The following is a 72,089-nucleotide window of genomic DNA, read 5'->3' as shown; positions in this document are numbered from 1 at the left end:
AGCTAGGACCTGTGCCTTGATAGCTGGTCGTGATTGGAACTCAATTTGATGCTCACTTAATTCAATTGCCCTTGTTACTAGTCTTTCGGCCAGGTCTGGTCGGTACAATACTTTTTTAGAGGAAGTTTGTTAATACTGCTATAGGATGTGACTGAAAATATGGTCTTAGCTTTTTTGCTGCTACGACTAAGGCCAAAGCTTGTTTATCTACCTCTAGGTACCTTGTTTCTGCATCAAGAAGTACGTGACTCACATAGTAGACTGGGCTTGTTGTTTTTCTTCCTCCTGTACGAGCACTGAACTGATAGCTATTGGTGAAGTAGCCAAATATATGATCAATTTTTTCCAGTGGTCGGTCGTATGAGCAGAGGTGGAGTAGTTAACTTTTCTTTTAACTGTTCGAATGTCTGCTGGCATTCTTCGCTCCATTCTGGTATCCCCTTCTTGGATATATTCCTTAAAGATTGAAAGAAAGGAAAACACCTCTCCCTTGATCAGGCAATGATTCTATTTAAAGCTGCAACCCGACCAGTGAGACTTTGTATTTCCTTGATGCTTTTTGGTGGTTTCATTTCTTGTATAGCCTTAATCTTTTCTGGGTTGGCTTCTATCCCTCTACGAGATACCATAAATCCCAAAAACTTTCTCGATGATACTCCAAAAGCACACTTCTCTGGGTTGAGCTTCATTTTGTATGTGCAAAGTACATCAAATACTTTTGCAAGATCTTGGAGGTGGTCGGATTGAGATGTCCTTTTAACCAACATATCAACTACGTACACCTACATGTTCCTGCCTATCTGTTGTTCGAATATTTTGTTGATTGCTCTTTGATCAGTTGCCCCTGCATTTTTTAGGCCGAAAGGTATTACTTTGTAGTAGTAACATCCCTGTCGGTGATGAATGTTGTGTGCTTTTGATCATCTGGATTCATCAAAATTTGATTATATCTTGAGTAAGCATCCATTAAACTCAGCATCTCATGGCCCGCAGTTGCATCAATGAGTAGATCTATTCTTGGCAGAGGGTAACAATCCTTTGGGCAAGCTTGTTGAGGTCAGTATAATCCGTGCACATTCTCCATTTTCCGTTTTCCTTTTTCACCATTACCACATTGGCCAGCCAAGTTGGATGATCAATGGGTTTAATGAATCCAGATTGCTTTAGCTTATGTACTTTGTTCGGATGGCCTCATGCTTTTCCAAAGAAAAATTTCTTCTTTTTTGAATTGTTGGAATTGCTTGAGATTCGATGTTTAATTTGTGTTCGGCTACTCTTCTTTCTATTCTGGGCATGTCATCGGCCGACCAAGCAAAGACGTCCAAATTTTCTTGTTGAATTTTGGTTAGCCTGACTTTGAATTCCGCCTCTTGTTCTGCCTCGATCATTGTTCCTTGATCTTGATTTGAATTCAGACGAATTCTTTCCAATTCTTCAACTGGTTCCGCCATTTGCATTGTTTCTTCATCTCGATCATCCCTAATTTCGATCAACATGGTCGAGTTTGTTTTTGCTCTTTTCCTCATGTAGTTGGCGTAACTTTGCCGACTTCCTTTCTGATCAGCGGAGCATCCTCCTATGCTCTTTTTTGTAGGCAATTTCATCTTCATGTGTAGGGATGATACTACCGCTTCTAAAGTACAAAGGGTTGGTCATCCTAAGATCACATTATAAGCAAACAAATCCCAGACAACCATAAAATTTGATTGAACGACCCTATCTCTAGGGTATTCGCCAATGCGGAGATCTAATCACTGCTCAAGTTGAGGATCCTGTGAAGCCGTGAAGGTGTGTCCCACATGGGACTAGCATACTTTCGTCTAGCTTCAACTTTCTGAAAGCTTCTAGTGATAGGAATTTTGTTGATGACCCTGCATCAACTAGAACTCTCTAGACCTCAGTTCCGGCTAAAGTGACCTTGATGACTAGGGCATCGTCATGGGGAGTGTTTACCCTTTGTTTGTCTTTGGCTGAGAAGGTGATTGGTTCTGATGTAACCCTCTCAGTTGGTTTTTCTAGTTCTGCGTTCCCTATGTATCGTACTTTTCTTTTGGCTTGTCTGGCTGATTCTTCTGTTGGGCCGCCGAACACCGTAAATATTGGTGGTCGTTGTCGATCACCTCCTCCCTCTTTTGGTCGGCTTTTTTGATTTTGGTATCTTTCTCTGCTCGAAGATCTCAACCTTTTTCTGTTTCCTTTTGTCTGTGGCCGACCAACCTGGTTTGAGCGGATATATTTCTTTAGCTTTCCTTGAGATATTAATTTCTCAATTTCTGTTTTTAATTGTCTGCAATCATCTGTCCAGTGTCCATGATCTTTGTGAAATTCACAATATTTGCTTTTATCAAGTTCCTCTGGTTGAGAATGCAGTTTGCTAGGCCACTTGAGAATTCCTTGATCTTTGATTTGCATTAGGATCTCCGATCTTCTTATATTCGATACTCCTTCTTGGTCCATCCGACCATCCCTAGTCAGGTGTATGGTCGGTTTCTTGACCAAGGGTTTTTCTTTAACTTTGCTTCAGTGATTGGATGCTCCTTTTTTTCGGATTCGATTGTTTTTGATATCTCCGCTTGTTTGTGACATCGTTCAACAAGATCTTGGTATGTCTTAGGCATATCTAGCAAGAGTCGCTCGAGCAGGCCCTCATGGTTGAGTCCTTGGCATGATGCATGGAAAGCTATCTTCTCGTCTACATTTTCAATATGCATGGTTAGATTGTTGAACCTTTGAAGAAAGCTTCGAATAGACTCAGTTCATCCTTGTTTTATAGAAAACAAGGTATCTTCTCTCTTTTTGGTACCTACACCAATTTGAAAGCGTAATAGGAAAGTCCGACCTAGATGGTCAAAACTTTGGATAGAACCGTTTGGAAGTGCCAAGTACTAGTCTAATGCTGCTTTGATCAGCGAGGCAGGAAAGCTTCGACACATGGACACTTCACTGTGTCTGAAAGTGGACATGACAGACTTATAGTGTATGATGTGATGCTTTGGACATTGCGATCCGTCGAAAGGGGTGAAAGTAGGGCACTTGAAGCCTTTTGGCATTTCTGGCTTCGAGATGCTTTGGATGAAAGGATCCTCTTTTAAGACAGCATATAGCTCGTCTTTGCCAGGGTTCTTCAATTTTTTAACTGTTTCATCCAATTCAGTGATGCGCTTATTCATATCCTCATCCCGCTTATTCGGACCATTGTGACTTTTTTTGTCCTTCGAATTTTTGATTGGATCCGTGCTACTTCCTCGATCTTCGTCCTCGTCGATTGGAGGATTTTTTTCTGGAATAGTTTCCTTCGAAGCTCAAGATTTTTCTCCCTCCTTCCCTTTTGCTTTCTGCAGTTCTTTTTGGGATGGTCGGGCTGTTTGGTCAAGTATGGATGGTCAGTCATGTCTGCTACCCTTCGGGATTTTCTGTTTTTCCTGAGAACCTGCTTTAGGGGCAATTATATGACGCATGGTCATCCTGACCAATTCGCTCAGGGATGAGATTTCTTTTTTGAGCTCAGATTGCTGCTTTTGAAGTTCATCAATCTGATTCATCATTGCAAATTGATTTGTTGGAGGATCTGGAAGAATTGGAGGATATTGTTGGGTTTGGTGCTCAAGAATTTTTTCAATTCCTTGCGAGGTTCCGCCCTTCTCGACCTCCTTTTCTCCCTCAGATGCGTCTCCTATCAATAATCCTGATCTGGTTTGCATGATGGCTTTTCGATCAGGCGCCAATTGTTGCTACGTAATCCTGTTCGTCCACTCAACTGGATGAACCTACAAGAATGAGCTCGACCGTGGAGGTCAAGTTTTCACCTCCGACGATCTAGTTAGAAATCTGACTAAGGAAGACAAAAAAGTAATTCAAAATAAGAATTTGAATAGTGATGGTTCTATTCAGCGTACCTTTCTCTTGTACTCCCTTACCTTTTTATAGGTTTTCTATGTATGAGTTCGTCTCGAACTAAAAACATAATTTGGACTGTAACATGAATTTTACTGATTGAGTTCTACTCAAATACGGATATTTGAGTCCCAATCGAATACTTCTTCTTTGACTACCAGTCTTATTGGATTCATCTTGATATCCTACCTTTAGGCTTGTTTGACCGACCTTGACCTGGTCGGTTCGATTAGGTCAGACCCATTCGGGCTAGGTTTGACCGAGCTGGTTCATGTTACTTTATTTCTCTTTATCAGCCCCCTATCATAATCAATGCTAAAAGCAACTATAATGTTAAGAGATGTATGAATCAAATTTTTTACTTTTTTTTTTTTTTTTTCACATAACAGCTCCTTTGCTTGCAGCGTTTCCTTTTGGTGCACACCGCAGAACAACTCCAGCTTTGGGTACAAGTTCTTCTGCGTCGAGCTTGATAGATACGCCTATACGGCAGAGCCGGATGGTAGGTCCGATCCGCATTTTCACTGCTACCATCGCTACAACTATAGGAGTTATGTGTCCACCCTTGAGGCGTGTTGTTTGTCCCCCTATGTGGATGTTATATGTTTGTCCCCCTATGTGGGTGTTAGTGCTTTATTGGTGTTTCTGTTCTAAAGGTTTTGTGGACGTGATCCATTTTGGGCTTGACCCAACCCTTACCCTGGCTGACCCTGTCTATTGCATGTACGACAGTTTGGTCATTGTCCGCTCCTTGGTTCGTTTCGAACCTTGTGTTCTCATGCAGTTATGTTTGTACTCCTTTTAGTTATATGAATGAAGTGTTGTTTACCAAAAAAAAAAAAAAAAAGAATTTTTTAGTTTTCAAGAAAAGAAAATTTCTCCATGACATGGGCTCGCAGTCAAGTCATGAGTCGTGACAAAAGAATTCACATGAGATTCAAAACTAAGGTCCTTGCGTGAGTATAATGCTAGTTGGAGCAGCTGTAACAGATAATGTTCTTGTTAATGATTCAAAAAGATTGATGATTAAGTCAGAATTGATTTTGGTCAGGCTTGTATTGTTGACTCAGCCACAGTATTTCTTTTCTGTTTTGTCCTTTTCAGAGGGTGGACAACATCATGGGTATAGTTTCTCTCATTCTCATCTAAACTATTGTAAATGATGTAAACAGTGAAGTTATCTTTTAGTTTCCTCGTTAATATGGTATACAGAGGATCAAGCCATTCTTGGTTTTTTTCTTTTATTTTTCCACCGTTCTGACTTATACATTGAGGGAAATCTACAAAGTGCATTAGATATCTTTTATTTTTTATTTTTCGCTGCCAAAGGCTTTGATGCGCATGGCAGGCATTTCCTTGGCAACCATGCACGCGAGCCTTGTGTACATGCTTGGGTTTCCATGCAAGCAAGCATGCCATTGCCGCCCAAGGCATGGGAGTGGCAAGCCCATCCAACCTGGGCTGCTCTGGGTTGGGACAGAGCTCTTCCTCTCTCCGTTTCTCTTCTATGTTACTCTTTCTGATCGCACCTCCAGTCTTTTTTAGGGTTTGGATTTGGCTGGGGAGTTTCTCTTGATAATTTGCAAATACAGAGATTATATACGTGATTCAGAAATTCCAGTGAAAGTGGTAAATCGATTGCATTATCAATCTACTTTGAATCCTCTCCTGTCAGAGTAGGGTTTCTTCTCCGATCAAAACACTTGCAGATGCTATAGCCTTCAACCTAATGGAACTGACTCGGTGATTGTAGCTCCGGTTTCTAATTTTTCATGGTCTTTTGACAGCAATTTCAGGAGTAAACCCAAAGTTTATGTAGAAAATCTATGAACTCTAATATTTTGCTGCTTGCCTTTGTTGTTGATGTATCTTCTCGAAGATGGGTTGGCTGGGGAAGGTGGAGACAGTGGTCACCGGCAGGGGAAAGGGTGTGGTGATTTTGAGCAAAGGTGGTTGGTCATTTCCGGCGATGTATAGATTCAATATGGGTTGCTTATGAGAGGGTATTAAATGGGGATTAGTTATGTCATTTTATCCATTATTTGGCGATGTATAGATTCAATATGGGTTGCATATGAGAGGGTATTAAATGGGGATTAGTTATGTCATTTTATCCATTATTTTCTATATGACTTAATAAAATTTCAGATAAAAACTTGTGATTTTGTAAGTATGCAACCTGTAATTTAGGCCATTAAAGTGAGCCACCCATAGTTTTACCCTCCTCCCCATTATAGTCTACAAACCTATAAAAAACTCAAAAACTTATCTCTAATTATATGTATATTAGGGAAGATTTTATCCCTCTTCTATATTTACATTCTATTTATTCTTACTTTTCTCTCAAAAGTTCATCACGAATTCTTCCAAATTGTAAATTTTCATATGTTTTTTTCTTTAATATTTTAAAATAGTTAAATTATTGCCTATTTATATCCATTTAGTCAACTAAGGCAATTTTTTTTATTTAATCAGAGTATTTTTCATCATTTTCTCTTTCCTTTTTACTATAAGAATCTATGATATATCTCTGATTTTACCATTTTCTACGGTGTGAATGCGTTTATGCTTTCACTAAGTTAGGAATGATTGATAATTGTGGGACACTGCGACTCAATAATCTTCATTTTCTATCACTGTCAATTTTACTTTGGATATTTTTATGATATTCTTCAGAATGGATTTGCTTGCAAACATGTAAGAGTCTAATGTCTAATCTCATTTACCACTTTTTTGAAAACCCCAACCTAGCATGCCATTATTTGGGAATTCCTATTTTTGAATTTCCACCAATCATCATTTTCATTCATGCGTAAGATCTCATTCAACTTTTCCTAAACGAACTTTATTAAAGGGTCAATATTACGTAGCAAAATTTTGCCTTCCCTTTTCATCTATTTCTCCGGACAACAAAAGAACAAAGTTAGCCAAAATATAGCACCATGATTATATGTGATTAAGAGTATATTTATTATTTTTTTTTATTTTTCCATATCCTTCTTTTTTATTTGAGTTTTTTTTTTTTTTACCTTTCGTCCACTTAAGTGGGTTAAAATTCCAACTATTCACATAAGTGGAAAAAATATTGATGGCCTACTTTTACCTTTTCAAAAATTATTTTTACCCATAATTAGATTTGAACCATTTTTTCGAGTTTTTCCAGTTTTTTGTTAAGTGTGCACCTAAAAAGATGATTTTGCCCTTATGACTATAGAATGACATTAATGTCCCTGCCCCTTCACTCTCACTCACTAGATTTGTAAATTGATAGCTGAAGTCCGCCTTTGAATTCTCATTTGTATTTGTTTAAGGGTGTCTGTATCCGAAATTTTTCTTACCGAAAAGTATCTGTATCCGTTCCCTAAGCAACTGGATTTGGATTCGAATAATTATTTATTGGATTGGATAAAAATTATCAAGATAGAATAAAGTATTCAACATTTTTTTTTTCTCTGAAAATGAATGATAATTGGATTTGGAAGCCAGTAATTGTTAATTGGATAATTGGAAATCAAAAATTATCCGATTAGAATAAAACATTCCAATCAATAATGGGATAGTTTATCGGATCGGATTATTATCAGATATCCGATAAAGTTCTACATTTGAATTTGGATGCATTCTCCAAATTTTTGTCAAATTCAAATTCTGATTTGGATAGTGGTTTTGCTAATCGGATTCAGATTCGGATACTGGTGTATCCGATCCGTTCACAGGTTTATCACTCACTATCTGTCTTTCCTGACGAACCTGCTGTTCATCCCACGCACAATACATCCCACCACCTCTACAACTCCCCTTCTCTAACTCTGATTGAATCCATTTAAAATCGTAATTGATTAAGCTAAACCCGATCTGATTTAATTAATTTCAGCTGGTTTCGGAATCAATATTCGGTTTCAAATACAAATTGACAACCTTACGTTGAACCCCCTGAATGCATTAATCTTCAGCATTCTGTATGCTTTTTTCTTTCTGTTTTCTTTAGAAAATAAAACGACATGGTAGACCAAATGGGTTGATTCATCCCATTTCTCTACAGGTTTTGATTTCGTTTTCTAGGTTTGTTAATCTTGTGTCGGTTTTGGCCCAATTTTTAGTTTTAGTTGGTTAACAAACACTAGGGTGTAAACGGATAGGATAGTGTTAATACCATACAACATCCTATTATATTCAGACCGATTTGGATATTATCATTTTAATTTTCGGACGGATTCAGTAGGATTCGAATAATAATTGGATAATTATTTTTTTAAATAGATTTTTTAAATAGGTATGAATAAAGATTGAATACAAATTTTCGAACTATCCTGTTGACATCTTTGCCATTTTATTTGTGACAGTTAAATTTGAAATTTAAGAATTTAATAACTTCGGTATTTATTTTAGTAGAGAATCTAGAAAAATAGTCAAATGTCTCAAGTAAAAGATCTATAAAAATAAGAAAACAAATTCAAATAAGTAATTTAATCGAATGGATAATAACCATTAAGAAATGGGCATATCATATCCGCATCCTATTAGAACTGTTTTAGTGGTTGAAACCAACACCTCTTAGTGAAGAAGTCGTGGGTTAGATTCCCGGCATATTAATATCCTATCTCTCGGCTTAATAAAGCCCTATTGAACCCAAAAAATAATAATAATAATAATTTGACGGATTTAGATACCCCTAAACGGATGCGAATTCGGTTATCCATTTACTCCTTTGACAAACACTAACTTGGATATTTGGATTCGGTTGGTATTATTGGTTTGATTTTTTTATTTTTTTTTTAATTCTCGTGGTAAAAATCCTACGGGTTCTTATTATTTTTTTCTTCCTTCACAGGACGGTGGCGATCAAATGCTCATCTGGATTAATATGGATAGGACTTTATGAGTCTGAATTTGGAGAAGAAATGCCAGATGAAGATGGGTTGTGAGGACGATTGGATTCAAATTTCTATTTTGATAAGTAATCACAATTGTTTTGGTTTTTGCATTGTCTCACCTATCTTTAATCTCAGAAGGAGAAGAAAGATGATAACCATGTCAAAAACCCAAACTCAAAATTTTTTTCGTGATATATTATATTCCCTAGAAGAGTGAGAGTGAAGAAGCAGGGGCATCAATGTCATTCTACAATCATAAGGACAAAACCAGGGTAAAACATATCGAAATTTCGCCGATTTTCGGTAGTTTCCTTGACCAACGAAATAAAAATAGATCGAAACGAAAATGTTTAAATGTCACCGGAAAATTGACGATTTCTGGCGAATCAGTGAAAATCGCTGGATAATCGTCGATTTTCTAGCAAATCAAACGAAAATCGTTAAAGAAGAAGAAAGAAAGAAAGAAAGAGAAAGCAACAGAAGAGAAGCAGTAGCAGCGGCAGTGCTTAAACGGCACTGCCGCAGTTGGAAGAGGAGGAAACAGAAGAGAAGCAGTAGCAGCGGCAGTGCTATCGCAGTTGGAAGAGAAAGAAACAGAAGAGATCCAATAGTAGCGGCAGTGCTAAAACAGCGCACCGCTAACTGCACTACCACTGCATATACCACCACCACCACATGCAAGCAGCAGCGGATTGTAGACAGCGATTTTCGGCGAACTTTAGGCGAGATTTTGCCGGTTCACCTGGTTCTCAAGGTAGTGAACCGGCAAATTCTGCCGGAAGTTCGCACTTGAACAAAACCATCTTTTAGGTGTAAACTTAACAGAAAAATGATTCACTACCACTGTATATACCACCACCACCACACGCAAGCAGCAGCGGATTGTAGACAGCGATTTTCGGCGAACTTTAGGCGAGATTTCGCCGGTCCACCTGGTTCTTAAGGCAGCAAACCGGCAAATTCTGCCGGAAGTTCGCACTTGAACAAAACCATCTTTTAGGTGTAAACTTAACAGAAAAATGATTCAAATCTAATTGTGGGTAATATATAATTTTTAAAATGGTAACAGTGAGGAGTTTGAAATCCACACTTAAAAACTCTTTTTATTTTTAGTTTTTTAATTATAATCTATTATTCTTTGATATATTCTTATAAAATCAGAAAAAAATTTATATATATATGATCATATTTAATAGATTCTAATAAGTCAATCGAGGGTTAGTAGAATGATTAAGAACTTGACTTCTCAGTGGAGAAATCGTAGGTTTAACTCTTGCTTGCGGCATATGTAACATCTTCATCCCTAATTTCGTCTTTGTACAAGAAAACAAAAACCATAGAAACTTTGACGATTTTATTAGATTTTCAAAAACAAAGAACATTTGAGTAAAAAGTTGCAAAAATTATCACAAGAAAACAATAAACTGACAATTTATTGCACATGTCATTTCAAGTCTACTTTTCCATTTGCCATTCCGAAATAGCGAAACCATGCTAATAAGTAAAATAAGAGATAGAAATTTTCCTTATTTGTTAATAACTTATTTCAATGAAATAATGAAAAACTCATCCCAAAAATTTAGACTAATCTTTTGATTCTCATTTTAGTATTAACGAATAATCTTTCTTTACCCCAAAAAAAAAAAAAAAAAAAAAAAAAAAAAAAAACGAACAATCTTACAATTCTTAATATTAAAGTCGTTTCTTTTCAATTTCGGCTGTCCCTGGATTGGGAACAATGAGGCCAGGTGTAAATACTTTTTTATAAAATAATTACGTATGCATGTGGCGCACCTCACGAATTCGACAAATTAAAAATAGAATTACTTGTCTTCTTCCTTTTCTAGTCGTCTTTTCAACTCTCCCTTATCTTATAGATAAGATTCGTCTTCCCTATTTGTACTTAGAAGTCAAGAAAAGAACCCCCCCCCCCCCCCCCAAAAGAAGAAGAAGTAGTGAATTGAAGGAAAATAGATCGCACTGCTAAACGAAGTTGGAAACTCAAGCAAGAAAACCCTAACTAAAAACAAACAGTTTGTGATCAATATTGCCATGCACAACAAGGGGTGTTTGAAAGGTATTCATAATTTCAATTTAGTTATCTCACAATTGTCCCATCTTTCACTAACACATGAAGATGATAAATGGGTTTCATTGCTATCAAGCTCCCGTGAGTTTTCATCTAAGCTATCAGGATAATTTGTAAAGAATCAGCAACAACAACATGTTGATACTGATGAGAAGAGGTGGTGGAACTTCTTTTGGAAGCTTCTTTTACACCCAAGATTTAAAACTTTCTTTTGGCGGTTGGGCGGACCCGGATCAAAAGGGGGGCGAAGAAAAAAGCCAGAAACCCCCGCGGGAAGCACTAATGCATTTGTAGGGCCCATAGATAATAAATTTTGACAAATATAGATAAATAAAGCCAAAAAAAAAAAAAAAAACAGAACAGCCCTAGAAAGCAACGCAAACCAAAACTGTTAGTAGATGCAAACCAAGGAGACCACAACAAGACAACAGATAAAACAAAAACAAAAATTGTAAAATAAATAAAGAAACAAATAGTATAAAACAAATAAAAATAATAAAAAAAAGAAACGATAAAAAAGAGAAAGAGAAAAAACCAATGGGAGAAGACCAACCAACCCAACATAGAAAGGGAAGAGAATAAAAAAAGAGAAGAGAGGGGAGAGGAGAGAAAAAACGGATGAGGAGAACTAAGGAAGAAATTGAATACCAAAAGATCAAAACCAACCACGTAAAAGAAAGAGAAAAAAGGAAGAAAACAGAGAGAGAAGAAAGGGGAGAAAAAAGGAAAAAAAAACAAAAGAAAACAAAAAAAAAGAAAAAAAGAAACGAAAAAGAGAGAAAGAGAAAGAAACCAAGTGGAGAAATTTCCAATTTTTCCAACCCAACGAGAAAGGGAAGAGAAAAATAGAAAGAGAAAGAGAGAGGAGAGAAAAACGGAGGGAGTAACAAAGGAAGAAAAATACCTAAAGATTTTCAAAAATTCCAACCCACGATAAAAGAAGAGAAAAAGGAAGAAACAGAGAGAGAAGAAAGAGAGAGAAAGGGAGAAAAAAGGATGAGGAACAGTTTAATTGGAAGACATATATCATTATTACCTTAAAAGGTCTCAATATGGGGGCCAAATAGTGACATACTGTGGGAAAGCGAAGAAAATAGGTGCTAAGCCAAAAATTGGTTTACAATTAACCGGGGGGCCGCCCCTGGGTCCGCCCTGCGTTTGTTGAATGCAGGTCTAACAGTCAAAAGCATATTGGGACAGTGGGTAGAGAGCGACATGGTGTGTGCACTCTGCCAAAAGGGAAAAGAAATGATCTGGCATCTGTTATTCTCTTGTGAATGGACTAAGCGTATATAGGTGGCTCGAACGCTCGGATTGTGAACTGAGTTTATTACTTGTGAATCAATACTATGCTGGTGCAGAAATTTTATCCTAAACATGCCATTGCCAAAACAAAGGAAGCGGTGGACTCTTTTCATATGGATGGAAAGGAACAAAGTCTATTTTTCAAAAGAACAACCTAATCCACACAGGGTCTTGCATAATATAACTCAATGGGCCAATAATTCACAATTGGATCCCATGGTGCATGCGGATGTGGGCTTTAATACCCAATTCACAAATGAAAACATGCAAAGTAGAAAATCTGAAAGTTATTGTGCTTTTAATGGTGTTCTTAATAGTTATGCAACAATCCAATTAACTACTATGTTATGTGCAGGGGTACATCATGAATTATCAAAGACAATAGGGTGGTGCGTGGGGACAATTTTGGAAGGACGTCTCTGTTACTTGGACACAAGACAAATTTCTAATGGTGGAGAGATGGAATTACTTCTTATGGCAATCATGAACGGACAGGAATATGCGAAGAAACGCCAAATTACTATGCAGAAAATTTAGTGTAACCAAATTACTATGCAGAAAATTTAGTGTAACCAAGAGGCAGTAGTACACCATTTGACAACACCATATTCTCATTGGCCACTACACATAACACCACTTTTTGTTAATGTATTAATGAATGCACCTAGAACATCTTTTGGGATGTTTAAATTCCTAGCATTATAGGACTTTTTTAGTAAGCTAGCTATGCTGGCTATCACGGACAACACTAAGTGTAACCAATATATATTTCTATCCTAATTTAAAGCTTTTATTTACTATAAAATAATAATTAAAAAAAACCCTAAAAACAAATAGTAAATCTGGTGGTATAATTCTCTCTAACTCCGGGTCCATCTAGAAAGTATACTAAAGAGTTGTTCAATACTAAAGGTGCATGTCTTCAACATCTAGTCAACAACAACATTCACTACAAGAAAAAGAGCCTACGACGGTGTTTTCAAAACGCCGCCGTAAGTCTAAAAGTGCCGCTGTAAACTTTTCCCGGCATTTCAAAAACGCCGGCAAAAGCACTGCCGTATTGTTACCATAGCACTAAATGCAAACGCCGGTAATAGTGACTTACGACGACACATTTACTGGCGTTTTCTAAAAACGCCGTTAAAAATTTTTATATAATTTTCCAAAACCACAAAGTCCTAGGTATTAGTGAAGTGGACATACGACGGCGTTTTTGATAAATGTCGTTATAAAGCTACATACAACGGCATTTCTTAGAAGTTTTTGTTAAAAAGTTTTATATCATTTTCCAAAAACACAGAATCCTGGTATAAGTGAAGTGGATATACGACGGCATTTTTGATAAACGCCGTTATAAAGCTATATACAACAACGTTTCTTAGAAATGTTGTTAAAAATTTTATATCATTTTCCAAAAACACCGAGTTCTGGGTATAAGTGAAGTGGAAATACGACGGCGTTTGATAAACGTCGTTGTAAAGCTACATACAATGTACGAAGTAAAGGGGACATACGACGGCGTTACAAAGCTATACGTTAAAAAGCTATATACAATGGCATTTTTTGAAAAATGCCGTTATAAGTTAAAATACAGCAGCATTTTCATAAAATGCCGCTGTATCCTTACCCAAAGTGCCGCCATAGACCCGTTTTCTTGTAGTGATTGGCATCCCTATGGATATCAATAATCAACAATTGCATTAAGGATCTTTATTTCAAATTACCAGTGGAAAGGCAAGAAACCTTCTCTAAGGATGCTCATTCCACAACCAAAAGACCAGCCTCCACATGATGGACAGCAACAACAGTTTCATCAATGCTAAAATTTCAGCTTCAAAAAACTGCACATTTGCTTATGCATTTAGCAAACCCGTCTTTATAAATGCTTGCATGGTCCCTAAAAAGGGGGGGGGGGAGATTTCTTATATATTGGAGATGGGGTATTAGATAATATACCATCAGGATTGGCCCCAACCAAAGGAGGTATCCATCTTTCCTTTCCCAAACTAGCCCACCGTTCAATCAATTGCAGCCTTGAAAAGTGTCCAAACCTCAATAAATGGAGAAGCATATTCCGTTATAGTTACCCAACCTTCACTTGGTCTAACGAAGTCTTCCTCATGCCAATTCTTATTTCGCCAACTCGCCAAGACAACAACAAGTAGGCAATACAAGCAAAAATAGGTGGCCAATCAATCTAGCCTTAACCCAATTCCTTAGTTATTGATCCCATATCCCTACTAGAGGTTAATCCTAGTTACAATGTAACTCTAATAGATTCAAAAGTAGGATTATACTACTAGGATCTTAAGAAGTAGGACAATCCTTATCAAGCCCTATGAGATACTTGAGCTAGGAAGTGCGAGCAGCGGAACTACATTAGGGCCGGGGGGCATTTTCTGAAAATTTTGTTTTTGTTTTTCTTTCCTTTTGTCTTCCCACATATAAAATATCAAATTTTCACCCCTCAATATTGAATATAGTTTTTAAAGGTAAAGATAATGGGTATAAATATTATTCTCAATAATCATCTAAGGGTTATATTTCAAATCTTATATTTAAGGAAGAAATAGTTAAATCCCAATTGATTCAATTTATGCCAAAGGAGTTGAAGAGAAAGAATCTCCATGTATTTAAGAATACCCTAAAATCGTCCTTAGTGTGCTTTCTTCATCGGAATCATGCCGCCAGGTGGGAATCCACCAGGCAATAGAATTCATCCTCAATCTGAGGCCACCGAGGGAGATAATGGTTAACCGTAGGGTCGCTGACGATTGACTCACTTGTTCAAGGGTGGAAACATGAGGGAAGGTTCCACTGAACTTCCATTTTTTGAACCAACCATTGAGGATGGGGAGGTAATTACAGAGTGTAGTGATGAAGAGGTTATTGAGGAAGAATCCAAAGGGAAATCATCCCTCATTGGGTTTGTGTTTGGTAGTGAACCATCATTACTAGTATGAAGAATTATGTGGGGAACAATTGGAAATGTGTTGGTTGTGTCGTGATTTTTGTGCTCGACAACGGTATGTTTTGTCTTCAAATTTGACAAGCCAGAACTGAGTCAACAAATTTTGGGGGAAGGTCTGTGGATGTTTGGGGCACAACCACTAATCCTAACACCTTGGTCTGCAAATGGTTTAATGGAGTTGATGGAGGCAATGGAGCTTCCAATTTGGTGCAGAATATATGAACCGAATATTTATCTATGGGGTGGCACATTGCAAGCTTGCTTGGCAAACCAATATATGTAGATAAGTTCACCATGAAAAGGGAACGTCTGTCATTTGTTTAGTTTTGTATATCTGTCAAGGCAACAAGGGGTTTATCAACTATGGTCACCATTCATCTATGCGATGGGACAAAGTTCAAACAACCCATTGTCTATGAATGGGTCCTTGCTCATTGTCTCGAATGCAAGATACTTGGCCATTCGGAGGAGAATTGTCCGAGCAAACACCCAACTCTAGATCCTGAAGAAGAACCAGTGGCTGCCATGTAGATTGTCGAACAGTGGTAGAGGCCTAATTGCTAGCGGCGTGGATGTTGTACCCAAGGTCTAGTGGACTCTGCTGAACAGGAAAACTTGCAGAGGACAAGTGAAACTAGTGCTCTTCAACTTAGTGCCTAGCCCCACTTGGACTTTACTAGAGATAACAATGTCCTTCACGTTGGCGACTCATCCACCCACGCAATGATTGTTGACACTAGTATAGCTAATGGTGTTGCCATTATGGATTCTAATAGACAACCCAATTCAGATGGAAGTGGGATCAATCTTATGTTCAACTTGAGGTGCTTACAATTGCTACCCAGATGATCCACACCAAAGTTACTATTTGTCAAACTCAATTGTGGTTTTACGCAACTTTCATATATGAAGCTAATTCACTTCAAGAAAGGGAATCTTTATGGGCCGATCTTTGTCAAGTCAATAGTCTAGATGACCCATGGATATGCCTTGGCAATTTCAACGCCTATTTCAATATCCATGATAAAAAGGGTGGAAACACTCTTACTTACGAAGAAATTCAGCCGTTTTGGGGCTGTGCTAATGAAAATGATTCACTTGATTTAAGATGGACAAGTTATTCTACTCCTTGGAGCAATAAGGGGCAGGGATTATATATAATTGATTTAAGCTAGACCATGTTCTTACCAACCCCGAGTGGGATGACATCTTCCCTTATTCATCTACTCAGTTCCTGCACCCAAATATTTCAGATCACTCATCCATGATGGTGTCTTTGGGATCCGCCCCTACTAATAGAAGCAAACATTTTACTTTTTTTTAATCATTGGGCCTCTCATTTAGAATACTTACCTCTTATCACTGAGGCATGGAAGAAAGACCAATCTGGATTGGCTATTTGTGCCTCACTACTAAAGTGTAAGAAGCGAAATCCAATTAGAAAAATTGAAGCAGGCAGATCTTTTCACATTTGGAACAACAAATAAATGACCGATATACTATTGTCAAGAACATCCAAGACTTCAAAGCCAATGGAAAATTTTCAGATGAAGATGTTCAAAGAGAGAAGGAGGCGTCTGAAAAACTCGAGTTACTTCTCTTTGCTAGGGAATTTGAATATTGGCAGAAATCAAAGGTGTGATCGCTCTTCGAGAGGGACGACAATTCTAGATTCTTCCACATAGCCATTAAAGACTGTCACCAGTGAAATAAATATCATCCATCACAGATCTAGATGGTAATTATCTAACTGACCCAGACATGATTCGGTTGCAATTGGGAAGTATTTTGAACATCTGTATGCAAGAATTCCCCCCCCCCCCATTTGATCTGTGATAATCTCTCCTTGGCGTGGGTGACCAAGTCCTCAATGACACCGAAGCTGCAAGTTTTGTAGATCCAGTCACTTATTTGGAAATTAAGAAAGTAATATTTGCTATGGATGATTGTAGTGCTCCAGGGCCAAATGGATTTGGTGCTTATAATTATAAGAGCAGTTGGGAAATTGTTGGGGCAGATATCTGCAATGTGATCAAAGAATTCTTCAGCAAACCTTGGCTCCTTGATCAGGTGAAATTAGCTTGACTCTCCCTCATCTCTAAAGGTAACTCTCAAGGCAATTTTGGAGATTATCGACCGATTGCAGTTTCCCGCTCTTCTACAGATTTGTTGCAAAAATTATTGCCAACCGATTGAAAAAAGAAATGGACAAATTAGCGGGTGTCACCCAATTTGCAAATCTCGGACAATATTCTCCTATGTAGGAGCTTTTATACAGGTACCATGAAGGAGAAGGTGAAACCAGGTTTGCAGCTAAGCTAGATATCAGGAAGGCGTATGATTTGGTATAGTGGGACTTCTTATTCAAACTCCTGGGTAAGCTAAAATTTTCACCTTTACTCATAAATTGCATATACCAATGTATGTTAATCCATGATATGTGGCTTTTGTGAATGGGGCTTACTCTCCTAAATTCATGGCGAACAAAGTTCTATGGCAGGGATGCCCTAAGTTGCCTATGCTATTTAACATTATGCTTCAAGTGCTTATAGATAGAATTACTATGGTGGGTATTGGTGGGCTTTTCAACTATCACCCATTGCCGCTACCCACAAATCATTTCACTCTCATTTGTGGATGATCTCATCGTGTTTGGTGCTGCCACTAAGAAAAATGTTGAATTTCTCCATTACGCCCTTCATGAATTTTCTGTTTAGTATAGGCTCCAAATAAATTCAGCAAAGTCAGCAATATATAATGGGAGCTGCAACATCAGTAATACTGATTTCTTTGGCCAAATCCTTAGTATTCCCATAAGGGACTTCCTTATTATTTATTTAGGTGTCCCTATCATTTATAGATCTCCCAGTCAGGCTGATTTCAACCCTCTCATTCTCATGATGAACAATAAATTGATTATTGGAGGAATTGTGCTCTCTCCTTTGTAGGGAGACTCACCCTCATTAAATTTGTAATTATAGGGATATATACATATTGGGCTAATGTGTTCTACATCCCCACATGCATCGTCCACCAAAATGAAAGTATGATGTTGAGAGTTTTATGGAAAAATACCTCAAACTCTGGCAACTACAAAATCTCTTGGGAAATGGTCTGCCTTCCGGTTTGGGTCTAAAGAACCTCAAAGACTGAAATCTAGCATACTTTATGAAGCATGCATAGTGTAATAACCCCCATGGTCCTAACCCAAAACCCTAATTGCAAGTCCGAGTACCCAAGCTTCTAGTTGGAAGAAGCTGTGGGCCGTCTGAATTGAAGCCCATGTTTTGGCCCCATAACCCATGGACCTAGTTGAAGATGGTGAAGAGCCTTCCTTATTTGGAACTGGAAGAAGATCCAGTCAAAACTTGGACGTTTGGACAGCTGGATATCTAGTGCAAGGGAGTTTAGGTTGGAAGTTGTCAATAAGCAAGGTAACAGCCTTCCATATGAATGTTTAAGCTTGTAGCAGTGTTAGGGATCAATCAAAAGTGCAAAATGCCCAGGTACTAAAAGTACTAGGGGCGGTTGCTTGGGGCAGTCAATTGGCCAAGTAACCGCCACTCCTGGCAGTCGATTCAAATAGCACGGGAAGATTTGCCTGTATTGCCCTCGACACCCTATTAAAGCCCCCTGAACCCTATTTTGGCATTATTTTAATGTTGTAAACTGTTGGGAACAACTGCAACATCAGAGAACACGTGAGAAAGGAAGACCTCACTTTGCAGAGAATCTCATACGCTTTGTTGACTTTTGGATTCTAGAAGAAGGTAAGCTAACTACTCTCTTATTCTATTATTTTTCTTCTCTTTACAGAATGACTTTCTTACAAATCTTTGTTGGAAGAAGATTGGAGATGGGAAATAATTATTTTCCTTCGTTTCCTATCAAATCATAATAGGAGAATAGATCATATATCTATTTTAATGGTGGATACTTTTTGAAAGAGATATAAATTTCTAGATCCATGTTGTGTTTAGTTTTTTCGTCTCTTGCGGTTGGAGAGGCTTGTGTGCTGTCTCAGGAACGTATTTGATTTAGGCCTAGGATCATTCCATAAACCTATAGAAGATGGGTGATCAGAGGTCTGAATATCGGACTTGGAAAATGCTAGGAAACCTAGCAGTTGCTTGAGGAGGTCGCTTGAACCAACCGGCTCAAACAATTGGCCCAAGCGACCAGTTGGTTCATAGAGCTTATTTTGATGTTGTTTCTGCTTAGTTTGATTCCTAAAACTAAATATAACTTTATGAACATCACTTTAAGGTTTATTGAAACCTACTAGAGTATTTGGTTGTGAGGATTTTGGTCATTTATCAGTATTTTTCTGCTAAGTCATGTAAGGATACAATTATATAATATGTTGGATTGTTTGATGTACTGATCCATTGAATATTCTAAGCATGTCTATAATCCTTTATTATGTTGTAATTACTACTTAAGCATGATTTACTACTTATTGTGATTCATGAATGATAATTATTGTGCTTTACTTTAGTATATGATGTGGGATGATGATTTTTGTGACTTTGACTTGAGGAGTGCCTGGATTGGTATCCCTAGCTTCAAACATTAGGGAATGTGGTCTAGACCATTATCCTGGGTGCTCCTTGCACTTTTTTTAGTTATTGTCCTTTATGATTAGGATGTCTAGATGCATGGTTAGGTTACCCTTTACATGATATTGCCCTTTCGGTAGGAGTATTGAAGTCGAATGACCCGTGATGGTAGTGACGTGGTCCTGTAGGCATTCAATAGAGATAACTAGTCCATGAAGAGATATAGGCCTTATGTTATCATGTAATGTTAGGGTTGCATATGTTGAGGGTTGGGCTCCTGGGCATTTAAAAGACGATTTTTGTGTCGTGAGGAGACATGAGAGGCATCCGCCCTAGCATTTGTGGATGACCATAAGGTTAAGGAATGTTTTTCAGCAGAGGTAACCAATCCGTGAAGATTAGCATTCCTAGGTCAAGAAGGATATTGGACCAACAAGGCACTACGCATGAGGAAAGGTCCACATGTAGTGTATTACTGTATGACATTGCATTGGGTTTTAGGATCCCCGACATGCGCATTAGTACCCAGATCAACGGTTGTGGTGAGAGAGTGTGGACTTATACTCCAACTATGATAGATGATGTGGACCGTACCCCTTATCGATGAGGGATCAAAGTGATGAGACCTACCCAGTGGAGGGGTGGTGTATATCTTATTGCATTTCTACATAGATGGAGAGTTGCATAGTTAGACTCCTTAGAGGCATACATAACATATCATTTCTTTATTTATCTCTTTATTTTCATGCAATTGCAGGTATAGGTATGTGGTTGTTGCCTTACTAAATTCTTTATGGATTTTGTGTTTCCCTCAGATGGTTATACAGGAACAAAAGAAGCCCCATATCTATGGGAGAACCCCATTGAAGAGATATTGGAGATGCCAATGGGAACTGGTAACGATGAGCACAAAGCTTCCTGTAGATGCCTAGAGTGCTCTTATGACACCCATTAACAAGAACATATCTTTAGTCATTCGTCATTGGGATAAAGGGATGAAAGAAGGACTCATGACTCCTTTCATAAAACAATTGGAAGAGAAAAGCCATAATATGCTTAAGGATAATTGTAAACAATAATGATACCGTTTTTTTATTTTGCTTCCGTTTGCATATTCTTATTTTAGACACTCTTAGTATTCATTTTGGGATTTTGTAACCTCTTTATTATTATTGTTTGATGAGCTATTCATTTTCTTGCTCTTGATTATGGGATTGTGTACCTTATCTATTACTGATAACGTAACCTAATCTTGTGGATGTCGATCATACCCACAGGTTGTTGGGGCGGGTCTAATATTGTTAGGTAGGATCTGACACATGGTCACTAGCAACTGATAATCGGTGATGTTGGCCATCATTTATTCATCACAGACTACAAGATCGGTCTATATGAGGTGTATCCCAACCAAACCATTATTCATATACTTTTGTTGCATCTTGAAGAGTTGTGATCTACTCTTACCCTTCACAGTTATCCTACGACGAGATGGGGCCAATACATATCTCCGAGAAGATCCCTAGCTGAAAGGAGAGCCCATTCAACAGGAAGCAACTCTAGTGGCTGAGGCCTTAGGCAAGAGAATTACAAACAAGGTCGCTTACTTGTGTGATGCTTCTTGGTACCGGGGGAGGAACATTGTTGATAAAACTATCCTTGATAGATGGGGCTACATCTCCTTGGTTCGCTGGTAGCCAATTATCTTCTGACACCCTTGTATGGCAGCCATCTACCAATGGGAAGTTCTCACTCAAGTCGGCATGGGAGTGTATTTGGCATCATCATTCGACAGTCAGATGGTCAGAAGTTATGTGGTGTCCTGCTTCTCAACCCAAATTTTCCTTTATCTCATGGCTGGCTTGCCATCAACGAGTCTACTAAAAAGATGTTGTTCTCCAATGAGGAATTCAGGTGGATCCTATCTGCGTCTTATGCCGACAGGAAGTTGACAGTATCTATCATCTCTTCTTCAGGTACAATTTTTCCCTCTTTATTTGGAAAGAGATTATTGCCCATAATGGATACCACAGATAGATTCTATTGCCATGGACTGATGAACTCCATTGGGTATGTTCTCACTTTGCCGGCACATCCTTAGTTAACAAGGTCCACTGTTTTAGCTTTAATTCACTAATTTATAGGGTGTGACAAGCACAAAACCACATAGTTTTCAGAGGTGAAAATACGATGGCTAAATCTATCCTAGAATGGATTATTCCTGACACACAATATAGATTCAACAATCTAAGCGTAGTAGTTGATTACAATAGCACAAATTGTTACTTCATTAACAATTGCTAATTCAGGTAAGGTACATGTAATCGCAGGAGTGATTGATTCCATAGAGATATTACCAAAGCAAGCAAGATAGGAGACAAAGATTGATAACGGAGTTCGGTTCGAGGACCTACTCTTTGGGACTCAGTTGCAACTCCAACCTACTATGGGATTTGTGGAAATACTTACAGAAAACAAAGAGGAAATCATACAAAGAGAGTAATCGAAAAGAACTGAATATAATGCCTTTGATTCACAGCCTTCATATGCTTTGGATCTTCGACTTGCAACATCAATCTCCACTTCAAGTAAAAATACAAGCCAAAGAATCCGAATGACAGAGGAAATTCCACCGATCAAAAAGAACTGAAGCAAGCTTCCATTACCACCTTTCGTATACCCTCCACTATGACGGAGATGTCTTCACGAACCCTTCCTCTGATCAAGATCACAAGCCAGAGAACAAAGGAGAACTGAAACAGAAGAGCTTCTCACGCAAGACCCTAAACCCCCAAAAATTTTGTGTAAATCTGATTTCACTTAACCCAACTTGTAACAACCCCCGTATTTCTAACCCGAAATCCGTATTGCAGGTCCGAGAACCAGAAGGTCTAGTCGGATTGATTTTGTGGAGTGTCCAGATAGAAGTCCATGATCCATATCCAGAACCCATGGATCTGGATTCTCTTGTTGAAGAACCTGCCTTACTGGGAAGTTGGATCTCTGGTAGAAGGCAAGTGGTGTTTGGAGATGTCCGGAATGAAGGTAAAACCTCCCCCATGTGTAGGGCTAGGTTGTGTTTGGGTTTCAACCCCCTGGGCAAAGCACCCTTGTATAGCAATATACTTGGGGGCAGTTGCTAGTGGTGGTTGATTAAACCAAGCGACCGCCTTAAGCGACTGCACTTTCTGCTTGCGGGAAAATGCCCTATTTTGCCCCCTGTTCGTTATAAATATCATCCCTCGCCCTATTAATGCATTATTATGTTCGGGATTGCTATTTTGGGCGATTAGGCGGCAGTGGAAACGTGCTGGAAGGTGGGCGAAGTGCTGTTAGTGATATGGAATATTTTCCCTTCTATTCTTGGTGATTCTGGTTAAGGTAATGAATCTCCATCTGCAATTCTCTTCTTTTTAACCTCTAATTGATATGAACCCATCCCCATTTTGTTAGTGGTTACCCAATTGATTAGTTGTAACTCCCTTTCCAATGTTCTTGATGAGATCTTGTCCAGAAACAAATCATTGCATTTGTTAATGGATGGATCTAATCAAGGGGAGAATTTTGGGTGGTTGATCTTTGTTAATTTTAGGGTTTCGTTTCACCCCTTTATTATAGACCTATTAAGTTTGAAATTCGAACTAAGATCATCCCAAAACGGATTAAAATCGGATGATCAAAAGTCTAATTTTCGGAGTTGGAAACTGTCTAAAACAGGGGCAGTTGCTTGTGGAGGTCGCTTAACCTAAGCGACCGGCACAAGCAACCGGCTAGTTTCCAGTGACTGTGTAAGTTTGATTTTGGATTTGTTTTGACTCTTGACTCTTATACATTCTTGTAACCCTGCATATAGGTGTCCTCTGTTTCTACTTAAAGTTTTATAATTGTGTTTGGATTGCAATTTAAAGTACTTCTACTAAATTACAGGTAAGGACATGCATTCTTATTTATATGCAATTACATATACATGATGATTCAGCTATTCTATATACTATTCTTTGATTATGTAACTTGCTGTAATTGTATAAAGCATGTGAATCTTATTGTATACTTGTTGTTTGTGGTGTTCCTTGATGTACTTCATCTTTTATGATATTGCACAACTGTTCATGGTATGATAAAGAATGATGTAGTATAGTTGTGATGGAAGGGGTATTCCATTGGGATTTCTTGGCTGGAAATATCAAAGGGTTGTGGTATGGGACACATGCTCACTGATGCCTCTAGCACTATCATGATTACTAGATGACATACCTAGGAGAGTCTAGAATTGCATGGCTAGGTACCTCACATGCTATTACCCTTTCGGCAGAGGAATTGAAGCCGGGTGACCCGTAACAATGGTGACGTGACTCTATTTCATCCTACAGTGGTAACCAGTCCCGAGCGGAGACTCAGTGGTCCACTATTGTTCATGCAATGGTAGGGTTGCATATGTTAGGGTTGGGCTCATGGACGTCCAAGGAGCGGACCGGGTGTCGTGAGGAGTCATGAGAGTATCCGCCCCAATAATATGTGGATGACCATAGGGTTAAGGAGTGGAGTCCAACAGTGGTAGCTAGTCCGTGAGTGTTCTCACTCCTAGGTTGCGAAGGATACTGAACCGAGTTGGTTGGTGCCATAGGGGAAGTATATGGACTTCATATAGTATCTTATCATTATGATTTGCATTGGATTAGAAACCCCGACATGCGTCAGTACTCATTGCCAATGGTCGTGGTGAGAGAGTGTTGACTTATCCCTAGCCATGGTTTGAGAGCCAAGTGTGGACTTACCCTTTGCCCAGGATACCTACAGAGGTAACCAGTCCTTGTCGAATCAGAGTGACTAGACCTACCCAGAGGAGGGTTGGTGTATATCTTAAAGCATGTCATCTGTGAGAGACTTGCATAGTTAGATCTTAGTAGCATCATATTTCTGCATACCATCCATATCATTTCATATATGCATTCATGGATTGTATTGACATATATATGAGAATTGTCTGTTCCTTACTGAGTTTGTCAGAACTCATTCCTTTCATTGTATATATTATATGAGTGTACAGATGGCGGCACAACATCAAAAGTTGGAGATGATTCGTATGAAAGAGCCTTCTCATATGAAGCTGATGTGGCACAGACAGTGGTACATGAACTTGCAGAGCATGAAGCCTCCTAAAGATGCTTGGCGTGCGCTTTTAGCACCCATTGATGGCCGACGGAGACAATGTGCCAGGATTTTGATGATCGTATGGAGAAAGATTGGAGGACCCCTTTACTTACTAATTTAGAAAACCAGTTTTTAAATTTAGAAAAGAAAATCAGAAAGAAGATTATTTGTTTTATTTATTTTGCTTCCGCTGAACTCGATATTACATTTGATTCTTGATTCTTTCCTTTGATTCTTTCTTGGATAATTATTGGAGTATTTGGACTCCTGTAACCTTTTATTAATTATTGCAATTATTCTTGCTCTTGATTGTCTATACTTGTGTTTATTATTATTGATGGGTAAGATCGTGGATCTTGTGACGGTTCACTCCCACGGGTTGTCGGGCGGATAACCGAGACCGGCGGGTGGGGTGTGACACAACTGAACCAGCATATGAAATATATACAAACAGCCTGAACCAAAAATTGGTTCAAATACATGACATCAACCCGAATCTATAAGTATAAAAATTCCCATAAAAGACTGGACTTCAACTGTCATCGTCCAAGTGTTCCTGCAAGACACAAAAGAAAAGAGACCAACAGTACAAAGCAAATATAAATATGTAAAGTACCTAAACACATGCAACTAATCATGCAACAACAAAGGACTCCTTGCAGGCACACCATGCAACAAATGCAACAGGTACAGACGCCCTAAACCACAACTCAAAATGTTTACAACTCAACCAAACAACCATGGAGAGTAAACATGCACAAACTAGGCATACATTTCATAATAGAGATAAAAGGAACAAGAGCTGAAAAAATTGGGCAGCATCTCTCCTAAAAATGCAACATATGTAAAACCTGATAAAACACACAAAATATACCTGGACATCACCACAACAAAGATAAATGGAAACATAAAGAATACACTCCCACAAGAGATAGTAAACCACCACATAGGCTTACTCATGCCACCAAAGCATAACAATATATACAATTTAAAACAAGTAAGACTTTAAAACAAAAGGAAGTGTAAACTTCAAAGAAGAACATGGTGATATCCAAAGACAAACTAGGTTAACAGAGCCTCACAACCATCAATAAATGAACAACATGGATCCAAACAAATTGGTATTGCCAAAATAGCCCATGAATCTACACAAATATGCTTACAATATAAGCCAAATTAAGTCTAAAACATATCACATGATACATAAGAGAACTCAACAACTAGAAAAGAGAGATTTGAACAATTCAACCTTTAAAATATATATCAAACATGACAATGATCAAAGAATGTTTAACACATGAACAGCTAAAGAAATTTTAGCTGAATAGAATTCAACAGGTTAAAATTTCTAATGATCCTTGTCAAGAAATAAACTCAGATAAATAAGAATAAAACTCTCCCCCTCAACCAGGTAGATCCCAAAAAAACTAGAAAATTCCTAATAGATCCAAGTACTTCCATTACAAATTCTGATTCTAAAAACTTCCCCAAAGGAATAAAACATGCAACCAATATGTAAACCACATAAAGGCAGATATAAGACTCAGAAAAGAAATGAGAAACTAGAGGCAACTGTCAAACCTAAATGCAAAACACAACGCAAAAATTCAAACATCAAGTCTTATATATCAATGCCAAGGGAATACACATGAAACCACAATAGGATTCATTAACAAGTCATATTTTCAATTCAGTTGTTAAAATGCCTAAAGAAGTTGCAAATAATTATTTCTTCTACCTTAGTGTAAAGAAAGACAACAAGTATCCAATTACCCAATAAAAAAATGAAGGGAGTAATCAGGATAGCAAACACTCTTATAGTTTTACATTTAACAACAAAATGAAAATTATCAAAACAAACCCAAAAGGCAATCACACTCCTAAATCTATCACTAGTCTACTACCACTACTCAACCAGGACCTCTCTACCCACTTACCACAAGGAGGGGCACAAGTCAACAACTAGACAAATCCAAGTCACCAAGAGTAGATACCAACCATAGATAAAGAAAAGAAGTAAATTCCATAAGACTCAACAACTCTGATCCTACAAGACCAAACTAAAGAAACACGAAATAATGAACAAGACTACACTAAATATGATGATACCTAATCACAATGCACACAAGCTATACAAGTCCAACTGCAAATATGACATAACCTAGCAAACAAAATTGGTGCAAGTCATCCTACTAGACAACAACATAAATCCGAGACACTTCAAAGTAACTACTCCCACTCAAACCATACAAGTTGACAGAACCATATCCCTTAAATCACTTGTGAACCCCAACAACATGTGCGGACACCCTCTTGACAACACCTGTGTCAAGACCAGCACTATCTAGGCTGAATTGAAGATCAAAACCTCTCCAAACATCAGGGATACACCTAATGCTATACCAAGTGAAATAGGAACCATCATGTGTGAGCAATCAACTGTACTAAAACAATCTCACACATGTCAACACCACCCATTAACACTCTAGCATTCCAAAACTCAGTCAGGCAAGTACACTAATGCAAATATGAGCATCTATGAGAGTACAAAACAACAATAATAATTAATCAGTTACATGCCAACACTCAAGGCAAAAAACATGTCTCAGATTTATTTAATAATCAATTTCCTTACACAAGCATAACACCTTAAAGATAAATAGATGATAACTCTATGAAATAGAGTTAAGATTGGTAACTTTATACTTGAGATGGCTTAATGTAGTATTTTAATCTTTGTTTTAGTGTTAGTAGTCATTATATGTTGTTTTATTGAGTCTTAACATGTTGCATCTTGTAAAGGTCATTATTGTCACTCTTACATGAATTTCTCTTCAGATTAATGAATGAATTTGATTAATCCTCTTTCTCTTGAAAAATGTAGGTGAAGATCCATAATAGAAAAAGAACTTGTCCTCTAATTTTGTTGTAAAGCTTGTTGCAGCATTACGGAACAGAATATTCTCAGATCCAATTCAAGTGGAAATGACCAGAAGGGGCTAACTAAAGAGGACGTTACTCTTGTAAATACATGATTGTTCTCAGCCCTTGATCTCAGGAGGAATGTTCTAATCCTATGGCCAGGTTCTACCCTAATGATTGAATGCATTTATGGAAGAAAGAGAGAGAAGGCTGAGGAGAGAATAGAGAAGGAGGTAGAACAGAATACGCAGGGAAGAGGAGCTGGACTCGTGCGGAAGCAGGGAGAGCTGCTGGAGAAGGGAGTTGTTGTAGAGAAGACTAGAGTTCGTGTGGAAGCATTGCAGCTCTTAGTTTCTTTTCAGTTTTATAACTCTATTTTCTTATTTTCTAGCTTAATGATAACTATATCTATTTCTGTGTATTAGATTTCTGTTATGGGCTAAATTTGTGTTGTGTTGGGATGATAATAGTACATAACTTTAAATTTTGAGATGTAACTATCAAGTGTTCTTTAGTTTTACTGCAATACAATTTATTGTCAATGAATTCAGCATGTTATATATTTATTAATTTTGTTTCTTGATTGATATTTCATGAACGATTGCTATGATTTAGTTAATTGAAAAGTTAATTGAATCTAGATGCTTGTTGAATGGTGTGGGTTAGTTTAATCTTTAATTAGATTGAGTTAATAAGTAGGTTGGGTAGGAATACTCAATTACCTCACATTCCCATGATTGGGGTTGAGTTTAAATTGCATTCGTATTTCATTTATTCATAGGAATATGCAGATGTTGAATTAGGATGCTAAAGCATACGTGTATTGGAAAATACCATTATGCCATTTCATTCCAGGTTCTTGATATATTTTGGGTTGTAGCATTACTATAGTATTTGCGTTATAAATTCAAGGGAAGGGAAATTGATTCCCAACACTCTTTTCACTCACTAAGTTCCTTCTATTGCTCATTCTCCATTTCGGTTCTTTAGTTTAATTACCTGTCATTTGGTTATTTAGTTCGTCAATCACAAATCAATCTTGTTAATCTTGTTTAAATCAGTTTTACTTTTATATTGAAAGTTAAAGATAAAATTCTCCGAGGGATCGATACTTTACTTATTATTTACTACTTGATTGCGACACGTCCACTTACGTAACATCTTGAGACACAAGCAACAATAGACCACCTCCCTTTAACAAAGGAATAAAATAAGATAAACCAAAGTGTGCACCCAATAGAAACCCAAATAACTAGGTCTTCAAAGCAAGGTCTATGCTACCAAAGAAAACACCTTGGTCATCAAAGTACTTTATACACATTTGCTTGACCATCACCAGAATTAGGCATATCATAGTTAGATGTCTCACTTTCTTGCAATTTCCTTTTGTATGCAAAGCAATTTTTCTTAAAATGACCCACTTTCTTACAATAAAAACACCTCTTGGTGCTGGAGTCAGATCTATCATTCCCATTGTTATTCTTATTGTTATTGGTATGTGATGCGTCCAAAATCTGCTCAGCCCTTAGATCACTTGAGAATGACCTGTAAAACAATCGTCAGATGTGGCCCGACCGTGGGGGTCGGGAGTCCACCTCCGATGACTAAGTCAGTTAATGAACTGATCACAAAGGCTCTGAGTAGTTACAGAGCTAAAGTAAGAATACGATAACTGGGAATACAATTTAGATACCTTCTTTGTACGTAGGTTTTGACTTATATAGAGTTTACCTCTTAATCCCGTTCGTTGAACTCGTATGCGCCTTCTTCTGGTGACCGTCAGATCTTGACAGTTAGACCCGTTAATGGGGTAATGGATAATCTCCCTTGGTTGCACGATCTTAATGCTAGGGTGTGGTAGTTATCCGAATTGGCACGATCGTCCACTCCCGCGATTGTTGATATCCATCTCTTTGACGAGTTATTCCTCCCGAGAATCTTGGACTCGTGCTTGCAAGCTGATCGTGTTTGATTTCTTCTTGAACACGCCATCTTCGAACCTGGTTCACTCGAACCTAACTCGGTCGGTTCGTTCCCGACCAGAGTTAAGGGCTGAACTAAGGATAGACCTAGTTCAACGATATTTTTCCCGTATCAGTATGACTGTCATTTCCCTTACCCTTCCCCTTGGGTTTTCCCTGATTGTAAGAGCCCTTGCCCTTAACAAACAAATTTTCCCCACTTCCCTTAGCCTTACCAGAAGCCAACAACTCTGACTCCCTATTCTTTAAAGCATCAATACATTGGTCAAGGGTAATATTTTGACAAGCATATTTAATAGAATTCTTAACAACAAGATAATCATTGTGAAGGGAATTTAACAAGATGATAGACAAGTCTTAGTCATCTAATTTACTCTTCTACCCAGTACTGGCCAAATCTTGAACTAATTTCTTAAACACATTTAGATTTTGATCTAGACTGATAGTAGGATCCATTTTAAAACCATACAATCTTTCTTTCAAATAAATCATGTTACCCAAGTTCTTTTTCTGATAAATCTGTTCAAGTTTTGTCCACACTTTGATAGGGGTGTTATCCTCTTCATCTAAGCACCTAATGACACCATCAGTGATGTTCCAGAGCATGCAACCAATTGCATTCTCCATCACCTCAGTCCTCAACACAGGGTCAATGCTTTCAAAGAAAGCATCAAGATCATCTATTGTCCTAAGGAGTCTTTGTTGAGCCATGAGAACTCCAAGACTTAGGTACTTAGGGTTTTCACCCAGACCTACAGCTCTACTAGAGCTTGTGGAAACCACACCGGGAGGAAAACCCTCCCCAGGTAGACTCAACTCCTTATTTAACTCCACTTTGACACCATTAAATCTCAGAAATCAATATATATGAGAAATAATTCAAAAATGGATATAAACAATTCTGAAAAATTAATTACAAGAACTAATCAACCACAATCTGTTAGCTAAACATATACAATTTACAACAGCATTAAAACTATGCATAATTGTTAATACACACGGCCAATACAAACTAAATAAAGTGCTAGACTAACAAAAAATGAATATAATAATGCAGACTTGTATCAATTTCTAGCAAAACTATATCCAGTGATTAATTAAGCCAATTAATCTAATCAGAATACAACCTCATATATAGACTAACAGCAGAACCAAGCCTATTGATTATTTGAAACAATTATCAGAAGACCCGAACATCAGACTAGTAACAGTAGAAGCAATTTTCAGATCAAGAAGCACAGTAGAGCAATCTTTATTACCTATGAGATTAAACAGAAGCAAATTAGGAAGTAAATGCATACAAACCCTAACTTGTTCAACATCAATCACCAAAACATCAAACCACCGAAGCTCTGATGCCAATTTGTAATCTCAGGGGTGATTGATTCGATCGAGATATTACCAAAGCAAGCAAGATAGGAGACAAAGATTGATAACGGAGTTCAATCCGAGGACCTACTCTCCGGGACTCAAGTGTGAGTCCAATCTAATATGGGATTTGTGGAAATACTTACAGAAAACAAAGAGGAAATCATACAAAGAGAGTAATCGAAAAGAATCGAATATAATGCCTTCGATTCGCAGCCTTCATATGCTCTGGATCTTCGACTTGCAACATCAATTTGCACTTCAAGTAAAAATGCAAGCCAAAGAATCCGAATGACAGAGGAAATTCCACCAATCAAAAAGAACTGAAGCAAGCTTCCATTACCACCTTCTTATACCCTCCACTATGCTGGAGATGTCTTCACAAACCCTTCCTCTGATCAAGATCACAAGCCAAAGAACAAAGGAGAACCAAAACAGAAGATCTTCTCACGCGAGACCCTAAACCCCAAAAAATTTTGTGTAAATCTGATTTCACTTAACCCAACTGAACCTGCATATGAAATATATACAAACAGCCTGAACCAAAATTTGGTTCAAATACATGACATCAACCCGAACCAAACTGGTTCATACAGATTACCCCAACAGTACACTCATCGGTGTCCTACAATTCACCACTGGATTAGGCCTCTGGATGGGTGGATAGCTGTTAACTATGATGGTTCGGTATCCGATTCAAAAGGGGGGGAATGGGGCAACACCATTGGCAGAGATCCTGAAGGTTATGTTCTCTTTGCCACCATCAGTGGGAGTAATGACACCAATGTCTTACATATGTAGCTCATTGCAATACGGTGTGGATTACAATGGTTGCTTCTCATGGCATTCACAAGGTTTATGTTCGCTTTGATTTTCAATTGGCTATTCAAGTCACCATTGGTGGAATTCCTATACCTTGGGCCACATAGGGAATTGTTGAAGACATCCTTAATCCAAAGCAAGCTTTTCATAGATGCATTTTTGTACACCGCGTTCGCAAATTCAACTTTTGTGTTGATTACCTGGCAAGATTCCCTCGTGGCTAGTTTGAACACCATTTGAACCCCAGTAGGTTACCCTAAGAATTGTCCAACCTGTTGGCTCAGATGCCATGGTAAATGCTACCAAAGATTGTAAATTATTATCTTTTATTTTCATTCTCTAATAATAAGTACCTTTCCTCCAACCCAGGAAAAAAGAAGTTAAATCCCAATTAAAAACTAACTCCTCAATCCCTAAAATTCCTTTCTATTTATTCTCTCGTATTTCCTCTCATATTTCTTCTCTCCTCTTTCTTTACAAGTGGCTTAGGGAAAACTTGAAAGAGCTTAGAGTTCATTCTTAAATATTCTTTCTTTCTTTTTTTTTTTTTTTTTTTTTTTTTTGTTCATTTTTTTGGGGAATAGAGGAGCCTTTATATATATGGGGGGGGGGGGGCAAGGGGGAGGGGATTATGTCGTCTAAGGGATTGAACCCATGACCTCTTCACTGAAAAGTATGGATTTATTATAAAATAAAGAGAAAATATAGAATACAAAGAAGAAAGACAAGATGAGTTCAATCAGAACTGGTCCATTCAGTTGAGGGCATTACATATTTATAGTAGAAGGAACATCTACTCTGATATGGAAATATCAGAGTCTACAAAGAAATACAATATATGATTCTTACACACAATAAGATATTCTTGATATGGAAAAATAGATTGCCACCCAAGATAGAAGGTGCATAGAATGGAAATATTGACTGCCAACATTGTGTGTTGAGATCACTGTAATCTTCAATTAAAATGGGAATGTGAATCACCAAGATTGTATGCTGAGGTGGTTGAGATCTTCAATTGGAAGTATTGTCTATTGGAGGGTGATGGATATCCACAATCAATATTATTTATAACACTCCCCCTTGGATGTCCATCAATAGATAATGTACCTCGTTAAAACCTTACTAAGAAAAAACCCTATGGGAAAAAATCTTAGTGAAGGAAAAAGAGTATACATATCTAAATAATACGTATTAGTAGCTGCCTCATTAAAAACCTTACCAGGAAAACCCAGTGGGACAAAACCTTGGTGAAGGGAAAAAGAGTGCAGCACGTATTTTACTCCCCCTGATGATAACATCATTGAGTATCTTTGAATACGCATATTCCAATATCATGTACCAGCTTCTCAAACTTTGAAGTAAGCAATGCCTTAGTAAATAAGTCTATCAAATTATCAATTGCACGAATTCAATGAACATCGATTTCACCATTTTGTTGAAGATCATGAGTGAAGAAGAAATTCAATGAAATATGTATCGTTCTATCTCCTTTGATGTATCATCCCTTCAATTGAGCTATGCATGCAGCATAATCTTCATATAATATTGTTCAAACATTTTCTTCTAGTAAAAGACTGCATGCTTCCTGAATGTGTTGTATCATTAATCTAAATCAAATATAAAATAGCTAACATTCACTTGTGAATAAATAGCCTGTTTGAGATCTAGTTGTATATAGATCAGATAAAAATATTGCATCTGCATAAAAAGTAAGTTGATATCCACATTCATAAAATAATATCATGTCAATAATTTCTTGAATATACTGAAATATATGTTTTATAACATTTTAGTGTCTTCGTATTAGAGAAGAGATAAATCTTGCTAACACACTTACAGAAAATGCTACATTCGATTGTGTATTATCAGCAAGATACATTAATGCCCCAATTGCAGAGAGGGGTGGCAAATGAAGAAACAAATCGGTTGATGTGGGAACCCCCTCCACGAGGCTTTGTGAAAGTAAATACAGATGCATCATGGATAGCAAAGACAAAGAAGGGGGGAGCCGGCATTGCTATTCGCGACGCCGAAGGAAAACTCCTGAGTGCTTCATCATTACCTGGGACATATAACTCAGCTGAAGAAGGAGAAATTATTGCTTTCAGAGCAGGTTTATTGGAGGCATTGGCAAGTGGATACGAGTCACTCCTAATTGAGACCGATTGCAAACAGATAATCAGGTATTTGGAAGGTGAAATACAACCCCCAATAGGGTTAGAGCCTCTGCTTCAGGATATCCATTATTTAATGGCTAGTTTCATACATTGTATCCCTGCCTTTATTCCTAGGAGTTCTAATGTTATAGCAGATCTCCTAGCCAGGAAGGCCCTTTCGGTTTCGGGCCCGAAAGAATGGCCATCTTCCACTGTGTGGTTGGTGGATTTATGTTCCAACACACCCCTCGCCCGCTTGGAATAATGTAGTTGATTACAAAAAAAAAAAAAAAAAAAAAAAGACCAGTAAGTTCTTCATATTTTCATGGGGTTGAAATGAATATTTTATTTATGTTAAACGATCTTACAACCATTGGGTACTCAATGGATATATTTTATCTATGTAAAAATCGTTTCAAAACCTTCTCTATAGAAGTTAATTGATGAACGAATATTCTATTCATCAAATGATCAATACTTTGTCTCTCCAAGATCTTTCATTTCAAATTCTTTCTTCAAATATTATACTGCTTTTGGAAGCTCTTCAGGAGTTCCAGTGATATTTAAATCATCATCATATACACTTACTAAAATTAGATCCATATCATTTAATAAAGGCACGGTAATAAATTGGATCATTTTTATACTTTTATTTAATAAATATCCACTAAGGAGATTATACCATATATGCCTTGATAATCTTTGAAGCCTTATTGAACAAACTTCCTAGGAATTTTTATGTGCTTCAGGCATTTTGAATCTTTCAGGGATTTTCATATATATATTTTATACTCGAGTGAGCCATATAAATAGGCTGTAATAATATCCAATAGACGCATGTCAAAATTTTCATATACTGCCAGATTAATAAGATATCTGAAGGTGATTGCATCCACCACAAAATAACATGTTTCCATATAATCAATGCCAGGCCTCTGCGAAAATTCTTATGCCATAATTCATGCTTTATATATCACAATTTCATTCTTTTTCTCATTTCATTTTTCGCAGAAAACTCAATTGTACCCCACTGGCTTTATACCTTCAGATGTTGGACTACAGATCCAAAAACTTTATTTTTCAAGCGAATTCAATTCTGCTTGAATTGCGCCTCTACATTTTAGCCAATCATTTCTTGATTTATATTCATCAACAAATTTATGTTCAAGATCATTGTCTTGTTGTATTATTTCAACAATAACATAATATGCAAAAATGTTGTCGACAACTTTATCTTTTCGGTTCCATCTTTTTCTTGCAATGACATAACTAATCGAGATCTCTTCATTATTTTCAGGTACCTGAACCTCTTCTGGGGTTTTATAGAAAGTTATGTCTTCAGGATCTTCAAAATCAATTGTTTCCATATTATGACCATCTTGATCATTTTCTCATTTCCTTTCTAGGATTTTATTCTTGGAACCGATTGATCTTCCACATTTTAAACGTGGTTTAATTTCATTTGCACTGATAGATTGTCCTGCTGGGACATCAATTCTGATTTGAGCACTTGTAGTTGAATATGAGATTTAGTAATTCTTAGTAGGTCAGCAAATCGACAAGTTGATTCATAATATTTATTGCATTATCCTTTGAACTTCAAGTTCACAGTACTCAGTGCGAGGATCTAATGAGATAATGATAATGCATACAATCAATCTCTTTTTCTAACTGTTTATTCTCTCCCCCTCATGTTGGAAAAACTAATTTATCAAAATAATACTCAACAAGTATTGCTTTAAATAAATCTCATATCATTGGCTAGATATTAAATTATATAAGGAGATTTATATCCAACATATATTCCCAACTTTATTTGGGAACTCATCTTTGTGCGCTGTGGTGGAGCAATTAGAACATAAGCTGCACATCCAAAAAATTTTAAGATGAGAAATATTTTGCTTCTGACCATAAGCCGATTGTAATAGGAAGAATTTATGACAACATTTTGGCCTGATGCGTACAAATGATGCTTTGTTCTCATAAACAATAGTTTAGCTATTAATTGGAGACATTTAATAAATAATTTTACCAAACCATTTTGGATATAAACATGAGTAGCAGGCTATTCAACTGTGATCTCAGTTGTTATACAATAATTATAAAGCCTGAGATGTAAATTCACCAGCATTATCGAGACAAACTGTCTTTATCTTATAATCCATAAATTATGCTCTTAATCTCATTATTTGAGCAAATAATCTCGCAAACACCAAATTGCGAGTTCATAATGAACATACATGTGACCACTTTATAGATGCATTTACTCAAATCGTATATTATATGAATGGTCCACATGATGGATGAATGGGCCCATATATTTCACCCTGTATATGTTTCAAAGACATAGAATGTTCAATCTCAACTTTAGCTGGTGAATATCCAATAATAAATTTCTCTTGAGAACAAGCAACCTAAGAAAATTCATTTAATTAAAGAATCTTCTGGTTCTTCAATGGATGACAATTGAATTTTCAATAATTTTTCGCATCATACTTGATCCGGGATGGTCCAACCGGTCATGCCAAATAATAAAATTATCGGATTCAATGTTAACTTGATTTATCCAAGCATGTGTTTAAACCATGCAATATTCGTGTAGTACAAATTGAGAGAAAATATCTAATACCTTTGTATAGATATTCACTTTTACCATCATTTGTAGTCTCAATCTGATAATCATTTTGGCAAATAGCTTCGAAACTTAATAAGTTTATTTGAGACTTACTACAAAATAATGAATTATTCATAGCCAATTTTATCTCCCAGATAATAATAAATTAGCTCTTCCGGAGATTCCAATCAATGTTGTACTACCGATTTTTATATGAACATTGGCTTCCACATCAGCAAATAAGAGAAATATGTATATTTTTCTCTTAGTATAATATGTGTCACAGTATATAAGAGAATATTCACATTCTTCATCAAAATGAAACAAAATATATTAAAAGATATAAAGAAAGTCAATAAAAAAATATTATAGAGAAAGATTAAATTTAAGATAAACTAACATATGAGATGAGATTTGAAAAGAAAAGAATTACAAGAGTAATATAATCAAATCTTTAATTATTATCTTCAAAAAAGTTTGCAACATCTAGATGTGTAGTATCTGTGAGGCCATCAAAATCATTCCTTTTATAGGCAAAAATTGCTCAAGTATCATGATTTTGGAAAATCCAATTTATCTCCACATTATTTTTATTTATTTAATTATGGCTTGACAAAGCTTAATTAAATATTGTGGAGTATGACAGACACATGTCTAATAGCTTCCATACCACATCGGTAACAAATATTATCTTCACTTCTTGAATTGTTATATTGAGAATCCTTATTATTCTCTTATTTATTTTCATAATAATGACGGTAATTATTCCGTTTTTTGCCTCATCTTCTTCCACAGTCATGACCATAATTTTAATTTTTGCCTTCTTTCAGGCATATCATGAATTGCTGCATTCACTTCAGGGAATGGAACAGAACCAATAAGACGAGCTTCATGACTTTTCATTAATAGTTCATTATTTTACTCACCCACAAATAGGCATGCTATCATTCATAGTATTTCTTGAAACTCCTTTTACAATATTACTATTGTAACAACGAATCTGAAACTTGAAAATTTGTTGGCATATTTTCATGAATAATATTTTCTCCTTATAATTTCAATAGAGAATTAATTTAAAAAACTACAGAACTGTATTTATTTACAGTTTCAAATCTTGCAGTTTTAAATCTTGCAACTTCATGTGCATCTACAGAACTGTATTCATTTACAGTTTCAAATCTTGCAACTTCAAGTGCATCTGCAGAACTGTCCTCATTTACAATTTCAAATTTTGCAACTTCAGGTGCTTTTAATAATATTTGTGGTGCAAAGCTAGCAACCACTATATACAATAAATAAAACCAATTGTTAAGACAACATAACATCTTATTATTTGTTTGATTATTAAATTCAATAAAACGTATACCTTTTAATCACGATGCACTTACATTACGAGATGGACAATGTAAACTCCATTGTTTACAAAAACGTACGAGGAGATCATCATCCTTTTCACTTTGGAATAGAAAACATAATGATCCATAATCTGCTGTCTTTCTTCTCAAAACGCAATACTTTGAGCGGAGTCGTTCACAATTACTTCGAGCGGAATCGTGCTGATAACGTGTTATAAAATAAAGAGAATATATAATACAAAGAAGAAAGACAAGATGAGTTCAATCAGAACTGATTCATTCAGTTGAGTGCATTACATATTTATAGTAGAAGGAACATTTACTCTGATATGGAAATATCAGAGTCTACAAAGAAATACAATATATGATTCTTACACACAATAAGATATTCTTAATATGGAAAGATAGATTGCCACCCAAGATAGAAGGTGCATAAAATGGAAATATTGACTGCCAACATTGTGTGTTGAGATCACTGTAATCTTCAATTAAGATGGGAATGTGAATCACCAAGATTGTATGCTGAAGTGGTTGAGATCTTCAATTGGAAGTATTGTGTATTGGAGGGTGATGGATATCCACAATCAATATTATTTATAACAGATTTTATATTGTCTATCTTTCTTGATTTTTATGTTATTCTTTTTCTTTAATTTTATAAAATAAATAAAATATCTATAATTTGTAGGATAATTAACTACCATGATTTGTTTGGTTTGCATAGTCTTTAATGTTGAAATCATGTGTTTTTTTCTTTTTCTTCCTCTCTATATTTGATTATGAAAGAAAACATTCATTAAAAATTAAAAGAGTTATTCCATAAGATTTTTTTTTGTTAGCAATCTTAATGCTTTAATTTACTTATAATTTATAAGGGCAAAAATGCCAATATTAATATTAGTTGAACCAGAAAATTGATTGATCGAATTATTCTGAATAATTCTCCATCCAAAATAATTTTTGTATCCAAAATAAATAACTATGGCCTAGTCAAAGATGAGGTGCACATGAACTCTCTTCAAATTGAAATTCCTTGCTTCTCTCTATAGGAGACCAATCTACATTTTTTTTTTTTGGGGTCTAAAAAGCATATATAATGAGCTTAACTAATCTCATGAAATTGATAGGGTACGGACACACATGGTTGGGATCAAGACCATTTGGTTGGGATTTATGCTTAGTCTTGCCTCCACATTGATATAAAGTATCCTCCGAGAATTGAAACCATATATAGGATGTTAACACTATATGGTTCAGTTGTGTCAAGTGTTTATCAACCTCCATATTAGAACCAGTATTCGTTTATATTCATAAATTCATTATTTTCTAATTCATTTAAAGTGTGAATATGCTTTCGATACGGTGGTGATACTTTTTTATATGTTTTGTTTTTTTTGGTAAACCAAATTTTATTGAACAACACGGGAAGAACATACTGGTATAGGCTCAATAACCAAGAAGTGAAATGTGATCAACAAGTCCAACCCAAAATTGATGAGGCCTTCCAAAGTAGGTGGTTAGGCGTGTTGTTACTCCCCTAAGGAATAAAAGCAAAATTACAATCCTCAAAATAATGTACCTTTTTATATAGAGACAATAAAAATTGAGCTCTTCACACCATTCCTAAGCTTTTTTTTGGTACAAAGGCGCTTTTTATATATGGGGATAGGGATATTACATATGCCGCCGGCAGGAGTTGAACCCATGACTTCTCCACTGAGAAGCGGGTTCCTAACCATCTTACTACTCCTCCATTGGCACCATTCCTAAGCTTCTTCCAAAATGAGACTTCCATCAATTGTTTGCCATCGGATGATCCCCCTCCAATGCAATGCATACAAGAATCGAGTTCATAGCCAATAGTGAGTTAGTTAAGCAGTTAAAAGCCCAAACTCTCATGGGTGGTCTTGGGTTCGCATCTATTAAAGAACACCTACATTAGTAATATCCCCTACCACTAATACAAACTCGTCGACAAAAAAATAAAAAAAATGAAAGAATCGAGTTCAATGGAATTAGTCAGTTGTGTGAAACGCTGAAGGATTCTTTTCTTCTTTTCACAATTTAGCAAGAAAAAAAAAAAAAAAAGCAGGGAAGGTACAAGAAAAATTCTACCTTACACCAAAAGAAAAAGAAAAAGAAAAAGAAAAAGAAAGAAAGATTAGTCAAAAGAAAGAAAAAGAAATATAAAACAAAAAAGAAAAGAAAAAGAAAAGGTACTGCAAAAATGAAAAGAAAGACTACAAGGTCGTCGGTGACCACGTCTACGCGTCTGCTACAGTGCTACTGCATATAACGCGGTGGATTGCCTTTTTGGTGACTCATGAACTGCATTCCTCTTTTCGTTTGTGCCAAGTTGCCAACTACATGACATGTACCATATTCCCCCATTGTTTTCTTCAATTTCAATCTCCTCAACCGCCACCATCACCGCTCTCTCACGTGTCTTTCTCTCACTCCGTATTTGTGCGAAAGCCTCTCTCTTTCACAGATTCCAATCTCTCCCCTTCCCATTTGCTTCTCTCTCTCCCCCTCTCTCACTCTTAAGCCTCCTATGCAAGGAATCATGACCGGAAAAGAGATCCTCCACAAGATGAAGGTAAATTGTTGCTCCTCCTCTTTCTTTCTTCGTTTTCGTCTGTGATTTCTTCCATGTGTTGTCAAATTTACAATTTTTTTCAGTTGCTCTTGCTTTCTGATTCGTAGTTTACTCTGGGTTTTGGTCCCAAATGCTGTTTGAATGTAAATTAGCTTGGTAGGGATACCTAGATGGTAGATCGGCTTTCTTTAAGCTGGACCTTAACTTCTAATGGTTTATAGAAATGAATTGGGTGCAGAAAGATTAACTTACGGTGGGAGAATTCGTCATCCACTTTCACTTCCTGATGGCTGAATTGCAACATCAACCGGGTTATGGGAGAATTGTATCACATTTATACTTGAAAGAAGACTGTGTTTGAGCATCTGGGGTTTATTTCAATGGGAGTAATTAATTGCTAAATTGGGTACCATTTTTGGAATTCCCTTCTTTCAAGTAGCAAACCAAAAGCAGATTTTGGGTTCATTTCAATGGGGGTAATCAATTGGTAACTTGGGCACCATTTTAGGAAGTCCATTCCTTCAAGTGACACACAAAAAGCAGATTATAGGAACTTAGATTTAAGCATCGCAGTTGGTCTTTCCTGTGTCTCGTTGTACTTAGGTATGCCAGGGTGACTTAGATTTGTGAGGGTTCAACCATGTTTAAGTGTATCATCTTTTTTTGAATTAATGGTAACAATTAAGCAAGTTGCAATTCTTAATTCCAGGATGGCTTCTCATTGCTTTCATTGAACTACATTACATGATTGAATTTTCCTTTTTTCTGCAGTTTCTAGATTGTAGAAGATTTGGCTTACTATCTCCTTGCTCTTGATACTAATCTCAGAACAAGATTCATGAAAGCAGTAATAGAGAATGAAATCACACAAGAATATAGTGATTTTACTTTGTTCGGATCTTGTGATCCTACATCCAAGGCAGAGGTATAACCTCTAGTATTCCAGTACATCCACAATTTTGCACAATACAACTCTCTTTTTCAAGGATTACAAACCAAAATTTCAGGAGCCTTTACGACACGAAAGCCCTAAAAATGAGAGCAAAACCAGTCAGAAATCACAAGAGCTAGTAGAGCAACCGAGAGTTGTAGTACTATAAGAAAGAGAGGAAGAAGAAGAATTGTGTAACACACCAAATGGCAGCCCTAATGCAAGATGATAAAACCCTAAAAGACAAAACAGGTAAAAAGACTTAAATGCCCAAACTTAAATGCATGTGAAGGACCAAGATGCCCCTAACTAATGTGCATGTTTTAAACCACATATAACAGACTCCACCTTGGTTTAACTCAAAAACCTAAGACTGAAAAACTAGAGACTTTACCTCTACACTGACTCAAGAAAACATAAAAAACTACTGTTGAATTTTCAAGAAGTTCAAGGCTTCCCTAAACTTATTAACAGGGACACACTTGATTAATATATTAGTAGGATTTACCCGTGAAAATAATCTTCTCCACCTTGACATGACCACCAGCAATGACCTCTCTACTAAAATGCAACTGAACGTCGTTGTGTTTGGTCTTTTCATGGTACGCACTATTCTTTGACAAATGTATTACACTTTGTGAATCACAGAACACAATAGGCTCTTCAACTTCAAATCCTAATTCCTTAGCAATTCCCTTGATCTGTAAAGATTCCTATACAGCTTTAATTAATGCAACATACTCTGCCTTGATGGATGATAGGGCAACAAATGCTGCAAATTGGACTTCGACTTACAATTTGACCACAGTAAGTATAAAGGCAGTCAATGGCCTTCTTTTATCCAAGTTAGCTGCATAATCTAAATCACAAAATCCTTTCACAAGAAAACTGCTAGAAGCATTGCTAGAAGCATTAGAAGCAAATTTCAAACAATTGACTTGAGATTCCTTTCAAATATCTTAGAAGCCATTTTATAGCATCCTAATGGTCCTTGCAAGGTTTTTCCATAAACCTACTACCAATACTAACATTATAAGCAATGTCCACTTTAATACCTATCATTGCATACATTAGGCTACCAATAGCATTAGCATAAGACACATTTCTCATAAAATCAGCTTCATCATTAGATAAATCACCATCAAGAGATTTTAATATAAAATAAGATCCCAAAGGCATATTAACAGGGTTACAAGCCTGTATTGAAAACAGTTAAGTAACCTTTTTAATATAACCACATTGAGTTAAAGACAAAATTTTATTCTTTGTATCCCTAACTATATCCATTCCCAAAATTCTTTTAGCAGGTCCAAGAACTTTCATATCAAACTTAGTTTTTCAATAACTCTTTTAGCCTATTAATATCATCAATATTTCTTAGAAACAATTAACATGCCATCAACATAAATCAACAGATGAATAAAACATTTATCGTTAAACTTCTAATTCTTCTAACTCATAATCAAATATAGCTACAATAGATAACATCAATCTTATAACTACAGGAGAGAAAACCTCATGATAATCTATACCCTCAACTTGAGAAAAGCCCTTTTCTACAACCTTAGCCTTAAATCTAGCATTCTCAACACCAGGAATAGCAAGTTTTCTCTTGAAAACCTACTTACAACCTATGACCTTTTTACCTTCAGGTCTGTCCACAAGAGACCAAGTTTAGTTCTTCATCAAAGAGACAAACCCCTCCTTCATTGTCTCTAGCCACTCGTTCCTAAATGGACTCTCACATGTCTCCTTGTAACTTATTGGCTCATTGAGCTCAATAATGTCACTAACTTGGAAAGAAAAAGCATGGGCAAACCTATTAGGAGGCCTAGTGGTCCTTCAAGACCTATCCCTAGAAAGAAGATAGTCAATCAAAGGATCACTACTTTGGCCACTTTGATCAAGTATGGTTCCTAAAGTCATATCAGTGGGTATATCTAGATCACCACCATGCTCATAAACATGATTTTGATCCAACTGTGGATCAGATGGTGTTTGTTGAGCATCACTCTCATGCTGCCTAGAATGGGCAGCATTCTTCACTTCCAGCCTAACCCTATCTGAGTCAACAACCCCTTCTTTTTCTTATAAAATATGTCTATAAAAGCATACCTCATTAAAGACAACATCTCTAATAATGACACATTTCTTTTCAGCTATAAGCCACAACTTATAACCTTTTGTTCCTAGAGGTATCCTATGTAAACAGCCTTAACAACTTGAGGAGTTTATTTTTTCCTTGCTTGGTGTGAACATAAGCTAAACATCCAAAAGGTTTTAGGTTATTCTGATTAAGGGGCTTTCCTGTCCAAGGTTCTATGGGGGATTTTTAAAGGCTATATTAGGGGGGGGGGGGAACCAATTAATCACATGGCGAGATTTACCTAGATCAGAGTCAGCCAGCATACTCCTAACCTTGTTCAATAGAGTCCTATTCATCCTTTCAGCCGACCCATTTTGCTGAGGTGTATCAGCATCTGCCCTATGTCTAGTAATACCAAATTGAGCACAATAATAAGAAAATTGTTTATTACAAAATTCAAGTCCATTATTAGTTCTTAAAACTTTTATTTTCTTATTAGTTTGATTTTCTACTAGAGTTTTTTTAAGTTATCAAAGGCCTGATCTATATTTTTGAAAAACACACCCCAAGTCTTCTAGAAAAATCATCAATCATAGACAAAAAATAATGTGAACCCAAGAGAGAACTAGGTATGAATGCATGAAATTTATCATAGATTCTGATCTATGTGAAGATGCAGAAAAGCTAAGCTTATTTGACTTACCTAAAATGCAATTTTCACAAAAATCTAGACTGGTTACCTTCTTAAGGTCCAACAAGCCTTGCTTGCAAAGCTCTTGTAACCCCTGGTTACTCATATGTCTTTAATCTTAGATGCCAAAGACTAGTATCATCAGATCTATTTGTGACTAGGTCATGTTCACCTATGATAGCCTCACCCTCGATAATGTACAAACCATACATTACTTTCCCTCTCATAACAACGAAGGCTCCATTTGTCACCTTAAGAACACTATTACTAGATTTACAAGCAAACTGCTTGGAATCTAGCATCCCTAAAGAAACTAAATTCCTTCTCAAAGCAGGGACTAACCTAACATCTTCTAGTTTCCTGTATGTCCATCCTCTAATCTAAACCTAATATATCCTATACTTGTTACATCATAGGTTTAATCATTTCCCATAAGAACTGTTCTACTTGTTATTAGTCTAAAGTCACTTAACCACACCCTCCTAGATGTCATGTGGAATCCATGACCCATTCCTGGTTTGCTAACCTAATTGACAGCACTAGAACTTCAGCACTCTCATATCCATCCAATAAATTAGCAGAATCCTTTTTATTTGTATTCCCATTATTGTGTGAATTATTTCTATCAGGACAATTCTTCCTAAAATGACCTTTCTTGTGGCAATACCAACAAGTAACCCTACCCTTAGACTGAGATCTATTAGGCTGGTTACATTTGATTTATTGTTATTATTTGCATTTGATTTGGAGTTAGATTGGTTTCTCTTTTCAGATCTGCCCTTAACATTTAAACCTTCAGCAGAGGCTTTCTTTGCAAATTTCATCTCAAGTTCCTTAGATGTAAGAGCACTCAAAACATGTTCTAAAGTTAAAGACTCCCTACCATACTTAATACAAGCCTTAACATCTTTAAAAGAATCGGACAAAGCATTAAAAAGAATTATAGCTTGGTTTTGATCTGAAATTCTTTCATCAATGTTAGATGTACTAATAGTAATTTTCTTAAATTCATCCAAGTTATCTTCCAAAGATTTAATAGGATCCATTTTTTAACCAAATAAATTTTCTTTCAAATGAACTTATTAGATAGAGATTTAGTCATAAACAAAGATTCCAATTTAAGCCAAATCACAACAGCAATGGTTTCATCATCTGCTTGTCTTAACAGATTTTAAGATAGATACAAAATTAACAAACTATGAGCAATTTCAAGCATATCAGATTTTTCAATGTCAGAGAGAGAAGCAGCTGAGGCTTCTCACCCTCAAGTGCCTTAGAGCACTTCTAATGAACCAACACTACCTGCATATTCTTGCGCCACATGTTGAAGTCACCCTTCCATCAAACTTCTCCCACCTTCACTTGTGTAGACCCCATTTGGGTTCTTGTGCACAAGAAAGAAAACAAACAAAGAACCATAGAAGAAAATATGCAAGAAATCAGAAGGTAAAATGAGAAATTGAAACGGAAAGAATTATGAAACCAAGAACAATACAGAGATCGCACAACCAAGAGAGAAAAGATCTCCGATCCACAGGCTTTGATACCAGATGTAGAATATTCGGCCCTCTTTCTCCTTGTTCTTGATACTAATCTCAGAACCAGATTCTTGAAAGCAATAATGAAGAATGAAATCACTCAAGAACACATCGGTTTTACTTGGTTTGAATCTTGCGATCCTACATCCAAGGCAGGGGTATAACCTCTAGTCTTCCACTATAAAGAATGAACAAGTAGACCCACAATCTCGCACAATATAGCTCTCTTTTATGAGGATTACAAACAATAAACCCTCAGGAGCCTTTACAGCACGAAGCCCTAAAAATAAGAGCAAAACTAGCGAGAAATCACAAACCCTAGCAGAGCAACTGAGAGTTGCAGCACTACAAGAGAGAGAGGAAGAAGAAGAATCATGTAACACACCAATGGCAGCCCTAATGCAATATGATAAAACCCTAAACAACAAAACAGGTAAAAATACCTATATGCTCACACTTAAATGCATGTGAAAGACCAATATGCCCCTAACTAATGCGCATGTTTTAAATCACGTATAACATAGATTATTGTTTGTATTTCGTAATTTGGAATACTGAACTTCGTAGTCTGAGCATTTATTTGAACTTCAAAGTTTCAAACAGTCCCAAATATGTCTATATACTGAAGATCTTATATCATTAAGCTTGCTGTTGATAGCTGGTTTTAAGAAATGGTTGTCATGTTGCTATCGCCTGCTTTTCAACGGTTTTTTTTTATACTGATTTGCTTCAGTCCACAAAGTTCACTTGCACGTAGCTATGCTCAGAAGGCTGAATATTGTCAAGGCTTTTGTAGTAGTTTATGTTGGACGTATTGACATTTGGTGTGTGTGCATCAAACATGATTTAATCGATTAGTTGCTTTTTATAATTAAGTGCTGCAAGGGGATTCTACTTGATAGCCTAGTATGATGGAATCTTACATGGTAGCACTTTCCTTACTGTCTGATGGTGAGGAAGGAGTTTAGCTTTTCTTGTTACTTCCCTGCATCACCCACCATCACTGTTTTCTATCCTTTGCAACCTTGGACCATACAGCAGCTGCAACTTGCTTACCCCTGGCTCTGAGCTTCATTGCAATCCCCCACCTGCTACATGAACCCACATGATGGGAAAGTTGCCTCCCTTGACCTTGTCAGAAAAGTCCCCTGCTTCAGGTGAATCAAGACTATTGGTAACCTTGGGCGAAGGGGTTGAACCTGAAGAACACATGGAGGAATAAAACTATAACTTTCCCATTATCACCAACCACCTTCACCTCGACAAGAAGCCTCAAGATGGTTTGCTGGCTGATAAAGCTGAAACCGCTTATCAGAATCAAAGGGTAGGAAGAAAGGGAGATGTGCAAATTGGATCCTCAAGGTTCAACAGACATATTCCTCTTGGTTCTGCATTGAAGAATTGAATTTGTGTGTTGCATAAACTGAAATAGTAATAAGGGTACCACTGTATTGGAGATCAAGCTCCAAAAATTACAGGGATTATTAAGAATTAAAATACCCAAAAACTCTGGTCAGCAGAGCCCATAATAGAGACGTTGGAACCTTGTTGACGTTACAAACGTTCAGGTCAACATATGTTTGTGAAGTATAATTTTTACTAAACCAAATGTCCTAGGTAGCCATTTCGGGTAAGAAACACATTTGAAAAAAGCTGAAATATGGCATAAATTATTGCCGCGGGCAATGCGTTGCGTAGATCTTGTCGAGAACTTCGAAAAAACATATCGTTGGCCCTTGACCGTTAAGGTGTGGCTCAGGGGCATTTTGTCTTTGAAATGGGATAGAGTTTTCCTATGTTGTAATAAATAGAGGCTTTCTCTGTTATGAGAGGGTAGAATGAATATAGGGCTGTATATGTCTTCTTCTTCATAGTGAAATCATATCATGGGGCATAGTCTTTAGGTGAACCATAAACAAGGAGAATAGTTGTGCATAACAGAACACTTGGGATTTGTCCCAAAGACCCTGTATCCCCAGTTGGCTACCTCTTGTACACCCTCTCTCTGCTTGCACTCGCACCCCCTGAAGAGAATAACCTAATGCACCACAAGGCTCTCACCCACTTACAACTCCTTGATACACCTTTGAACTTGGTTGCTTGAATCATCACTTCTCAAGTAGATGGTGTATCTTGAAGCCTCACACTGAATTGTATTTATGGGGAACGGGGATTTTCTTCCTTAGGAAGATAAGGTACTGACATCAAATGTTGGTATGAAGTGAGAAACTCCATTGACACCAAGCTGCTAAACTTGGAAATTCTTAGAAAGCCTGATAGCTTTCCCTTATTATTTGTTCCCACCCCACCAAGTGAATTGGAGTAAGGCAGAGTTGAGTTTACTTGGTTACTTTCTGGACTTTTTCAACATTTCCTAAATGTAGCATTCTCACATTTGCATATGGCTTCACTTTTCCCTTGTTCTTGTACTTTTGTGATCTTAGGGCAGTTTGCTGCCCATAGTATGAGAGCGATGACATTTTTTTTGAGCATTTTGCAATTTGTATGATTAATTGTGATTCATCGGTAGCTATTATGGAAGTTTGACCAGTGCTTGATGTAGGCCAAAGCTGGTTTTGGTTCATCATCAGCTGATACAGGGAAAGGCAAAAGCAAGATTTCCAAGCACATTACACATGGTTACCAATTGGTCAAGGGAAAATCGAATCATGACATGGAAGATTATGTTGTTGCCCAGTTCAAGAAAGTAAATGACAATGAATTGGGTTTATTTGCCATATTCGATGGTCATTCAGGTCATGATGTTGCTGACTATCTTCAGTCCCATCTTTTTGATAATATTCTGAAAGAGGTAACAGATGCATGTTCCAAAATATATTCTTTTCTTTATGAATGAAAATAACATCTCACCAATTTTACTTGTTCATCATTCATGCTGACACATAATAGTTTGATCTCATTGCCCCTTATGTTGCTACAAGCAGCCTGACTTCTGGACAGATCCAAAATCTGCGATCACAAGGGCGTATTTTGTTACTGATTCAACAATTCTAGAGAAATCAGTTGATTTGGGTAGAGGAGGTTCAACTGCAGTCACGGCAATATTGATCAATGGTCAGAAACTGATAGTTGCAAATGTTGGAGATTCTCGAGCCGTTATATGCAAGAATGGTAAGGCCATACAGCTATCAGTTGATCATGAACCAAAAGGCAAGGAGAAGCAGAACATCGAACAAAGGGGGGGTTTTGTATCCAATCTTCCAGGTAAGCAAAATTAGGTTTATTAGCCCCCCCCCCCCCCGCGAGCCAAACCTGGTCATTATTTTCAGTCGCTCCACCTCCATGTATGAAATGAGCATTTCCTTGTTTAGTGTTGTGCAATGGTTTGCTGGAGAATTAGACGGGACTTAATGGAAATAAAATGCATGTTTACCCATAATTGGAAAAGTACTTAAAAAAAAATGGGTTAGAATTTTCCTTCACCTGTGAATCTAACCCTCATTTGTCTTCGAAATGCCATTCCTTGTCCTCTGTTTCCTACCCAAGAACAATGATGTCCATCAGTGAAGAAATTCCTCCTGCTTGGCTTGGAAAATGAGCGGTTAAGCCTAACAAATTGAGATCATTGTTGTCAAAGCGTCCACCTAGGCAGCCAAGCGGTTTTTCAACCGCTTTTTTTGAACTGCTTAATTGATGACCAATCTGCAAAGGAACTCCAAGGCCCAAAGTGACATAGAACCTATTTTTTGCTCCGGGGTGCTGCCCCCACACCCCCGCCGGCAACAGAATGTGAAGCATAAGCCATACTCAACATTAAGAATCAATGAATCGATAAATGCTTAGGCAAACGCTTTGACAACCATGGTTTGATGAGATGAACTTATGTTTGTGTTCTTTTTTTGAATTATTTTTCATAATTATGATTCTTGAATGTTATTTTTTTTTTTTTGGATGAATGTGACTATTGAATATTTGTTTAACTTATTATAGAAAGTAGTTGTATTGAAAAGTAGTTTAAAAGTAGTTATATTGAAAAAAATTGATCCAGCCGCTTTGGTCGCCTTATTGTCGCCTAATTGCCTAGGCGGTTCCTCAATCGCTTTGGTCGCCTTGCCGCTTTGACAACTATGATTGAGATGCACACCTTTGAAAATGATTAAGCTTTCTTGCTTGATCTTTCTTATGGTCAATATTGGGATTAAATTTACTGTGTGTCATGGTATCAGGGGATGTGCCACGAGTTGATGGACAGTTAGCAGTGGCAAGGGCATTTGGTGATAAAAGCTTGAAGCGACACCTTAGTTCCGAACCTCATGTTGTGATGGAGATTATTGATGATGATGCAGAGTTTGCCATATTGGCAAGTGATGGATTATGGAAGGTTTGCTCCCGTTTGAATGCCCTCTGTATCATTACTTACATCATTTTTCTGTGTAGATGATACCTTAGTCATAAAGAGGAAAAAAGCTAGCAGAGGGCACATCTTGCTCCTGGCTTGGCGCTTGTAGCTTTTTGTGGGTATTGGCCTTGGGGGGTTGGTCTGACTTTTAATGTGGTTGTCTCTTGGTCTATCCCCAGGTGATGTCAAATCAAGAAGCAGTGGACTCCATCAAACACATAAAAGAAGCTCTGCCAGCAGCCAAGCACCTAACAGAAGAGGCTGTTAACAGGAAAAGCAAAGATGACATTTCCTGCATAGTTGTGAGGTTCCAGTGAACTATTCTTATGGATGTGTTTTCGTTCCTTAGCCTACCTCAGTGGGTTGGGAAAAGGCTGAGTTGTTGTTTGTTGGTTTCTTCCCTTGATCAAAAACTGAAAACGAGGGGGGGAAATGTATAAAACTCATGTGCTTGTATCTTTGTTCTGAACATTTTGTAGTAGTAGAGTTTGGACAGGTGTTGCAACAGTAGTAGTAAATACGGGTAGCTGCATAAGAACCTACTCACCTGTGGCTGATAGCCCAGAGATGTTCGTTGCACCTGGATAATTTGGCTGGAACTCTCTTGACAATGTTAGGGTTAGGGCCTGTTTGGTTACGTAAATCCAAAGATTTGAAATCTTTGGATTCACAAATGGGAGATTTATACCCGTTTGGTTGGGTGAATTCTTGGCTTCATGAAATCTAGGGATCTATTTTTTTACACTAAAAACATGTATCTATAGATTTTTAAGTATGATTTCATTTGTACTATAAAAATGCTAAACATTTGAACCGTGATTTCATAGATGTTTTTTAAGGATAAATCTATAGATTTATTCTAAAGATTCAGGCTAATCAACAGTTAAATTTATGAACAATGACTCCATAAATTTGAAATCTATAGATTTGAAATCTCTAGATTTTTTAAGGGCCTGTTTGGTTACATGAATCCAGAGATTTCAAATCTCTGGATTCATGAATCTGAGAATTATACCCGGTTGGTTGTAAAAATCTCTAGATTCATGAAATCTAGAGATTCACCTTTTTACACTAAAAACATGAATCTGTAGATTTATGGGTAAAGGGTGAAATCCAGAGATTTCAAAAAAATTATACATTTGCACATTCACAAAAATCACGTCGATCAAATAGTTTTTTAGGATGAATCCACAGATTTCATTCCACAACCAAACATCTAATTTTATAAATTATAACTCCATAAATTTGAAATCTATAGATTTGAAATCTCTAGATATTTGAAATCTCCAGACTCACATAACCAAACAGGCCCTAAATCTCCAGACTTAAGTAACCAAACAGGCATTAGGAAATAAAGTTCTGCATTCATCAAAGTTAGTGGTCAGATTAAAATGATTCTCATGGCAACATGTTACAGGTAAACTTGTGGTTTAGAAATTTCTGTGTGCCAAAGATTTTATGATCTCAATCTGCAGTAGGGAAGGGGTGGATCTATCTGCAAAGGATGAAAAAAGTGGGTTTAGAAATAGGCATTCTTGTTAAAGGTTCATCCGGTGCACAAATGTCAACCTTGTGGTTTGGGGCAGTTTCGGGCTAAAAAACACTTAGTCCAAACATGGCCCGGTAACCGTTTTGGGCTAGTTTTGTTTGGTGCGATTTGGGTTGGGGCTAATTAACGGTTTGGGCTAACGGTCTATGCTCGGGTTGACTAATAGTTTGGGCTAAGAATTAATGGCATGCAAGAAAAAGAACAAAAATAAATAGTTAAGCATCTTGCAACAAGAGCTAAAGTTCTATGGAAAGCAAAATTGCTATTCTATTAAAAAATGAAAAGTCATTCCACATTGTAGAAATCCCACCCACTTTATAGAAATAAAAAACCCATATAGTAAGTAGTAACATAGATATTGTAAGTTTTCCTTAAGTTCCACCGGATAGTCATTCTGAAACAAATCTTCAAACCAAAAACCCTTTTAAATTCCGACTTGTGCTATGGCCTATGGTTGATTGTTTTGAAATTAGGTTTTTGTTTTGTGAAAATGTTGAATTTTTTCCCTTCTATGAAATCCGTCTCTATTTTTGGCTTGGTATTTAGTTTGATACACAAAAGAAATACTTCTGGATTGGATAAATATTACTTAATTTAAACAAACTTCGTACATTCAACTGGACATTTATACTTAATCTTTCTAATTGTCCCTTACAAGTAGTAAAATGACTATTTGATTTTTAGGGGTTAAAATGGTTTGGGTTCGGGTTGGTGCGGGCTCTGCCACCTTTAGTCCAAACACAGCCTATTAAGGTTCGGTTCTGGCTATAACGGGCTGTTGCGGTTCGGTTTTAAAGGTTCAAGCTGTTCAACTCTTAAGGAAGAAACCTAGTGTAGATAATGGGCAAAAATAGAAAACAATGTGTAATGTTGGGTGTCACGTTCAGAGTCAGATCTTCACATGCACGAGTAAATGGAGGTTAATGACATGAGACCAAGGTTTATAGTACTGGTGTCGAGTATCATATTAATCTAAAGATTTTAAAAAATGTATCATTACATATCAAGTATTATGTTGTATTAATGCATTTTAGTGCAATCCAATGAAAGAAGTATCGATATGTATTATATTGGTTGTTTCTAATGTAGGTATGCATTGACTAGTACCGTACGTACCGTATCGTGTCATGTTCCAAGCTAAGAGAGCACTATAGTACGGATAGAGGATGGCTAGAAAAATTTGTAAATCCCTACAACCTCTATGATTTTACAAGCATTAAGAAATGAAATGAATTTTTTTTTTCACTAGGATAAAAAGCCATTAGAGATTTTTGTGGTTAAAAAAAAAACCCATAAGAGTGAGAAAATGGAAGACGGTAAGGTTGAACAGACTCCCTTTTATTGTTTTTTATCTGAGACTAGGAATTCAATTGGATAAGAGGCACGTGCCAACAGACAGAGCAAGCCAAACGACGCCCTCTCCGACCATCAGATATAGCCGTTGGAGCTGCGCTCCCTTTACAGAGAGAGTCGCTTCTTCAAGTAAGTACAGCCGTTTTCTCCCTATTGTTTGCCTTATTTTCCATATTTCAAAAATTTGACCGTTGGAAATCACAACGTTAATGCTCCTGCTCTCTCTCTCTCATACACCCCAAGTCGACTCACCTTAGAAAACCGACCGTTGGTCTTCCCCTCTGGTTCGCTCCCTTTGTCGTCGTGGAACACACCAGTCGTTACTCTCATTTCTCTCACTCTCAAATCCCTTCCAAGTACACCGCTAGGGTTAAGAACTACTGAACCATCATCCTGATTTTTTGGCAATGGAAGAATGTAACACCATGATCGACGAGACTTACGAGTTTTCTGCACCTAGGCATTTCGATTTCATCAACGGCGAATCAGAAGAAGAAAGACGAAGAGCAGAGCTCTGGTTCGATACAGCTTTAAGCTATGCTCCCTCACGTACGTTTTCCTTTCTTGTTCTTCTTGAATTTCATCTTGTTTGATTTCTTCGGGTAGTAGACCGATTCTGGTTTCCTTTTAGGTATGTTTTGTTTTCTTCGGGATTGTGTTTAGTGGACGTAACTTAGATTTGTCAAGAGATTCGGGATTTTCTTGTTCTCCAATTCCAAAACTCAAACGTTTGATCTGTTTTCAGTTTCTTTCTCGTCTCAGTAATTCTTATACGTTACTACTTAAATGCAGCTTTCATGCCAAGAATCAAGACGAGTAGATCTGTTCAAATTGAAGCCCTCTGCAACTTCAACGATGCAGAACAACTACAGAAAGTAAATTCACAAATTCATAATTTCCCCCCCCCCCCCCCCCCCCCCCCATTTTCTGTAAAAACAACTTCTTTAGATGTGAAAATTTACGAAGGCACTAATTTGATGGCTGACTGAACACATCTGTAATACCCCTTCCACGGTTTCAGGCCGCAGGATCTTCCGAAACCTCAATTTCATCCCATGTAACAGAAGCTGCTAGTTCGGCACCAGAAAACGATACTTCCAGGTGGAAATTTCTGATTCTTGTATTAATTTACAACGTCTTTTCCCTTCTTAGTCCGTTCTTTTGCTGATAAAAAAATTGGTGACCCTCTAGACTCGGTTCAGAGGTCCTCTTTGGAAATTCCCAATTTTTTGGTTAACGTATGTAATCTTCTTTTGGTTCCAGGGTTTTGGCTGCTACTGGTGAGTCTTCAGTTGTGGAGACTGTGCAAGCTAGTGTTGAGGCTGCTCTCTCTGAGGTCTCAGTCATTCCAAGTAAGTATAGCAATTTAGGTCCATCTGTTGCCCAAGCTTTTCTTCAAATTTCAGTTCTACATTCTCAACATGCACCTTCTGTGTGCTACAATAGGTACAGAAACTTGTACACCCAAACCGCAGATGATCTCAAGAAAGGAAGAAACAGCGACTACCAAGTCAGTGAAGAGTCAACAAGCCAAGAAGATAGCTAGTCTGGTAAAAAATCCCTCTGCTTTAAATCCCAAAAACCGTTCGGAATTGTCCAAAGCTAAGAATGGAAAACCAACAAGTGGTGGCAGGTTAGTATTTTAACCTTGTTTGTGTATAGATTGCCTGGTCTTTTTCCTTCTGCTTCCGATTGCTATGCAAACCATCTGATCTGTTGCCTCCAACTATGTAGTTTGAAAACCGTGAAGAATGGAGGTGCAGCTACAGACCTAGCCCAGGAAAACCAAGCAGTGAAGAAACAGAAGCTTGATGATGGAAGAACAAGACAGGTTGTTATACTGTTTATTACTTCTCTTTGATTTCCTTAGGGTTTAGTTGATTTACTGTGCCCTAATATGCATCCTCTTTCAACAATTTGCAAAATTCAGATTCTGAATATCAAGACCCATAATTTGCCCCACAAGTCAAAACCTGCTCCGAGTAGTGGTGGTTTCAATTTATTCACCTCAACTAGGAAGATATGCAAAGAGGACAGAAAGGTATGCATCCGAACCAAATTCTAATAGCTTGGAGATAAAATTATGTGAGATCAATCAAAATTCAGTTTGGTTTTACTAACAATTTGCAAAACCTTGATGGCACAAGTTTTTAATCTTTTATTTTTGGTTAATGAAGGTTTATGTTCGAGAACCACCTGTTCCTTTTGTATCAATGGCTGAAATGATTAACAAGTTCCACTCCAAGACTAGAGAGACGGAGCTGAAACATGTCAACAACTTGGCCTCTAGTGTAAAGATCTATCATCTCACTGATTCTATACCTGACATATATGTAGGATCTGATGGTAGTTGCTGTTTCAGGATTCTGCTGCTTCAATTATGCAGAGGAAGCCAAGACTTACTCTGACTAGGCCGAAGGAACCTGAATTCGAAACAACAAATCGACTTCGTCCTCTCAGAGTGAAGAGCACAGCTGAACTTGAAGAGGAGATGATGGCGAAAATCCCAAAGTTCAAGGCTCGACCATTAAACAAGAAGGTCTGCTGCTTACGAAAAAATCAGTACTAATATAATAATGGCTATTGTTTTCTGTTATATGTTGTAATCATATAGGTCTTTTCTGTATTTTTAAGATGTTTGAAGGTCCAACACTGCCAACATTGCCAAGAAGTATCCCCCAGCGACCAGAATTTCAGGTAATTTTCTTTCAGACGGTTACAATGGATTGGTCAGGAGAAAGAATTGTTAGCTTTACTGAAAGGAGTTTTTAATTTTATTCTTTAGGAATTTCATTTAAAGACAATGGAGAGGGCAAACCAGCACGCTGAGACATCATCAGTTGTTTCCACAACTGAATCCTTTTGTCAGGTGAATCTTTTTTTCTATTTTTCATCAAAGTATTTCAATCATCTGGCTTCTCGTCAGTTAATTTTATTTACTGGCATTAATGCCCATTCAGCAAAATCAAGGGAAACAAAATAACAAGCTTACTGAACCTAGAACGCCTCGTCTTGAAACATTACTTCGAGCTCGTCCACCCAAGTATGTATTCTTTAATTTTTGAAGATTTATTCTTCCATTACAGTAGTTTCCCTTATCCTGATTTACAGTCATTCCTACCTCTGTGTGTACTGATAAATGCTCTTATACTACAGGGTTAAGAGTTCACAGGAATTAGAGCAAGAGGAGCTTGAAAAGATGCCCAAATTTAAGGCTCGGCCACTGAACAAGAAGGTCAGAGTAGTAGCTTTCATCTAATTTTGTCCTTCTAGTTTGGGCACCATTACTTCTATTTAACATCATATTCTCTTCAGATATTTGAGAGCAAAGGGGAACTAGGACTGTTTTGCAACACAAAACGAAATGTCACGAAACCCCAAGAGTTCCATTTTGCCACAGATGAAAGGATTCCAGCTCAGACTTCAGTTGTTGATCTGTTTGACAAGGTAAGTCAGTCACTAATATGAAAAATACAAGGGATTTTCTGCTGTGCTTGTTAAACTTTGGATTGCAGAATTCATTTAATTGATGATCTTGTCTTGTTCTCTTTCAGCTTTCTTTGAATTCAGAACCTCGCCATGAAATTCCAAGGGTCACCGCACCAAATCCCTTCCATCTCCACACAGAAGTACATATCTCACTCTCCATCCTTCCTAAATTTGATGCTGACTTGAATTTAACTGACTTGTCTGTTTTCACTTTTGCATCTAGGAACGGGGAGAAGAGAAAGAGAAGAAATTTTTACTGGAACTGTTACAGAAACAGTGGGAGGAGGAGAGAGCAAGGGTTCCAAGGGCTACACCATATCCTTACACAACCGACTATCCCGAGGTAAGGGGCTGCATTTCAGTGTCCTTACAACTTTGGGGTTGTCACAATAAGAAAGAAGCTTTAGCAGCTTTTCAATTTTTGTGCAGTTACCACCAAAGCCTGAGCCTAAGGAATCCACACGGCCTGAACCATTCCAATTGGAGAGTCTTGTGAGGCATGAAGAAGAAGTACAGAGGGAATTGGAGGAAAGACAGAGAAAGGAGAGGGAAGAGGCTCAAATGAGAATCTTCAAGGCACAACCAATCCTGAAAGAGTAAGATTGGTGATAAGTATTCTATCTAGCATTTAATCCATAGACTGCTTCCCTATCACAAGTAATAAAAGATCCTACTGGCTCTGTGTGCAGGGATCCGATTCCGCTTCCTGAGAAAGCAAGAAAACCACTCACACAGGTGCAGCAGTTCGAACTCCAAGTTGATCATCGGGCTATAGAAAGATCAGAGTTTGATAAAATGGTCAGTTTGGTTATCTTGTTCTTAGGAATTCTAGTGATGCAAACAAGCACTGAAAGCATTTCTGTAAATCATGGGCTCATCAAAGTTGAATTTTACAGATTAAGGAGAAGGAACTGAAGTACAAGCGGTACAGGGAGGAGAATGAAGCTGCTAAGATGGTAATACATTTGTGGTCCTTTGAATTGTCAGTATGTGTTTTCCTTTCCGATGTTCATTTAAGCTCGTTTTTGCAGATGGAGGAAGAGAAGGCACTGAAGCAGTTAAGGAGAACACTGGTTCCTCATGCAAGACCGGTGCCCAACTTCAACAATCCCTTCCATCCACAGAAGTAAGCAACCTATATTGTATGTTTAACGTGTAGCTATCATCTGTTGTTGTCAACTGGTTTCATCAATGATAATGAGTTCAATTGATCAAACAGGTCAAACAAGGGGACAACAAAGGCCAAGTCCCCTAACCTGCGTGTTCTCCAGAGGAGAGAGAGGAAAAAGCCGATGATGGTCTGTGATGCTATATCAAGTGCAGCTTCCAATATGAGATAATTGTTGATCCAGAAAACTGTATAAAACTAGTTCAAGGTCTCTTGAACAAATTTGTGTTGTAGTATATACCATAGTGATTCATAGTTTCATCATTAAAATGTGTTTTCAGATTCTTTTCTCTGGAGATGAAATAATACGAATCTCTGTTCTCTGGAGGAGTGGAATGAATGGGCTTTATCCATTAACACTGATGACACGCCCTCACAATGACACTGATGCATTAAAATGACCCTGATTGTACTTCCGAACTCCAATTCTTTCTCATTTTCTTGCTCTGGCATATTAGGTAGGACAACCTGAGGAGTTTTGGTCCTGGGTATACCCGGCCTTACTCCCAAAAGAAAAAGAAAAGAATTGAATGAATAAAGATTTTTTTTCTCAATTCAGCATTGTGGATAAGGGCTGTTTGGTTACATGAATCCAGAGATTTCAGATTCACGAATCTGCGAATTATACCCGTTTGGTTGTAAAAATCTATAGATTCATGAAATCTAGAGATTCACCTTTTTACATTAAAAACATGAATCTGTAGATTTATGGGTAAGGGGTGAAATCCAAAGATTTCAATAAAGCTATACATTTGCACATTCACAAAAATCACGTCGATCAAATAGTTTTTTAGGATGAATCCACAAATTTCAATCCACAACCAAATATCTAATTTTATAAATTATAACTCCATAGATTTGAAATCTATAAATTTGAAATTTCTAGATATTTGAAATCTCCAGACTCATGTAACCAAACAGGCCCTAAGATACTAATGTTAGATTTCCTTTATTTTGAATAAATCTCATAATTCTCTGATATGGCCAAAACTGGTAACAGCTTAGTTTAAGGTAATGCCTACCAGGAGGTGTTTTATTTGAACATCGTTTCTACATTTGAACCTGTGGATTGTATAGAAAAACATTATAATAGTATTTCTGAAAATTCTATGGTCCTCGTTTTATTAGCAAGAAAAATTATTTGCTCCATCATTAATTGCTAAGAAAACAATGGAAGAATTAGATTTCTTCGACGTTGAAAAGGACAATCTTCTTGGAGAGGAACTTGCAAACAAGAATTCCAGAACAAGTTTTCATAGCTGAAGGTGTAATTATTATACTCTGTATGTTTTCTAACAACTAACCTTTTGACTTTGGCACGAAACAGAAGTTGTGAAGGTATCACTTTCATATGAATTTAAGTAGATACCTTAAAAAAAAAATTTCTTGGTAATTTAATGAAAATTGAGGAGAGAACCTTTTAACATATGATGAAAATTGAGGAAGAATGCTCTGAACTTCCGATGAAATATCAAATATAGAGAGGTGAATTGAATTTCGTATTCCTATTGAAATGTTATTTTAAGTGTTAATAATAGTGGGTGGGTCCTACTACAATTTGCGCCATAGGTGGCGGCAAGTTGGTTATGTAGTCTAAGATGACTACTCCTCTATTTAATTGAGTCTAATGAGGACTCTAATATTCCTTCCCTAAGATGAGTTTAAGGAGAACCTTAATTCCTTATTCGGGGTTTGAGGGAAAACATTATAAATAGAGGGATGAAAAACCAAATAGAAACACATGATTGAGAATATTCTCTCATGCTCTACGAATTCTCCAAGCTAATTCTAAACCTCCATCATTGTGGTTCGCTGATTTGGAAGCGTAGAAATAACCTATAGAGTTCACAAGCAGAAAGAAAGGAAATGAAATGCAAAGAGGCACCCCATTATCTAGATCCAGAAAATCAAAAAAAGGAGACACGCTCCGTTTGAACCCCTAATTCAAACCATTGGAGTTTTACTAATACTATGTTTTGTTTTTGAATTAAAAAGTTATTAGTTTGGAGTTATTTATGATTGCATATTTCTATGTTTTGCATCAAATTTTGTTTTTGTGCAATTTTTGTGATTATTAGCTTTACTGTCATAGTTGTTATATTGTTTTAACATTTTTTGTTATGATGATTGTGCAAAATTTTAATTAGCAATGAAACCCTCCCATGGCGGTTTAGACCTTTGATTCACTTTATTAGGTGGATGCAAAATCAATCTCTTTCAAAATAAACCATAAATTTTATTTATTTATTCATGGAAGAAATCCTATTTGGTGTTACTATAATGACATATTTTATGTATGTACGTTAGTAGTGTTGTAGTAGGATTCTTTGAGATGTAATTAAAAGAAATATAATTTTAATTTTTTTTTTGAAGCCATGTAATAGAGTTGCCACCACACTACGCATCACAATCTTGTATTGACTGGATGTGTCATTAGAAGTACCAAACTTTTGGTTCCTTTAGTGGGACCCATGTGCATCCGTATGTATGGCACAATTATGTGATAGGAGATGCCCATTCCTTCGATGTATACTTATTGGAATACTTTAAATTAATTATTCTCAATACATTTTTTGTGGGGTTTGACATCGAACAATGTTAGATGATTGACACCACAGTATGGATTAAAGATAATTAATTTGAAAAAATTCCAATGAGTAGTGAAAAATATACTATGTGCGGTGGGATTTGCACCCTGTTAGATGATTTGTGGTCCTAAATGATATTACTAATTTTTCATTCCTCCGTCCTGATCGATATTTGACAAATATATAACAATTAAGATTGAAATTTCAAATTTCAAATGTGATAAAGGGAGCTTAAGGGAGGTTTATGAAATTTTTGCTCCATATGATCATATGGGAGGAATAATCAATGATGTACGTGTTGTGACTAAAATATCCACTTTCGGTTTATACCGGTCTAACCTGTTCACGATGATGATGAGACGAATGAATTTATGGCCACTAAAGGTTAAACAAATGCTTAATCATAGCCATCCGATCATAAATTCCAGATGAGTGGTGAAAAATATATTAAAGCCTAAAATAGTGCCAGATTCTCACCTGTTAGATGGTTTGTGGTCCTAAATGATATTAATAATTTTTCAATCATCTGTCTTGATCGATATTTGACAAATCATCGGAACAATTAAGATTGTATGATGTTCAAATTTCAAAGGAGTGATAGGTCGATTGATTGAAGAGAAGAGATCGATCGAAAGTGATTTTGTGCAAGATTACGGTTCAAAGCCTGGAGGAATTAGACAATGACGTACATGAAACCTGTGTTGATCAAGAATGGTATATCATAAATACTTGTTCAAGCTACCTACAGATACATCCCCTGGGAAAGAATGAAAAGCTAGAAAGTTTATCTAGTTGGAAAATTATCATTCTTTACTGGAACGAGTAACAGTTATCAGCAAAATCTGTTATAGTCAAGGGAATTTTCAGAATTACCATGCACAACGTCACCAGGAAACAAAAACTTCAAGAAAGGGTTTATCCCATTGCTTCCTTTGGGAGTGTATAACGTCCAAGATTTTGTCCACCAATTTTTTGGAGTTTTTTTTTCATATAGTCCACTTGAGTTTGGTCAAATTTTTTGTTTGCCCACTTAGATGGTAAAAATTATATGCTGCCCACAATGGTCATTTTGAAAAATTACAAGTTACCCACTGCTAGATTTTGACTCTTTGACCTTTAAAGTTTTTCAAGTTTTGAATACCAATGTACCAAAATATCCCTAGTACTATAAATAACAACAATGCCACTCACTCACCGTCACCTTTAAGTTCTACCTTCACCCATCTTTGTCCCCAGGGGCGGACCCAGGATTCAAAAGTGGGGGGTGGGGGGGGGCGAAGAATAAAAATCTAGATAACCTTCCCGCTGGGGAAGCACTAACTTACAGGCCCATTATTGATAATAATTTCTTTTTGACAAATATAGATAAATTAAAGCAAAAAAAAAAACAGAATTCAACCCTAGAAAGTCATACGCAAACCAAAATTTTCTTTGTTAGTAGATGCAAACCAATGGTAGTTTTACCTTACTAACTATAGACATTTATTCACGATAAAATCAAATAAAAAAATTGTAAAAGAAATAAAGAAACAAATAGTAAAAAATCAAATAAAAAAAAAAAAAATAGAAACGATAAATAAATTGAGAAAGAGAAAGAATACCTAATTGTGGAGAAGATTTTTTTTTCAATTTTTCCTTAACCCATATTTATAGAAAGGGAAGAAAATAAATAGAAAGAGAATATGAGAGAGGAAAGAATAAATACGGATTGAGGAGTTAATTTTTAATTAGGAATGAAATTTTGAATACCAATAAGATTTTTTTCAAAAATTTTCCTTAACCCACGTTATAAAAAGATGAGAGAATAAATAGGAAGAAAAATGAGAGAGAAGAAAGGGGAGAATAAATAGGGATTGATGAACTTAGTTTTTAATTTGGAATGACATTTATATCCATTATATTACCTTTAAAAATGGTTCTCAATATTGGGGGGGGCAAAAGTGACATTTCACATGTCGAAAGAGAAAACTGAAAAAAATAAAGGAATTGCATAAACAACTAAGTCTCATCTTTGCCCCCTACCAGAAAATACCCACCACCGTCTGGGAACGGATTATCTACTCCTAACGGTCAAAGCGAGCCCTTTCATTTTGAATTAAATTCATTCAGAATGAATAAAATCTACTCTCTTTGCAACTTTGAGAAACCAAGACACCATATGGAACACTAGATACCTCAACCAGGCATCTTTCCAAACGGCCAATAAGATATATGAGTCAAGCCTGATTGAATTTCACTTTAAAGGTTCCCCTTATATTTAGACCTGTAAATGGATAATCGAAATCCGTCTCCGAATTCGCATTTGTATTCGTTTACGAGAGTTCGAATCCAAATATTTTCTTATCGAAAAATATCCATATCCGTCCGATAACTAAACAAATTTGGATTCGGATATATGCTAAACGGACTGGATAATATCCGGATAAAATATTATCCGTTTACAATAAAAAATATATTTTTATGAGTTTAATTAATAAAGATGTTTTGGAATTTGGGAAAGTTGCTACCCATTTTTGCACGTATTTTAAATCTCTTCTATACAATCACTTGTCACATCATTAAATGACTTAAATTAAAAAAATTAATATTTTTCGACATGCTCAACCGACTTCACGAGCATCAGGTTTTAAAAAATTATAAAAAACTATTTTTCATGGTAACCATTAGCACAATCACTTGTGACATCAATATATAATTTAAGTTAAAAAATTGATATTTTTGGATAATCTCAAGTGACTTCATGAGCATCAATGGATGTTATTTTCAAAAGCTTTAAAAAATAAGATTTTAATATAATCGCTGCAGACACACTGTTTAAGGAGACCTGTGGGCTGTAGACTTGCAAAGTTGCAGTATCTCTTTTCGTCTCCTTTTATCTCTTCTTGGCTTGGGAAGATTTGAAACGGCATTGCTAAAAAAATCGAAACGGTGAAAGCTCATCTTTCAAGTTTCAACCCTTCCCGTCTACCAGCGGTAGCCGGCAAGTAACAATAACCAGCTTATGGGCGGCGGTAAGTAAGAACATGGCTTTACATCTTCAGGTACATGTTGGTGATTCCTCATCAAACTCTTACTATTCTCGCATTTCATGGGCTCTTGTGCTTCATACTGCGCCCGTAAGAATGTTGCTTTGTCTGTTTTGAATTCATCTTAAAGGGCCGATGGTGGTCTCGCTGTTCTTGTTGGGTGCTCTCAAAGCCGGCGATCTTCCTCTGTTAAATCCTCTTTGAATACATCAAAAATGGCCGACGGTGCTCTGGCTGTGCTTGATGGGTCAACCCTCAAAGTGGACGATCATTCACCACTTCACCAAAACTCAAGTTCTTCAGATCGCAGTCACCGGAACTTAGAAAATGGCAACCAGTAATCGGATAGTTTTGCGGATCGGATAATAATCGGATATCCGATGGAGTCATGGATTCGAATTCGGATACCCTTAAAAATATCCGTTGGATATCGGATCGAATTCGGATATTGGATTTCCTTATCGGATTCAAATTCGGATACACCACTATCCGAGTCGAATCCGATCCGTTTACAGGTCTACTTATATTATATCGAATATGATTACTCTGCAACTACTTTCTGAGCTCTAATGCTAGATTTGGAGGCAAATAATCTCCACTTGTTAACATATGAACCGAATCCAACCTCACCTCTCTGTCTCAAAGAGAAAGCCTTAAGGTCTTGAGTTGTAATAAGCCTGTCGAAGAAGTAGAGTTCAAATTCCAAGTACTCAAACCTCACATCGATCTTGCAATTAGGGTTGGGGAAATTATCTACTCCTATCTACATTTCAGCTCGATTGGACATCGGATGACCACCCAATGAAGATTTGATTAAAACTAGATAGGGCACACTTAAAAACAGGATTTACCTTTTCCCTCTCTATTTTGGGATTTCTTCATCCATTATTTTTTCTTATACCAGACATGTAATTAGTCCCCATTTTGACTTCTAAAGAGAAAGACTAAATTGCTCTTTTATATACCACATGGGCCAACTCAAGTAATGGGCCATCTTCTACATGGAGGGAAATCCAACCCAACAAAAACAACCTCGCCACCTGACCCATCTAAGTGGAGCTCTTTGACAAGCCAGAACCCAACACTCCCAGTAAACTCATGTTTATTTTGCCAATTGAATGAGGACTCATGAAGCTGCCCTCATCAATAACTGTAGCAGTACTAGTAGTAATGTGGGGGTTATTTCAATAAACAAACCCACACATATAATTAATAGTGTTGTATTGCTGTGGCATTTGTTGCTCTCACCCAGAAGGAGGAAAATAAAGAAAAAAAAAGAAAAAAAAAGAAAGAGAAAAGAAAAACAGAGAAAAAAAAAATACAACATGTGGTGAGGGGTATTCTTGTCTATTAATAATTAAAATTTAAAAACTTTATTGTCAAAATCTATTAGTGGGTAAATTGTAAAGTAAATTGTAGGCAGTTACATGGGTAGTCAAGAATTTAGGCACAACTTTAATGTGTGCTCTATGAAAAAACTCATTAATTTATTTTATTTAATGGATATCAAAATTGGATGAAAACTTAATAATGAATGAATTTAAATTAAATGTGCAAACCAATCCAGCATCAATATAGAAACTGGATACAAGAATCTCATTGTAACAAGATGGATATTTGATCGACTAGGGACAGACATGATTCTCATTTTCAGAACCTCTTCATGCCTCGGTATGGATATAGACGTTACTTTCATTACTTAAAACCCAACCAAATCTGGATCAAATTAATGCTTGGTAGATGAATTTAAACTTATTAATTATCTTTTCTTTTTTCGTAATACAATATTCCTTAATTATCAATAACTCAATAAACAAAGAATACACATGACAATCTTCTGCAGCATAGATTTCGCATGGTGATTTTTCAAACTCCATTAACTTGCGAACATGACACATAAACAATTTGTACAGCAACACAAAATAAGGGCTTCCAACTACTATGAACCACAAAGAAATTCTTAGGTACAACACCAATGGTTACCCTCACGAGCACTCCAAAGTCTAATGGGTCCCGATCGATCATCAACGATGCTTGCTTCGGGTGTCATCACTGTAAAGCCTGCGACAAAAATAATCCATTCATGCAAAAACATATAGAGAGATTGATCGGCAAATAGCTAGAGCTTGGTTTGTTAAGTTATTTCAATAAGTACCAGTCATAAACAGTAGGGGTGTTGGGTTGGGGCTTGTCGAAGAGAGCGGCATCGATGCCTTTGGTGGCAAGGTTACTCCCAGGGTTGAACACACTCCTCCACACGTTCTCTTTTCTAGCTGACAACGGTGTAGCTGGCGTTGCCGGTGTTGTAGGGCTCCCTGGCGCCGACAACGATGATCTGCTTCCCTCTCCCCCTAATTCCTCGTTTACTGCACAGATGTTTAATTAAATCCCAATAAGAGTTAATAACTAAAACAATATTGAATACTTGAAGGCATACAAATTCTAAAGCTCATGAAATGCATAAGATCATGCTTTTTGTTCCATCTCATACTAAATTGATCTAACATGCATAATGCTCACACTAGAGTACCTGTTTTAAGGTTCAAGCGCTTGGGCTTGGTATCAGGATGAGGTCCAGCCAGAACCTCATCCCAGAAACTCTCTAGCAGAACCATATTTTCTTACAAACTCTCTCTCTCTCTCTCTCTCTCTCTCTCTCTCTCTCTCTCTCGCGGATCTTTTCTTCTGTGTAGAAGTATACGGTGTGTAGGAGCTTGGTTTGGCTTCAAGCTCTTCGATCCTCTGCTATAAATAGTGAAGCATAAATGGATTGTTTATTAAATTAAATCTAAGGTGTGATTGCGGTGGATAAGATAAGAATTACATAGGTCTTGCCCTACAATAATATCTTGTCATATTGAACGGTGTGGAAAATGCCTTTGAAGTCCTAAGTATTATTTTCTGGATTACTTAAAATATTATGATTCTAAGACATTTATGATTGGTGAGCCATCACCATCTAGAAGCGTAAAATTGCAAATGATTATCAAAACAGATTGAAAATCCATATAAAAGAAATATCTTAGATCAAAATAAGAAGAGAATGAAAGGGATTTCTTTTAATAATAATAATAATAATAATAATAATAATAATAATAATAATAATAATAAAAAAATGGAACTATATGTTAAATAGAAGTAGCTAAGGTTTGTTGAGATCTTTATACGTCACAATATCCTCTCTTGTGTTCTCTATCAGAAAAACGGAAAATCCTCCGTTGTTCTCATGGCATGAATAATCAAAAAATTAGAGAACTTCAGCAAAATGCTTATTTCTATTCGAGTGTCATGCTTGACATCTTGGCAAATCTATATACCACTAGAAGGAAATGATAGAAATTCACATCTGTGGAAAATCCTTACTTGATCTTCAAGGTCACCTAATCCACCCTCCCTTTAGATTAATATATTCAATAAGAGTATTTTTGAACCTTTAATCCATTTAATTAAAAAAAAAACTATTTTTTTCTAAAATTTGTTGGGTGAACCATATTATTTTGATTGACTGAATCCCAAATTTCATTATGTATAGTTGAAGAAGAGCTTGAAATCAGACCAATCTCCCACCCATCCATCTTTATGTAGACGGAAAGATCAATAGAGAGATCAAAGAAAGATATAATGTGTTTGTGAAAAGAGAAAACGGTATCGGTAGAGAACTTCTGGGATGAGGTTTTGGATGGGCCTCGACTTGATCAGGGGCTGAGGAGAGTCACCACCAAGCCCTTGCATTGAATGTTGATAGAGGTATGTATTCTCTCAATAGTCTCACCTAGACCACTTTTTCTTTATTGTTGTTCTTAATATACACATGTGTGTATATGAGGAGTTAGGAGTGGGAAGTAAAATGGTGCCAGGCAACACCGTTGTCAGCAAGAAAGGAGAATGTGTGGAGGAGTGTGTTCAACCCTAGCATTAATATTGCCACCAAAGCTGTGAAATTTCCCGGATTTCTAACCCTTTAACCCATGGTTATAAGACCACGAACCCGAAACTTTAGTTGGCGACAACTATGGGCCATTCGAGTTGAGTCTGAAAGTTTGGAAGTGGACCCAATGCTTGTGGATGACCCTAGTGGTGACTCTACACCTCTCCTATAATTTAAAAGTAGAGAGAAGATTAGTCATGAAGGATTTAAAAGGCGATATTGGCACGTTTGAAAATCAATGATGGAGAATCCAAATGACGAGGTAATTTCACCCAAGTGTAGATAATTGAAAGACTTTTCTTTCAAGTTAAGAATAACAAGAATTGGACCTTCGTTGGCCCCTCAACCAAGGGCTGGTCGATTGGACCGGTTGAACGGTAGGTTGACCGCCCATTGCCCAGTTTGGGGCAGAATCGGGTTTTTGTTGTTTAAAACCCTATTTAAAGTTCCTATTCTCTCATACTTGCATTTTACAATGCTAGTGTGACGCTAAGGCTAAAGGAGGTTGAGAAACCAAGGGGAAGAGTGTATTCTAACCATATAGAAGCATGCAGACACCCAAATCATAGTGAAATCATTTGAAAATGTGGGAATCCTTAAACCCTCTTCTTTAAGCATGGTTTGGGGGTTGTTCTTCACTCTAAATGTGGGATTTGGGTAGTTGATGCATGTTAGGTATAATGAATGCTTGTGTTTAGTTATATTTTTGTTTCCCTTTAGTTTAGAAGTGGTTTGTGCTAGTCATTGCGAAAGGTTTCACGTTTTGAATCTTTGAGACACTTGCGGGAGATTTAGAGAGCCAAATTTGAGGCTTTTTGATCGAAAATGAATTAGATTAAATTGAAGGTATTTTTAGGACCCTATTTCTACCAATTAGACATCCCCAAAGTTTCATTTCAATTTGACTTCAAATCGGTGGTGAAATAATGACTTTTCTTCAAAACTAGGTTAAGAACGGTCAGTTTGAACCTATTTGACAAATTAAGCTTTTGTTGGGTGATTTTGGGAACTCTATTAAAACCAAATTGACTTTTAATTTATGTCTATTAATTTTCTTACATGATTATGTTTATTTTGATTATAATCACCGACTCGGGAGTGTGACTTTGTTGAACTTTGAAGAGCTTATACTAACTAGAAAGGTGAGGAATATACTTAACCTTATCTTGCATGTTTAATGATGTTAATTAATTTTCATTATTGATATCTTGCCTTGCTATAGTATTTATTATCTTGTGAATATGTGTATAACTTTGTGCGAATGAAAAGCAAGAAAGTATGTTTGTTTCTATTTTTCAATATTCTTTGAATGATGATATGAAAATGTTTGTGGGATTGGTTTTGAGATTTGGATTCTCTTATATCTATTTACCAACTAGGGTTGTGGGTTCTCCCATTACCCTAGTGAATTTAAATAAGTATGCATCTAGACCTAAGTACATGAATGCTAGGTGTCTAGAAGTGTTTGGCTAGATAGCCTTAGAGTATTACTACTCTTCTAGTAGGGGTATTGAAACCAATTAGCCAATGATGTCAGTGGATGAGTCCTGTGAGCATCAAGCTGGCCCACTGCCATCATGAGATGGTAGATTTGCATATAATAGATAAGGGCTCATGGGCGCTCAAGACCGGTAACTAACCTGTGAGAAGACATGGAGAGTATTTTATCCATTATATGTGGATGACCAATAGGGTTAAGAGTCAACGTAGTCCGAGCTAGTTGGTGCCATAGGATACGATGACTCTAGGTGGAAAAAGATACTAAACCAAGTTGGTTGGTGCCATAGGGGAAGTATCTGGACCATACATAGTACGAGACTGTATGACGGTGCATTGGGCTTAGAATAATCCTTGACACATGCCAGTTCTCTTGCCAAAAAGTGATGTGAGAGAGTGGTGACTTATATCCCAGCCACGGAATGATGTGACTTGACCCAACAACAGAGGAGAACCCAATAGACGTCTCTTGTTGAGGGAGAGTGAATGAGACCACTCAGAGGAGATTGGTGTACTACTTAATGCATGTCTACCATAAAACTTCATGATAGAGTTAGGAGCATAATATTATAATCATTCATGTATCATATCATTATCATTAATTACATTATTGATATTCATCCTATATGTGTGGTGTGGAATCTTGTGAACGAATGCATGATATGATGTTGAGTTGACCTCACTGAGTTTTGTTGAACTCATTCCTTTTATATGTCTGTTCTATTAGAATATATTGCAGGTTATAAGGACTCCTATGGAGGATTTGTCGCCAGCAGACTTTCTTGAAGGAGTGACTGAAGAAGATGTAGACTCACATGGAGCTTCATGCCCGACAGAACTGTTCTTATGGGGTTGGATTCCATTAGAGAATCAATTTAGTTTAATTTCCACTGCAAACAAACTATTCTTCTTTCAAAAATCTAATATCCATTTTGATTAGTTTTAGATCACTTTAACTTTAGTTGTGGGATGATTGTAACCGATATTTCAGATTTTGGAATTTTATACTTGAACTTGATTTATTCTTGTCCTTTTAATTATGCTATATCATATATTATATAGATTTGTCACTGAACCTAGGTCTTGCTATGTATCATCCCCACGGGTATTTAGGTATGACTAGATCTAGCAGGGTGGGGTGTGACAAAAGCCATCGGAGCTACTCTCTTCGATAGGCCCCAACCAAACAGCCCTACTGTTTATGACTAATACTTATTGTAGTTACTTAACAAATGTAAATTACAACCATGCTTTATTTTTTGATCGAATGATTGATTTGTAAGTTTGATGGATGGGTTGTTGTTGTTGTTGCAGGCTTTACAATGATGAAACCTAGAGTAAGCGCCGTTAATAATGGATCAAGAACCATGTAATTGTCAAGTGTTGTTGTACATAAAAATTCTTAATTTGTGGCCCAAAGTAGTTGGAAGCATTTCTTTTGTGTTAAATTGTGTGATATTTATATGAATAAAAATCACAGAGTAAGAAGGTGTGCTTTTGAATAATCATTTTGAGTGACAGTGGATTGTTATGTTGTCACACTCCAACAGCGGGTATCAGTCCCACCTAACAACCCGTGGGTGCAATTAATAGTCACAAGATCCATGGTTTACCATCAATGATAATAAATGCACTCAATAATAATCAAGGGTAAGAATTAATCCAAATAATTTAATAAGGGCCTGGGGAAAAGGGGAAAAAATCAAATCAAAAACAAAAAACCAAAAAATTTTAAAAAAAGGGGGGGCCAAAAAAAAATTCCCCCCCCCCCCCCCAAAAAAGGAATTACATAAGTCCAAAACTCCAAAAAGAATGAGTCAAAGAAAAAGGAATAAGTAATGTGTTCCGAAATTTGTAGAGTTCATTGGAAGCAAAAGTTAAACTAATTCAATTCGATTCTTTTAGTTCTCTCGAGGGCAATGGTTTTTTCTTCAAATTTAGCAATGAAAGGAGCCATCCAGCTTTCCTCCACTGACTTCTCAAAATGTCAAGCTATTTGCCTCTTTTTGCTATCAATGGGTGCTATAAGCACATCAATGAAGGGAGCCATCCAGTTCCAGGTTCAAATGTGATTCCTTCTACCAAGTGGTTTTTCACATTTTACCCAAAAGAAAATATATAAATAAAAGATTTCATATTTTTGCTTTGACCCAAAAAAAACACACACAAAAAGGTTGAGTCAAGCTTCATCGATCTTAAGCTTGTGGATTAGGCGTTATCTTCCCTCTCCACCGGAAAAAAAAAATTACAAATTGAAAGGATGGGTGTTTCATGGAGAGCCGGCTAGAATGGCGGATGACATTGAATCATTGATATACTTGACTTGGCCATGTTAGTATAGTTCATATTTATAGAGAAGCAAATAATGTTGCTGATTGGATGTTGAGAATACTCTTGGAGCTGCAAAATATTTTGATATTTTTTCCGGATTTCTCCGTAGAACTAGAGGAGAACTTCCAGGCAGACTACCAAGGCTTGGCCTGATTAGACTTTTTCTTCATTCAGGTCTTTGATTCTGTTTATATACCCAAATCATGGCAAAAAAAAGTTGTTATATAGTAAAATAGGTCTAGAAATACCAAATGTTAAGTTGTATTAAGGTGGTTACAGTACCTAGATTTGATAAAATAAAGCCAAAATTTTAGAATTGTTTTTTTTTTTTTTTTTGGATAAAAGATCAACTCTATTAAAAAGGGTAAAAGGAGACTACAAGGAACATAAAACACTCAAACTCCCAATGGTAGTTGCACCCACTACATCTATCGTTCGGTAGTTCCTTATCAAGTAGAACACTCAATCGAGAGATCACCTTCTTTAAGAAAATTGACCACACAGTTACAAAGAGAGAAAATCTAACTGAATAACAACAGCACAAAACTAACCAACCAATGACCAGATTAAAAGAATTGATATCCTGGTCTTTGCATGGCATCCCAACCTATTTTGGATTGCATAAGGGCAGACCATTTTATTATTTTTTTCGAAGTCCTCCCTATTGCTGGTTTTTATTAAGCAATGAAAGAAACAATATCAGTTTTTTATATGACAAGAATATTTATGAAAAAGGCCGAGGTTGGTCTTGCATCTTGATATATTTTAAAAATAGTATCGTTGGAAAACGAGATTTAAGGCTATGTATGTTAGCTTCCTCAGGTAACTATTTTCCCAACTATTATACATAATGGGCATTAACACGAAATGCAGTTGTGAATTGAACAATATAA

The 72,089-nt window shown here is 36.8% G+C and overlaps 3 protein-coding genes across 4 annotated transcripts; 2 read left to right on the top strand and 1 right to left on the bottom strand.

The window, feature by feature from the left end:
- The first annotated feature begins 40,334 nt into the window (after window positions 1–40,334).
- Window positions 40,335–51,135, top strand: LOC149004869 (putative protein phosphatase 2C 39). Its single transcript, XM_089167930.1, has 5 exons — window positions 40,335–40,661; window positions 48,471–48,719; window positions 48,853–49,132; window positions 50,095–50,249; window positions 50,447–51,135. The coding sequence occupies exons 1-5, from the start codon at window positions 40,617–40,619 to the stop codon at window positions 50,582–50,584; spliced, it is 867 nt and encodes a 288-aa protein (XP_089024056.1). The 5' UTR covers window positions 40,335–40,616; the 3' UTR covers window positions 50,585–51,135.
- Window positions 51,136–53,331: 2,196 nt separating this feature from the next.
- On the top strand, window positions 53,332–58,305 carry TPX2 (targeting protein for XKLP2). Of its 2 annotated transcripts, none has more exons than XM_089169344.1 (21): window positions 53,332–53,718; window positions 53,962–54,044; window positions 54,191–54,270; window positions 54,433–54,521; window positions 54,616–54,802; window positions 54,904–55,000; window positions 55,100–55,210; window positions 55,347–55,460; window positions 55,532–55,708; window positions 55,804–55,866; window positions 55,955–56,038; window positions 56,133–56,212; window positions 56,326–56,404; window positions 56,485–56,616; window positions 56,724–56,798; window positions 56,882–57,001; window positions 57,088–57,254; window positions 57,348–57,456; window positions 57,555–57,614; window positions 57,690–57,784; window positions 57,878–58,305. In XM_089169344.1, the coding sequence occupies exons 1-21, from the start codon at window positions 53,577–53,579 to the stop codon at window positions 57,996–57,998; spliced, it is 2,265 nt and encodes a 754-aa protein (XP_089025470.1). In that variant the 5' UTR covers window positions 53,332–53,576; the 3' UTR covers window positions 57,999–58,305. The 2 variants fall into 2 exon arrangements, with proteins under 2 accessions (XP_089025470.1, XP_089025469.1); XM_089169343.1 differs by having other exon boundaries at window positions 53,333–53,718; window positions 56,130–56,212; window positions 57,878–58,304.
- A 6,886-nt stretch (window positions 58,306–65,191) lies between these two features.
- Window positions 65,192–66,064, bottom strand: LOC149004867 (auxin-repressed 12.5 kDa protein-like). Its single transcript, XM_089169233.1, has 3 exons — window positions 65,971–66,064; window positions 65,596–65,806; window positions 65,192–65,501 (listed from the first exon to the last, which is right to left on the bottom strand). Exons 1-3 carry the CDS (start codon window positions 66,053–66,055, stop codon window positions 65,465–65,467), a joined length of 333 nt encoding a protein of 110 aa, XP_089025359.1. The 5' UTR covers window positions 66,056–66,064; the 3' UTR covers window positions 65,192–65,464.
- Between the last annotated feature and the right edge of the window lie 6,025 nt (window positions 66,065–72,089).

This window comes from Hakea prostrata, chromosome 9 (assembly GCF_041222555.1).
Source record: "Hakea prostrata isolate BN-2017 chromosome 9, UWA_Hpros_2, whole genome shotgun sequence".
NCBI lineage: Eukaryota > Viridiplantae > Streptophyta > Magnoliopsida > Proteales > Proteaceae > Hakea > Hakea prostrata.
The sequence above is the reverse complement of the archived record's forward strand: the minus strand, read 5'-3'. Positions and strand labels throughout refer to the sequence as shown.

Coding starts and splice junctions, on each gene's coding strand:
- LOC149004869 (XM_089167930.1), top strand. CDS start 40,617: ATGCAAGGAATCATGACCGGAAAAGAGATCCTCCACAAGATGAAG. Junction 40,662..48,470: donor AGATCCTCCACAAGATGAAG/GTAAATTGTTGC, acceptor TGCTTGATGTAG/GCCAAAGCTGGTTTTGGTTC. Junction 49,133..50,094: donor TTTTGTATCCAATCTTCCAG/GTAAGCAAAATT, acceptor TCATGGTATCAG/GGGATGTGCCACGAGTTGAT.
- TPX2 (XM_089169343.1), top strand. CDS start 53,577: ATGGAAGAATGTAACACCATGATCGACGAGACTTACGAGTTTTCTGCA. Junction 57,255..57,347: donor GCACAACCAATCCTGAAAGA/GTAAGATTGGTG, acceptor CTCTGTGTGCAG/GGATCCGATTCCGCTTCCTG. Junction 57,615..57,689: donor AGAATGAAGCTGCTAAGATG/GTAATACATTTG, acceptor TCGTTTTTGCAG/ATGGAGGAAGAGAAGGCACT.
- LOC149004867 (XM_089169233.1), bottom strand. CDS start 66,055: ATGGTTCTGCTAGAGAGTTTCTGGGATGAGGTTCTGGCTGGACCTCAT. Junction 65,807..65,970: donor GCGCTTGAACCTTAAAACAG/GTACTCTAGTGT, acceptor ACATCTGTGCAG/TAAACGAGGAATTAGGGGGA. Junction 65,502..65,595: donor ACCCCTACTGTTTATGACTG/GTACTTATTGAA, acceptor TTTTTGTCGCAG/GCTTTACAGTGATGACACCC.